General features: G+C 40.2%; 4 pseudogenes; 2 read left to right on the forward strand and 2 right to left on the reverse strand.

The window, feature by feature from the left end:
• LOC147886820 (uncharacterized) overlaps window positions 1-333 on the forward strand; it is an 8,006-nt pseudogene extending 7,673 nt beyond the window's left edge.
• An 18,200-nt stretch (window positions 334-18,533) lies between these two features.
• Window positions 18,534-21,549, reverse strand: LOC147886821 (uncharacterized; annotated as a pseudogene).
• A 13,848-nt stretch (window positions 21,550-35,397) lies between these two features.
• Window positions 35,398-36,095, forward strand: LOC147886822 (uncharacterized; annotated as a pseudogene).
• An 18,587-nt stretch (window positions 36,096-54,682) lies between these two features.
• On the reverse strand, window positions 54,683-55,490 carry LOC147886823 (uncharacterized; annotated as a pseudogene).
• Window positions 55,491-72,089: the final 16,599 nt, after the last annotated feature.

Here is a 72,089-nt window from a genome sequence, read left to right on the forward strand (position 1 = left end):
GATTTTGCAGGGCCTTACTTTCAATTCTATGTGGTATCAAGGGCATCATTCTCATACCCAAAGGGTGGATGAGACCAAAACCACAAGTGATAGTGGAATCATGGGTAACTTTGACACTACAAGCAAAGAGGTGAGGTATTATGGGACCATAGAAAGAATATTCAAAGTGGATTTCAGAACCTTTCACTCCTTTCTCTTCGAGTGCCGATGGGTGCAGTGATGAAACATGAGAATGGTCTACATATGGTGGATTCCACCAAGTTTCATCATAGAAAAACTGATGTCTTTAACTTAGCAACAGACACACATAACAAACAAGGTACTAACCTCTGAGAAGATCCCGCTAGCTGAATCTGCATCTCTTCCGCTCTGGGACTTCCCTGCATCTCCACGTCGCACTCTGAGATCACCATCTCAGCCATCCGACGATCTTTATTACGTGGACAATCTCTCCACTGATGAGGTTTTTAGGCAACCAAAGCATAAGCCTTCTCTCCTCGCTTTTTCCCTTTGTTCTGGGTTCAAGGGAGACTTAGACCAAGCCCGGGCTGCCATTGGAGTTACTTTTCTCTTCACTCCAATGGTGGTACTTGGTTTAGGAGTTTCAGCCGGTCTCGCCTGCTTGGCTTGACCACTCGGCTGCGAACCACTCCCTTTACTAGTCCACTTCTTCTTAAACCCAGATTTCTTCGGATACCCATACTGGGTTCCGACCTGTGCAAACCCACTTGGCTTGCTGCCCTTGGCATCCTCGTAGTTTAAGGCTATAGCTATTGCATCATCTAGCGTGTTCGCGTACTTAGCCCGAACTTCCATTTTTATTCGGTCATTCAATCCAAATATGAAATCTTTCACTTGGATTGATTGAGGCAAGGGTTCGTCAACCTTCATTACACTCTCTCGAAACTTATCAGTGTATTCTGCCACTGATAAATTTCTCTGACGCAGGTTCCTATATTGATCCCAAGCTCGGGATGCCTCGTCAGGAGGTAAGAAGTGTTTCCTGAACTCTCTTTTAAACCCCTCCCAGGTAGTGGATGCTATGCCATCCTTTTGTTGTTTAATCCACCACCGATCCGCTGCCTCACTAAACATGTGGGTGGCCTCGCGGATCTTTTTGATGTCATTTCTGATCTCACAAATGGCGAACGCCTCGTCCCATTTGTGTAGCCAGGTCTCAATGACATCGGAGCTACGGTCGTTCATCCGACCAGAATACTTTTCCGGTCTGTAATTGGCAATAATGGGCACTTTAGCCTTCCTAGGCTCGACCGTATGGACACTAGACTCCGGTTCCATTGGAGCCTTTCCCTTCTCCTCTCGAGAAGGTCTGGCAGACATACTATGTATCGCTCTCCTAAGCTCGGACTGCCCTGCATTAGCTTGTAATTGCTGCGCTAACAACTGTTGCAAGGCATCTTCCAGCAATGCAATTCTGCCAGATAAAGTGTGAGCTACTGGGCGCGATCCCTGCTGGGTCGGCCGGACTCCTGATTCACCAGGGTCCCTCCTGGAAGCCCCTTCTTCTGCTTCCATTTAGTTCAATAGGTGGTTTGTCTTGGGTTTCCTTTTTTTTTTTTTTTTTTTTTTTTAAAAAAACACCGCTAGAACACTGTATTTACACGCTTACACAATTCAGGGTACTGACACTCTGACACAATTCCCTATACTAGGGAATACCTGCAATCTGACATGCACACTAACTACGCATTTGACACAAGCATATATTCAAATCCCGCCTTTCCCTATACTAGGGAAATTTCTGCAAATAACTCAGACTCAAATATACAGGCATGGTCTCAAGCACAATCTGTCCTTGCTACAGCATCAAACTTTATGCATACTTATCACTTACGAGATCCTGCTCAAGTAAACGGAGCATCAACGAAACTAATCAGGGAAAAGAAACACAGAGTTGGCGAGAGCTCCCTGGTTTAAATCTGTCTGAGAGAATCCGTCTCAGCTCCACCTCGTTCAAGCTCCTACGACAAGTCTTCAGCCTAGAGCTTTCCTTGCATCGATCCAATATTTGGTTACGTGCTGCCTACGTACTACCCACGTGACCTTGGAGGGCTGCCCAAGCCCCTTGGTTGGCTGGTCGGTGTCGTGCCTTCCAAAGGTTCCTCTTCAATCTGACTTATGGGAATCGTCGTTCCAACAACGATTCAGAACCAGGAGGTCGACTGGTTTTTTTTTTTATTTTACGTAGACCGACGTCGAACAAACAGCCCACGATCACGTCACGTCCCCGCGCTCCACGCTTGCCAGCCGCTTCACGCTTTCGTTCATGCTTAACGGAATCTCCTCTCTTCCCCGTTAACGGTCTCCTCTGCCATAGGTCTGCATCACGAGCTCCTTCATGGCAATGAATCAATAAATGAACTGTTTTTTTTTCAGCTCATGCTCCCGTTGGACTTCTCGTCCAAACTCACAAATCCTTTCTCGCTGTCCGTCGCTCCACACCTATCCCCTTTGGACTCTCCGCTGATCAACGTCGAAGGGCCTTACAGGATAAACATCAACAATCTCAAGCCTCACTTGAAAAGCCTCCGTTCGCCAATTCGTAGGCCCCCACGCAAGCGCCACAATTCCGTATACTGACTACCGTCCATCGACGTCGCAGCATCACCAGGTCAATTCGTCAATTGGCGCTACGCAGCTTCTTTTTACGTCCTCTCTTCCGCTCTAACCTGAGCTCTGATACCAATTGTTAACACATTTCTCTATTTCCTGTACTAGAGATCACGGGAGAAGCACCAAGTATTTCCACCCAGCCAAATCCTGCTGAAGCGTGAGAACTCATCAGAGAATTCAAAAACCATATACATGTATGCACCATCTCCTTCTCTCACTAACTTCAGCAAGCCCCATCTCCCTAGATGGATCTAGATGCCACATGTCATCCTTATAGGGCCTTCCTAATGCAACATTTCACCCCTCTCCTGGGATGCATTAATTACTTTGCCCCTAGGCACATTTCTTGCATTAGGCCCTTAGCCTTAGATCCACCTAGTCTGGTGCTATCAACCCTCACCAAGGACCTTGACATTAAATCCCTCCCGATCATTTACATAAAGCGCAAACACATAAATTACAGAGATAGATCCTTTAAGGGAAATGTCGACTGATTCTTTCGAGGTCATGCTATCTCAGCTAGAGCGTAACACTTGTGCTTGGGCCAACTAGGTGTCTTGGTTTTTTGGTGTTTTGTTATTCGATCATGGTTAGTTCCTAACTGTTTGCTCCATGTTAAGTCTGATTCTGGAGAATTTGAGCCATCTCTAGCTCTTTTCTTTTATTGCTGGTCTGGCCTTCAGCCACAGCCACAACCTATACAGCTCCTGCCATATGGAAGCGCAGGTGTATAATTTTTGGCCTTTTTCTTTGATTGCACTCATTTGAGTGTTTATGGCTTTTTTTAGTATTTGGGCAAAATCGCATTTGCCACCTCCTAGCACCTTTGCTGCTTCCATGAATACCTACTCAGACATATGTTTTTGTCATCTTTCTTTAAACATACTACCTGAGCAATGAACTTCATGAGGCGGTTCTGGTCCACCAACGCCATTGTTGGAATTGATCCTTGTGCCCCCTTCTTTCTTTTCAGCACATCCTCCTTGGACTCCCTAGATAATTTGCTACTTGCTCAAGGGTCTAGTTATGCCCTTCAGATGTGCCAGACACCCTGAGTTTGGTTGCCAAAATTTCTTTGGAGGCCTGAACGTTTACCCCTTTAATTTCAGTTGTTCTTGTGGTCTTGTCAAAGTTGGCTATGGCTTCCTTTGTTATTTCTTCCTTCTGCATAACTTCATATAATCTATAAAGCCCATGACACTTGAAATTCACTTTTTTTGTTGTTTCCAATAGTTCTAGCTTGAGAGAGACAGGGAAGAGTCATGGCTAAGTAGAGGTTTGGGGCGAGAATGTAGAAGGCATTCGACAGAAGAAGAAGTAGCAGCGAAGAAAGAAGCAACGCAGCAACATGAAAGAAGCAATAGCAATATGCTTGTGCGTAGTTGCGTTAGAGCATATCAAAATACCAAAAACAGAATAAAAACGTTATTACCTTCTTACTACCTTTTGGTATCCTCTGACCATTGAGATACGAGCCACATATCCCGCTATCAATATCAATATTAAAAGTGGCACTAACATTTTGATTTCATGCCAACTAATCATTCCACATTTGGCCAACTGCCCATGTATTGTTGTGTCATGATTATTCAGGATTACTACTTGCACTTCCGTAGCCCTCTGTCTTGTGACCCTCCTTTGGGGTTCTAAGTGTGCTGGTTCTTTCTAGACTTCTTGTTTTTAAGATCTAATAAGCTTTTTTGGTTTAGTCAGCTCCAGTTTCCCATCCAGGTCTTTTTGTTTTTCTGACTCCTCCTCGGATGTGAGTTTAGTTTTCCCATTCAATTCTTGTCTTTCCTGCTCTTCCTAAGAATTCTAATGCTCCCTAGCTTTATATTTTGTGAGCTTGCCCATATTCACTCTTTCTGGCAACTCCAATCCCTTCAAATCCTTAAGCTGCATAGAACGATTGTTCTTTTTGTTTTTTTGACTCCTGTTGGGACGTGAGTTCAGTTTTCCCATTCAATTCCTGTCTTTCTTGCTTTTCCTAGGAATTCTAATTCTCCCTACTAGCTTTATATTTTCTGAGCTTGCCTATATTCACTCTTTCTGGCAACTCCAGTCCCTTCAAATCCTTAAGCTGCACAGAACCATTGTCATATATTCTGAGTACTTCATAAGGTTCAGACCAACCTATTGTCAGGTTTTTTTTTTCCATCAATCTTCCCAGGGTACCAAAGGACCAGATCCCCTATTCCAGTTTACCTTTCTTCAAACGTCGATCATGATATTTCTTCATTCGTTGTTGAACCCAGAGTGCCCTTTGCCTTTGCTCATCCAACTTTTCCAGTTCCAGCAATCTTTCCTAAAGATTGGCTTTCAGATCCAACTGATGCTGCTAACTGAAAGTCTGAGCGCTAGAGTCATGAATTCAAAAGGAAATGGCTTCATGTCCATAGACTAGTCTGAAAGGTGTCTGCCTTGTAGGCCGTTTTGTAGGCCCATAGTGCTGACAATAAATGCATATCCCCAGACCCTTTCTTGGTTTCCATTATCTTTGTCAAGTATGCTCCAGCGTTTTATTAGTGTTCTCTGCTTGACCATTGCACCTCGAGTAGTAGTAGCCTTTCTATGTTTTATTTTGAACATTTCAATCAATGCTTCCACTATGTCATTCAAAAAGTGTGTGCCCTTGTCACTGACCAACTCCAGTGGACACCCAAATCTGGTGATGATATGTTCGTAAAGGAACTCTACTGTTTTCTTGGCCGTGTTGTCCTTTAATGCTTTTGCTTCCACCCACTTTGTTACATAGTCTGTGGCGACCAATGTACTTGTTTTTCCTAGAGTGTCTGAAGGGACCCATGAAATCAATCCTCCACTTCATGAAAGGTGCCAGAGGCTGAATGGGTTGAAGCGGCCCCATGTTACTAGGTACTGGCTTACCTATTCTCTAACATATATCATAGGTTTTTACCCACTCCTAGGAATCCTTGAACAATGTATCCCACTAGAAACCAGCCTGAAGCAATTTTTTGGCCATCACGTCCCTAGCCATATGTCCACCGGCCTCATCCTCATGAGCCTCTTCCAGAAGAGTCACTCTCTGATCACTAGGTACACACCTTCTCAACACCCCATCTTTATCCAACATATATAAGCAACTGCCCATATATATTTCTTGGCTTTGACGACCACTGCTTTCTTGCATCTCAAGGGCTAGCCTTCAGGCATTTCTCCTATCTTCAGATACTCTGAAATTTCTGAATCATTTGTATCTAATTCTATTCCAAACAGCTCAACATCAGGAAGGTCATCGTTGACTAGCTCTGGCTCTATGATAGGTGTGCTGCTCTCGACAAGAAATCAGCTCCAAAGTGCCTCTTTCCTAGTTTGTGGATTATTTTAAAATCAAATTCCTAAAGTAACAACACCCACATGAACAATCGGCCTTGAATTACAACTTTATTGATGAGCTTGGTGGTCAACATAGAAAACAAAGAAATTTCTCAACAAGTAGTGGGAAAACTTCTGTACTGCAAACACCATCCCCAAGGCTTTTCTCCTAGTTGTTGTATATGCCTGTTTCGTGTGGGAGAAGATTTTACTAGCAAAGTAAATGGAAAAATATGTTTTCCCATCAGGTTGCACTAGTATTGCTCCCAAAGCAATTCCAGATGCATCTACATGCACATGGAAGACCAAGTCCCATCTTAGCTATCTTAGTATTGGCTTTGTTGATACTAGCCTTTTGATGGCCTCAAATCCTTCCTGGCACTTTAGATCCCAACTGAACTCGACATCTTTTTTGGTTAAGGAGTATAAAGGCGCTACCAGATTAGCCAGTCTGTCCATGAATCTTCTATAGAAGTTGACAAATGCCAAGAAGCTGGCTACCTCATTGGGGTGATGGCATGAAAAGGTGGTCAGGTTTTTCTACCTGTCTCAAGTACAAAGCAGAAAATGAGCAACCAATAATTTTTTACAAACAAGCTCAAAAGCTGATGAAAGTTAGAAATTTGTGTTTTGCTTAATGAGAGGAGTAAATTTTCATTTATGACTATAATTTGTGTGCTCAAAGATATTGAAAGGTAGTGTCAAAGACACTACTTTTTGTACCACCTTTTCATGCTTTTGTCCATTGGTGTTCTTTGGTGATTTAGCTTTCAGGATTACCTTTACATTAGTGTGAGTCATCTCTATGCCTTTGCTAGAGACCACATGACCCATCACTTCATCTCTGTCTATACCAAACACACTTGAATAGGTTTAGGCATACTTTCTTTTCACGGCACCTTGTGAGAACATCAATTGCAAAAACACTCTAGGTGTTCATCACTACTAGAGTAGATTAAAGTCATCAACGAAAATTGCATGAACTTTTGTAGATATTCTTTGAAAATCGCCAATATGACCCTCTGAAAGGTCACGGGAGCATTAACAAAACAAAAGGCATCACTAAATACATGAATGTTCTCCATTCAGTTATAAGAGTTATATTTTTCCTATCCTCAGGAGCCAAGCTGATTTGATTATAGCCACTGTTACCATCACCAAAGCTATACATTTGAGCTCCAGCTATCTGATCCAACATTGTGTTAGTGAAAGGTAAAGAAAAGGGATCCTTAATGCTTGCTCATTTAGTTTTCTGAAATCAACACATAATCTAAGCTTCCCATTTTTTTGGGGCACCACCACTATTGGAAATAACCAGTCATCACTACTTTCCACTTCAGCAATGAATCCAGCCTTTAGCAATGCATTGATTTCTTCCTTAAGAATCTTTTTGCATAATTCGGATTTTAGTCGATACCTTTGTATCCTGACAAGTCTAGTATACATTCTTAAAGGAATTTTGTAATGGCACACTTTTGGATCTATTCCCTCCAACTCCGTGTGGTCTCATGCAAACACATCTTCAAATTCTTCAAATAGGCTAGAAAGTTTTTCTTTAAAATTTGTTGTTGATAGCTTTTTGCAGACTCTTACTGTCCTATTTGTATTCCCAAGAAGGGGTAATTCCTCCACCTATTTGTATTCCCAAGGAGGGGTAATTCCTTCACCTTCGCTTCAGTTGCTCTAGAACTCATTTCCACACCCACTTCGTGAAGGCCCTCCTCTTCATTCTAAAAATGAGCTAAAAATCTTTCCTGCTGAGTTGCCAACTTCAGCTCTTCAGTAGTCAATTGTTTAAATCCACCATTGCCATAGGGATGATGGAACTTACCTCCAACCTATCCCACAGCTCATGAGGCTCTGGGACAAAAATATCTCCTGGTCTTTGTGATCTAAGTACTTCAATTGAAGCCATTGAAATTGTAATCTTTTTCTTCCTGACCTACATTGTTAGTTGATCACTACTCCAGTCATGTATTTTCCCTACTGCTCATAGCCATGGTCTTCCCAGTAGCATGTCATATGCATCTCCTACTACATGTCCTTCTTTCCTGCACTGCCAACATATCATTTGGGGCTGACAATCTGATCGGACAGTCTTTTCAATCATGTTCCTGCCACTCACATTTACATTTGATGCACTCAGCTATGGAGTGTCCATTTTCTCGATAGTGTATACACCAGACTTCCCCTTTCGAGGGCATTTTTGATCTGACACCCACCAGCTCTATATATTTCTTCTTGAGCTTCTTCAGCTCAGCTTTATAATCAATACTTTCTTCAAAATTGTCAAAATTGCTAGACAAAGTTGAAGAACTAGAGCTACTACTACTGGAATTTTTCCTTCTATGTTTCTCTGATTTCTTCTTGGCTATTTTCTTTTCCATTTTCAAGGCCCTTTCCACCAATTCCTCAAAAGGTTTTGGTGGAGTTGGTAATTTTTGACTTAGCCAGTTCCCTTCAGGGAAGTCCCATTCAAGAACCAGGCTCTTAGACTCTTGTTATTAGGCAATGAAGAAAATTGTGTAACCATATCTTTTATATCTTCTATGAAATGGTGCACACTGGCATTTTTGTGCTTAATCTTCCCCAGTTCTTTCAACAAGTCTTCATCAATTCTTGAACCGCTTGATTAAAGCCTTCGACAATTGTTTGTAGGTGGTCATTTTTTGAGGTGGGTAGTTGAAATACCATTTTTGCATCAGACCCTTCAAGGTCTGAGGAAAGCACTCCCTTCACTCTTCTTTGGGTAGCTCTCTGTAAGCTGTCCAGCTTTCAAAGGCCTGAACATGGACCTGAGGATCTTTGCCTTCCTTTCCACTAAAATCTGGCATCTTCAATTTGAGGTACTTGGCTGATTTTCCTACTTCCAGAGCCTCCTGAGGCTCCTACTATGTAAGATCCCAAAAATTTAGGTAACAAATGATATTATTATTTTTGTGATCTTACGATGAAGTACAGACCTAGAAAGCACATAAACGCTTCCCTAAGCTATCTCTCTTGCTCTCACAGTAGGCTCAAGAGCACATGAGATCCTTCCGGCTGCTCGTCTTTTTGTTATCGAGCTGACTGAGCCTACGTACCAGTGTTCTCTCTCTCTCTTTGTCTCTCGTTGTCTCTCTCCCTTCCCTCTTTCTCTCTTTCTCCTTCTCTCTCTCTCTCTCTCTTTCTCCCCTTCTCTCTCTTTCCATCTTCTTCTCTCTCTCTCTCTCTCTTCTCTCTCTCTCTCTCCTTCTCTTTCTCTCTCTCTCTCTCTCTCTCTCGGGCTGAGCCGCCTCACAGCGGTGTTGACCTGAGTTGACCAGCAAGTAAATTTAGCAAAAATTTTTTTTCCTGATAAAAATAGGCGGCTGCCTCGCGGCCGCCGCCATGGGCCGCCATGCATGCGCGCAAAGGGAGGGGGGGGTTTCGAACCACCCCGCCTCCTCGCCTATAAGGGCACCGGGGAGGAGCAGCTCGAGGGGTCACCAGCAGCAGGGCAGCGGCAGAGAAGGGCGGCAGAACACCAGCGCGCTGAGCAACAACAGTAAGCACGCAGCCTCTCACCCACACGCGCACTTACACACACACACACCCGTACTCACACACCTATACACACACACACCCTCACGTGCACTCTCACACACCCCTCACACACACCCTCACACACACGCACGACACATATACACACACACTCTCACGTACACTCACACACACACATACTCACACTCATACACACACATACTCACCTACACGTGCACACACATACTCTCTCACACATACCGACACATATACATACATACACACACGCATATACACACATATACATACACACACATTCACATACTCACACACATACACATACTCATATTCACACACACACATACTCACCTACACGCGCACACACACACTCTCTCACACGCACCGACACCTACACACACATCTCTATATATATAGATATATATAGATAGATCTCATATACGACCTCTACCGTATACCGGACGCAAACATACGAGAAGAGGACGCCGACGATCGACACGCCGGGACCAACACGCATGGAGCCGAGTTCACTCGCCACGAGTCCTATCAGCAGCCGAACGGAGATCACGAACGCCGACTGGACCGATACATCACCCCAACCGTAGTCTCACGACAGAATTATCACCTCCGAACTAAGGGTAAGTTTTCTCGCATAACTCCACGCGATTAGATGCAACGTGCACCACTTCTCTCTCCGATACGTCGTTCTCACGCTCCGGACGAGACTCATCTTTACCTCTTCTAATCTAGGTTCGATAGTTAATATCAGATACTAAACCTGTCTTCTTTGATTTTGGGAGTATTTTCTGAGCAGGAAATATTTAATTTCGTAAAGGGTAATTTCGCTGCAGGACGACCAAGAGATCAGTGTTGTGTTGCCTTGGTATGATGTTATTTTTTTTGCAGGAAGTGTCTTATGGACTCAGGATCTCCGGCTAGAAACGGAAGGTCGATTTGGGTCGATTTGCTAATCGAGGAGTATGTGCGTTGTTGATATTTTTGCTGTGATTAATGTGTGTGGTGATGACCTAGGATGGTTTAAGTGTGTTGATGAAGTCTCATAAGTTGTGACAGTGAATTTTTGTGTGATGAATTGTATATTGTTTAAAGTGATGGCGACTTATGACCACGGACCAAGTGAACATGGTGTCGCTTACCCTGGGGGTCGTGAAGGCAACTTATGACCAGGGACCAAGTGGGTTTAGTACCGCTTACCTTGGGGGTCGTATCGGGGGCTCCTACAAAGGTAGGGTCCTAACAAGCGATGTAGTGCTTAAGCCGACCTGCGTGCTCTGACCTGGTAGCAGGAAGGCAAGGGTCCTTTCGGGGCTCTGGCTCGTGGAGGACGAGGGACAGCCATCGATGTAGTGGTGGTGTCAGATCCCTGTTGCTAAGAAGCGAGTTTCTCCTCGTCCGTAGGTTGGAGCGGGAGGATGGGTGGCCCGGTCGAGCCCATAAGGGTCCGGGGCTTTCAACCAGTGTGATGTGATCTGATTTAAGTTAATTCGTCTTTTTATTGTGCTTTTATACAAGTGAATTGTTTAAGTGAAAAATTCTTCTTTGAGACGCCATGGATGTCCTAATGATCAACCTTGTTGCAGGCGAACTGGAAGGATAGGCTGCGTGGCAGCTCTTTCATTTTATAGTTGCTAATGTTATTTTGTTGTCGTAGGAAAACCCTCGCCTGTGAGGGAGCGAATTGTCAGTCTTGTTAGTGATGTACCTGATTGGATAGTTTTATTCGATTGATTGCACAGTATGAGCATGTCATCATCAGCCTGTCAGCATTCTCTCATGGAGGGAGTAGTGTACAAGAAGGATCATCAAGGATGCATCCCATCTCTATTTTCTCTCACTAGTTGTATTTATAGCACCCCCCAAGAGGGCTCTCTAGTTTTAAGGGAGTCACTCTCTAATTTTGTAACTCTCTTCATATCTATATAAAACAGGTCTCGCGGGGGTGCATATATCAGTTGTTCATGCGCTCTCGCGAGGGGGAGTAAGCTTCACCCCCATCGTGTGTCCATGCTCTCTCTCTCTCCCTCCCCCAGCCATGCAAGAAGATACTCTCTCTCCCTCCCTCTCTCTCTCTCTCTCTCTCTCTCTCTACCACTCCACCACTTGGGGGCAGTCCTCCGAGGTTAGGACGCCTCTAAGTCAGTCCATCGGGGCTAGGGGAATCCTGGCCATACCGATAGGATGCGGAGGTCTGCCAACCTGATCCCAGACTAGCTTGGTCAGGAAGTTGGGATGGGTTGGGGATCTCTCATACTACTATTGGTTCTCCTCAACACTACCCATGTCCTCCAGATTTGGTACCTCTTCGAGCATCCTCTTCCTAGTGGGTCTACCCACTTTCTTCTTCCTGGTCATTGCGCTAGTGCCAGCGGTCATTGCACTAGTGCCAGCTACTGCATTGACAGGGGTTGGAACTCTTTTCAAAGGGTCCCCACCATGATCTCCAATGTTAAACTAAAAGCTTCTTACTATGTGAATGTTCTAGGTTAGCCAACCTTGGCTAGAGCACCAAGGCTATGCTAGACTTAGAGCTCTACCAACACAACTGAACATACATAATATATCAAAGAACAATGAAGTTTACAGCACATAAATACGGATTCATAAATGAAACAAATCAAAGTTACATCAAATAAAGCTCCATAATGAGCTGATATTGTGCTACATGATATAGGTGCTGAGAGGTCGCCATAGCTTGTTCACACACACATGCACACACACACACACACACACAACCTTGCTCTAGCTCTGCTCCCAATCCCACTCTTGCTCTCGACTTGCTCTCTCTTCCTCAAATCATGCGTCTTCCTGTGTACCTTGTCCACCAGCTTGAAACCGTTATTGTTCATTTCTCGATCTTTCCTTTTTGCCTAACGGTTTGCCAGCCTTCAACTTTTCACGCTAATAGTGACACGCTTGCGGCAGGTAAGTCTCCCAAGCACCAAATGGACTCGTCATCCATTTTGGAATGATGTTCATGAGTTAAATGAAAACGGACTATAGTAAAGACATGCTTGCGGTAGCTTAGTCTCCCAAGCACCAAATGGACTAGTCATCCATTTTAAAATGACATCAATGGATAAAAACGGATCCTTAATCCACTAAGAAAAACGGACTAATGAGAAAAATTTTGTCTCTATACCTCATAGTTGAGGATGACTATGATTTCAAGAGAGAGGTAATGTCATGAAAATTAATATTTGACACTGCAAAATGTTTTTTCCATTTTAAGCTGCCACTTAAAATGAGAAAAAAAGAAGGAAATTAAGGTCAAAATATTAAAAGGTGCTAAGGGTTATCTCCAACAAGGATTATATGGGAGATATTCCATCAAGAGCAAAGTAAATGAAGTATAAAAGACCTTCAGATAAGCTTCATAGAAGGTGCTAGGGATTAGCTCCAATAAGAAATACATGGAGAGCTAATCTAGAAGAGAACTGGAAGCTAGGAAGACCTAAGGGTAAACTTCATTAAGCTTCCAAGAAATTGTGTAAAAGTCTTATCAAAAGAGCTTAAGGATGTCAATCTAGGGGGCTACTAGCTTGAGGAGGTAAGTCAAGCTAGGGTCCTAGTTGGTTGAGTTTCCAAGTAGCTCAAGCTAGGGGTATGCTTGTTCTAGAAAAGAGATGAAGCTAGGATCCTCATTGGTTGAGTCAGTAAAAAGTAGCTCAAGCTAAGGGGTAGCTTAAGCAAGGAGGCTGATTAGTCATAATTTATTTTATGAAAAAAAAAATTTGCTTAATTAAGTACCTTCTCTTTTAAGCTCCTCTAAGGCAAGACTTGAGCATTTAATTAATAGCTAGGCTAAGGTGCTCAATCATTAAGGGCTAGACTAAGGCTAGGCTATGGCTCAAGGGGAGAGGTAAGGTGCAGCCACCTCGTGCACAACCCATCCCTATAAAGGGGCACTCTAATGGGCTTTCCAAATCAAGGGGGATGACTCACCTACTTGCCTCTTGTGCTCACCTCACTCTAGCATGTAAAGGCTCTAATGCTATTGGCTAGCATACAAGGAGAGCCAATGAGAGTGAAGCCTCACATGGCTTCTTATCCTAGAGCTAGTGCTTGTTGCAATTCTATTGGCTAACCTTCCCCAAGAGCCAATAGAAAACAAGCCTCTCACAAGCACTCTCACCACTCACACCAAGGAAAGGAACAAGGCTATTGGCTAGTGCATTAGTGGAGTGTGAACTCAAATGTCACAGACCAAATAGAGCTAAATGGTTGAAGTTACCTATGTCTGTGCTAGCATAGCTCATTTGGAAGGTGTTAATGTGTCCTAAGTTTTATAGTACTTCTACATTTTGTAATTTATCTTCTAATACTATATCTCATGTGTTGTTGATAGGATGGGATGCTATGTACTAGCACAAGGTTTCTTCTCTCCCAATGTACTAGCACAAGGTTTCTTCTCTCCCAGCACTGGGTTTGTTAGATTATTGGCTAGACTCGAAAGCATTCGAAAAAAACTATGCTAATGCTATCAAGGAAACTAAGAACTATTTTATGCACAAAGGGCTGGAGATAGTGATGATAGCTAATCCTGATAATGGCATGGCCTTTTTCTCATGATGCATCTCTTACAAAAGTTGAGGTGAGAAGAGAAGCACTATGATGATGATAGGAAAGGTCGTAGAAATCTCTCAATGAGAGTGTCAAATAATGCGTAAGTTAACATGAGTTAACAATTTAGAATATAGTTTATTATGTTAAAAGGCTACTGATCCATCGTATACTCCAGGAAGGTCCGCCTTTTGAACTTAATGATTAAAGAAGAGTTTGCACTTAAAGATGTGGGGATTCCAATTGCGGAGAAGCCATTCATACAATGGCTATGTGTTCACATGTATTCGATTCATCTTGACAGGTAACCATCTAGCCTTTTCAAAACATTAGGATTCGCAATTCATCACTTCTTTTTTCTTCATGTTCTCTTGCAGTGTTGCCACAACTATTGCACAAAATATGAAGTCACATAATGAAGAGATCAACAATCTTCACATTCAAGCAACACATGACTACGGGGCCGATCTCCAGATAGGCACGTAACAATGGCGAAGTGCACACTTTGCAAAAGCTTTTGTAAGATGGAAATCGCAAATGCAGGCCGCCACATATGGCCCAGAGACACACCCACATATAAAGTGTATAGCATGACAATTGTTCTATAAGTATGGCTATCTCTTTTTAGGTGTTTTGGATTTCGCTTGATGCAAACGTGAAGTTAGGCTCACTCATGTCACAGATGATGGAAAGCCTCGTCGCAACAATGGGACATGAATTGACTCCCCCCTCTAGAACATCCTTGCGACGCTTGGGCACATTTAGAGAGAGAGGAGACCGGGATGACTGGATAAACGAGCTGTGGTGGTCAAAGAGATCTTGGACTTTGTGTCTGTGGTTTTCGGATTATGCTAATGGCAAGTATCCTACAGACAAAGAAGAACTATACTGTAGTAAGTTCAATTGTCCAAATTCTACACACACCATTACAAAGATAGAGGTAGTGAAACTAACTCTGGCTTACTTCTTTCATGCCACCCCAAGAAGAAAGTGGCTCAAAAGAGGGGTTCCACTGCACACCAAACCCCTAGTGCTTTAGATGTAGCTACCAGCACTGAAGAGCACAGCATAATATACATATCACCAAAGCAGCATAATATACATAACACCAAAGTAGATAAGAGGCAAGATGTTAGTATGGTGGATTCCAGCTTGCTTGCATGAGCTTGCTTGCATGGGATAGAGGACACAATGTCCATAGGACACATATCACCAAAGCAGCCTAGAAAATAACAAGCAGATGAAAGACAAGAAGTTAGTATGGTGGATTCCAGCTTGCTTGCATGGGACAAGGGACACAATGTCCATCCACTCCACCTCCTCTATGTGTCCTGAGGATATAGGTGAGTTGAAATTTTGTGTGCTTCTAGGACAATAAAGTTTTTCATGCTAAGAGTTGTGATTTGTTGTAGTAGCGAAACCTTCTTCATGCTCATTGATTTGCCTGTGCGTCCTTGCTTTGTGTGCTGACATTATATCATTATGTCGATAAAGACCCATAAGTATCAGAGATGAACTCATAGTGTTTAAAAATTTTACTATTTTTTTCTTTCTAACATGCGTATAATCTTTTCGAGCAGTGCCCTGATGTCTATGCAAAGATTTGTTGAAAGACCCTCCCCAGGCGGTGTTCGGTTGGTATGGGCTGACTTTCCCACCCACATGAAGATCAGTGTTGGCGCCAGGGATATTCAGCCATGGAACGTCTTTTGTCAAGATTCAGTGTATGCCACTTTCACAATTGCGGAGGAGTTCGTATATGCAGGTGGCTGTTTGGTGGCGACCTATAGGGGTGAACACTTGCCTTTCATGTTTGCCCGTGTAGATGATTTTCAGTGGACATTTGGTCTCGTATACTATACCGTAGGATGCCTGCTACATCATCCCATGCCCAATGTGGGGACTTCACAACTGAAGCTCCAAGATCTTGTAATGCTTTGATTTTTTGATTTGCATTGGCGATGACACTTCTTTGATTTTCTTTGATGGCCATGGTACATGTTACTGTTATTAGCGTGAGCATCTTCTGGTGGTGGATGGGTGGCCGGCCAATTAGGTACGATCGCCTAGCATGAGAGATTTTGATCAACAAGAGTAGCTATTTGGTGGATGATGATCTGCTCGAGGAGGTAGCAAATGCATGGCCAAGGTGGATCCACGATACAAAAAATATGCCATACTATCCAGGATCAGAAAAGAGCACCAGTTTTGTTAAGTGATATCAAGACCTTGATCAAAAATCTTTTTGAATACCATATTTCTCAATCTCATGGCATAGATATTGATCTTGTGTTTTCCATTATTCGCAGCAGCTCGATGATTGGAACGCTTACTTATGTTGGAGAAACCATCATAGACTTGTTCAGCTTTGAAATGTTGTATTGAACAAAAGTTATCTTGGCAAAATATATTTATGGTTATTGTTATTATTAATGTTGTTGCAATCATGTATGCATTTCAGTATTTTGTCAATATTTTGTTGTTTTATTACTACGAGAGTTTGATAAATTTGATGGCCACAGTGCACCCATTTACACTTTGCAAGACACCAAGCGTGCACATGGAGTAAACACCATGTCTATTTCAGTGGACTCGTGAATTCAATCTTCTATTTTTTATCCGATGGTGAGTGAGAATTTTTGTGAAGCCATATAATCTAGCTACGGCTTGCAACACACCAAGCAAGCATGTGAAGTGTCGAACCCTTAGATTTATGTGGATTTGTGGTGACAATATTCATTTTCTTCTATTGAATGCAATGGCATGCCAAAGCCAATCTTATTGAAGAATTGTTTAGGAATTCGCTCGCCATAGACCAAAAAAGCGCTCACCAAGAGTTGCTTGCCAAAAAATCACATCCTTATTATGAATGATTTCTTGAGAGTTACTTGGACAAATAATATCATATTATTATAACTACACATGTTGAAGTTCTCACCTTTGCTTTCTCAACAGGCAACATTCAACGTTCATCCACCTTTGGATTCCCTTGTTCAAATTAGTGATTTGTGTTGACATACCTCATGTGGAAGTAATTGGATAAAATTATGCAAATTAACTTTTACAAGTATTTAAGCTTTGAAGAAAATTCAATCTATTTTTATTTCTAAAACAAGGTTAACATTTTAACATAAGTTTGAGTTAGCATTATTAAAGATGCCTATTTGATTGTTATTCACCTATAGATATAAGTACAAGCTTGAGTTTTGTACATTGACTACATTTTAGTGATGAAAAAGACTCTGAAAAGCCAAATTTACCTATTTTTTAGCATTTTCAAGATTCCAAATTTTACTTATAGCATGACCTCGGTGTATGAACAATTAAGGTCTTGAAGCTTTATTTCTTTTTTAATAAATTTTTACATACAAAGACGTATAAAACAAAAATCTAATTGCCATTGAGCAATGTCTATATTATAAGAGTTTGTTGTGCTAAATTTTCATATTTTTTCATCTTATCATAATACTCTAAATATTGTAGTGCATTTTTCACAGGGTCAAAATTTTCAAACGAACAAGATTTTCCGTTTAGGTAGGACTTGCAAGGGGGTCAAGGTGATGAGATGTTAGAAAGCTCAAGGTGAGGAGATTTTATGGAGGTTCAAGCATGGGCACCATATATGATTCAACACAACTCAATGTGAGATTGCAGGAAGGTAATCACAGAAAAAGTACAAAACGGCGCATACAAGGGAAAGTTGGGTGACTTCAAATGTTGCATGCAACGGTTATCATTGAGTAAAGAAAATGTTTAAAAGCCAATCACATTATAGTATATTTTCCGAATGAGTGCTACCAAAAACAAACAAAAGTGTGAATTTCACAATGGCCTACATGAGAGAGAGAAGCCAATATAAGGTCTTTGGTTTACTATTTAGTGAGCTAGGTCTTTGATGAGGATTGGGGTTAGGTGGGGCTCCCAAATGTGCATATTGAGATGAAGGATATTTAAGATCCAATGGTTCTAAATTGTGATAGGTTCCTGTTATACTCATTTGCTTGGGTGCTCTCTCTCTCTCTCTCTCTCTCTCTCAATGTCTCAATATGCATGAATCCCATTAGCTCTTTCACCTCTTCCTCAAACTTATGTCGATCTTTGAGGTCGCACACTCCACATGTAGTGCACTTGCTCTCCTCTTTTGTTCTTCTTCGAGAGTCATGCTGATAATGGTGGGTGTTGATGTCGTTTCTTTGCTCTTGTTTTTCTTGGCCACTTCAATCCCAGATTTGGTCTTGCAAGACTTTAAAATATCATTTCATTCCATCTCTCTCTCTCTCTCTCTCACACACACACACACACACATACACACAATATAAATCAACAAATAACGGACCTCACAGAAAACTTAACAATTGAGGTTCTCACATTGGCCTATTAAGGTCTATAGCACCCACTGCAACAGAAGACTAACCAAGATTAAAGAGCCAACATTACTGAACAGCAAAGGGCATGGGCACCAAGTCAGCTCTAATATTCAAGAGAAAATAGCGCAATCCCAATATTTAAGAGAGAGTCTGCAAGCTGAAGGAATCATGAGATATAGGAACATGGCTATTGAGGTAGCTCATGGTATCATAGATATGGCGCAGTGTAGGGTTCAAATCCAAGGAGTCCTGGAACAGCTTTTCTAGCTCCCATTCTTCAGTCTGAGCATCACCCTTCATCTCCATCTCCTCCTCTTCCGCAGCTTTACATTCACTCTGCACCTTGGTCACCGTAGCTGCTGCACTGCATTTGCTTTCCATGGCTTCAATCAGTGCAGTGTTGTGATGGATGTTGATGACGCGGCTTACAGGCTGAGTATCGTCAGCATGGATGATGGGCTCACTCTTCAACTCCGGACTTTGCTCTTCTTCCTCCTTCACAGCTTCCTGAATCAGAGCTATGTCTTCCTCGCCAATGCTGTCTTCCATGAGCTTCTGTGTTTCTTTCTGATCATCGTCCTCCTTTACGGCTTCCTCAATAGCTATGTCTTGTTCAATCTTTCCTTCACGGCTCTCCACTTGCTCATGATGTGAGCTTATGCCTGTCACTGATGGCTCCTTGATGCAACCTTCCTTCTCGAGAGAAACTCTCCAGAACTCTTGCTTGTAGTCATGTTCCCATGGGGAGTACTGACTCTTGGACAAGACCGCAGAGGGCTTCATTACAAACTCTGTGCAGGCACGCAGGGGCGAGCACTGCATTGGCGACATCCCCTGCAACGGAGACAGAGATGGAGACCCAGAGGAAGAAGATGATGCACCTAGCACGGCTTCTACTTGCTCAAGCAGGTGCTGATCACGTTCTTCATCATCATCGTCTTCAGCATGCTTATTGTCGACAGCAGTTGGTGGGTCTCCTGTTAGCAGACCAGAGTCCCTCTCCCAAGACAGCAAATCTGGGATCATGTCAGCAGAAGCTAAGCTCTGAGCTTCCTTTCTAAAGCAGCCATCATTTGGGTTCTGCACAGAGGGGCTTGCAAACTTAACCCTAGGCTTCAGCCCATTGGTAGGGGATCTACTCATCTCCTTCACATATGAATCCCCTGTTTTGGGCTTTCCTCTGCAAGGACTAGTTCCCATTAGGTCTGAAGCAAGCCTCTTTGCCCACTTGCTTGGAGGCAAACCCTCCAAATCATCCAGGCAAGAACTTACAGAGAAATTCATGGGCAGCTTCGTCTTCTTCATTCCTGGCCCCAAATGGATCAAACCCCCTCTCTTTGCAGAGCCTGCCTTTGGCCCCAAATTGGGGCTCTCACTATGCTTGTTGCTCTTCTGCTGTCCTGCTACTCTGTGCCTCCTTGACAAATCCATTAAAGCTCCTGCAAAGGAATTGCTCTTGTAGTCTGCATTGCTCTTAGGGCAGTACCTCTGTTTGATCAGCCTGCTGCTTGTGCCACATGTGGCGGCAGCGGAGGGCCGAGGCCGCAGAATGTTGCCGTTCAAGTCCCGGGGGATGAAGATTGAGCACTCCAGCTGAGAGGTGGATGAGTCAGCAGACCAAGCATCTGGTGGAAACCCAAAATCAAGAGGGCTAAAATGATCGGCATTCTCAGTACTGTTGGCTATGCTCAGCACATCTCTCATATTTCTCCACAAGCAAGAGCTGGACAAAGGCCTCTTCGTGCACCTTGAAGGTGGCCTCTCCTTAAAATAGCTTGAAGAGTGCAGATTCAGATCATTTTCTGAATGCGGCCTGCGATCGGAGTGGAGGCCATCGCCGCAATCAAGGCCATGAAGGAGCCTGAGGTGGGCTTGAAGATCAGAGAGATGGTGTAGATCATTGCTGAAGCAGGTGCTTGAGGAAGGCCATGACTCTGAGAAGCCCATGGGGGAAGGCCTGATAGTTCTGGGTCTCTTGGTGATGATGAAGCTGTCACTATCTGGCGAGTTCCAAGCAAAGCTGTAATGGGTCCCATTGCAAGGATACCATACTTAGTACTGCCTGCTTGAACGGGTATGCTATGGCTCTGTATGCTGATATCGGGGTCTAGATGACGATGGCAAGCTGCAGCATGTAGGTCAGGGCTGACGTCATGTGGCTGTAAGTTAGGGCTGATGTCATGCTGCATTTCCAAGCTGTCATGCTGAGTGATGAGCTGTCTGTAGTGGGCTTCTCTTTTGCACAGGCTCTGATCTTCTCTTGATTAGGATAAGCAGCTCTCTTCCGGGTCTGAGTGTGAGGAAACACACCGTTGGAGATGTCATACAGAGGCTTGAACCGAGCTGGCCTGTAGTACAGAGGGGTGGCAGATTCCTTAGTGGTGACGTGGAAGTGTGAATTGGCAATTACAGCATGGCTGCTAGGGCTGGCATAGACGCTTGCCACATGACTGTTTGAGCTGACGTGTATATTGTGTGCATGACTTTCAGGGCTGATGTGGGTGGCGGCACGATGGAGCTTCCAGTTAGGGCTGACATGGGGAGACTTGAATGAAGGGTTCACGTCGTGGGGGATGGAGATGGCTTCAGCGGATTGGGAGGCATTAGGACTGACGTGAGGGAGGCGTTGGGAAGGTGGAGGAGGGCCCTGGGTGGCGGAAATAGGGATCTCAGGGTGGGGGTGAGATGTTGGTCTGGCGTGTGGTGGGCGATACTGGCTAGCACTAACAGACCAAGGGCGGCGGACATAGACAGGGTAGACAGAGGGGTCATGAGGATTTTTCTTGCGCTCAGTGAGAGAGCTTTGGATCTCCTGCAGCACTTTGATCGTCACCTGCAGGGCGCCGGTGGAGGGGACTTGGGAGCGGATGCGGGCACGCCTGTTGCGGCTGAGGGTGGGGGCGTTGATGCGAAGCGGGCTGCTGCGATGATCGGCTGCGCCCGAGTAAGTGCCTTTGCGGTGACGGGAACGTGCGACTCGACGAAACGTCTCTTTCACCTCGGCCATGTCATCCTGCTAAACGTGGGGTCTGCGGCGGGTGCTATTGCTGGTGCTGGTGCTGCCATTGGTGCTGCTACCCCTTAACCCAGCCCCTCCGTGACTCGCCTGCATTTCGTCTGCGCTACAGTACTGCCCTTCGTAAACTCTTTCAGATCAGCGCCACCATCTTCGCCTCATATTGGAACTTGCTTTGCCGATCAGTTTCTCCCCTCCCTAGCGTTGCATCACCTTCCTCCTGCCCCTTGCAATCTTACCTGCCCATCAGTCACCAATGATGAGGAGATATCTTTTCCATTTCAAAAAAAAGAAAAAAAAAAATCCTTAAGCGAGCGGTCCGCCAAAAAGGCTTGTTAAATGATTGGATATTAGATAAAATACTTAGAGCCGAGTCCCACTCTGCCTAAAAGTATTAGTAGTATTTATTAACAACATGAAATGGTCACACATAAATTAACTCAGAGGAAAAGATTTCATATGCTTGATTGTTTTAACTTTGAATTTGCCTAAACTAGTTGGGACAGTTTTCTAAAAGCAAGGTGAGCCAAACATGCTCCACTAGTGTTGTTAATACACACATTTTTGTGAATATTAACAAGATTAGTGTATTAAGGAAAAGGTCAACATAAACTTGCAACACTACCTTTTTTAGAAACTTTACTAATGCCATAAATCATACTAATGCACAGTGAGACGCGGCTCTTATTGGGCATCTTCACTTGATTAAGCACTTCATTAAGCAAAAGGGTGGAAAGATTTGAAGGAAAGAGAGAGGTGCCAATTGGTAGGCACTGGTTGGTTCAAAAGGAGACAAACTAAAAAAACAGCTTGCTAAGAAAATAGCACACTACCTCTTGTAGAAGGCTAGCGAGCAATCTAGATTATGGGGCCATGAGGCTTGAGTCAAACAAGCATGTCTACGCATTTGTTGAAAAATTTCTTGCAAAAAAGAGACTGATAATTGCATGCCGTGAGAAAATTTGGTTTGGATTGAGCGACTTAAGCCCTAGTGAAGGGAGTTAAGTTATAACAAGTTGTTGGTTCTTTTTGGAATGGTTGGAAAAAGACCCGCTACAACTTTTGTCATGACATCTTGGCTCGAGCTTCCTAGAGAGGTGACTGTAGTGCCTACTTCATTATTGAAAATTGCATTTAGAGCCTTACTATAAACTCCTCTTGAGAACGACAATTCTTTCATTAAAAAAGAGGAAGTTTAGACTACTCACAAAAGTAGTACCAAGGGACATAATCATTTAGGAGGCGATAGGAGCAGTTCCCAAATTTGTTTACAGACCCTAGTTTATAGACACACATTACATGGGTTTTGTCCAAGTTGAAGATGCTACTCAGCCTTGAGATAGATCATAACAAAGTGGATTGGAATCTCTTGGTTTTTGGAAATCAACACTAGGAAGTGTTTTGGCATGATCAAGCGACATTGACTCAATTCAATGAGAGGGCACATCAACGATCCCACTTCTTTGGCCTTTCTCATAGCCTATTTGTTGGTAGACTTTATGGGGCTTGAGTTTGAAGGAACTACTTCACACTTCTTGGGTTCCTTGCTTTGCTTTCCTTCCTGAAATTAGAGAAGAGTGGCTCCTTACTCCCTTTTGTTTTCCATTGCCCTTTCCAATGCTAGGAGGTGCCTTTTGCCCTTTGGGGCTTTGAGTGAAGAAAGAGCGAAAGGAGAACCTTTGTGCCTTCATTTGCAAACCTCAACTTTGGATCTCATGCTTCCTGCATTTGATCTTTTTTGTCCCTCATCCTCCATGCCACTAGCCGTCTCCTACTTTCCTCCCTCGAGGAATGGATTTTGTTCTTTGCAAGTCAGATTTAATCACTCCTCGAGGAATGGGTTTTGTTCTTTGCCAATCAGATTTGATAACTCCTCTTTAATGACTTTCTCACCCTATGTAAAGCGGTTGTGCGATTTTCATAATCTACGGATATGATGCCAATTCATGGCCATGATGTCCTCTTAAAGTTCGATGCTCTCAGCCTTGATTCACCAATCCTTGACTCTGAAGCCATTGCTTGCTTGTCATGTCGAAGACTCTTTGCTTCTACATGGAAAAGACACAAAGTGGGTCTTTGTAATATGATGCTTTTGAGTACTTCAGTCTTTGATATGTTCTACTCTAGTGTGCCAATTCAATGGGCTCATGAGACCTAAAAGAGACGCTCAAAAGTTGTCTACCTAGTGTTGAGAATTTCAAACTCCCATCCACAGCAAAGGGTCCATCAGCTTTGGTGTAGAAGCTTAAGCTCTTTAGCAAGGATCTCAAGGACACATTTGAGCCAAGGCTTCCATATATAATATTCTTTTGAATCCATCCGGATGTTGTTACTCAAGTAATCTTGCCCATAGACTTCATCCCAAATTTGTGCCTCATGCATGTGCTTTCATTCCAGATCCACTACTCCAAAGACATGATTTTGTTGTGCAAGAAAAATTAGTCTACACATGAGAACATGGAAAATTTGGGCAAGCAGAGCCATCACTCATTGACAAGGCATCCCGTGTTTTTCGTGCAAGGTTGCAAATGGTGTCACTTGAGACTTCACATCCTCGTCTATTCTACTCTTCTTTATACCTACCTATGCCATGCTCACCATCCTCAAACATCTCAACACTAGATCCCCCTATCCCAATGCTTGCAAATATAGTTACCATGTTTCTTATCTTCACAGATGTGCATGGCTCCTTGGTTTGCAAGCACATAAATGTTTGGACATTCACAAACAAGACTTTGTGATTTAGAAGGAAAGTCAATTTGTTAGTTTTGGAATTTTGCTCCAATGTTCTGATTCAAGTAACATTGGCCATCGACATCGTCCCAAATTGGTACCTCATGCATATGCTTGCATTCTATGTCCACTACTCCAAAGACATGATTTTTTTGCATTGAAAAATGCAGCCTACACACGAGACCAGGGGAACATGGACATGGACATCATCCCAAATTGGTACCTCATGCATGTGCTTGCATTCTATGTCCACTACTCCAAAGACATGATTTTCTTGCATTGAAAAAAGCAGCCTACGCATGAGACCATGGGACCAATGTACATGTTTGTGGGGATTAAGGCCATTCTTTAAAATTTTATTGAAAGGTGGATCAAATAATATGTAGTTTGTTGCAAAATACAATTATCACATTCCTTGTCTTTGCAATTGTGTATGCCTAATCATTCTGCAAGAGCAAAATTGTTTGGCATCCACAAACAAGTCTTTATGATTAACAAGGAAAGTCTGCTCTCATCTTTGTTATTTTGTTCCGGTAACACTACCCATGGACATTACCCCAAATTTGGACCTCATGCATGTTTGCATTCTATGTCCACTACTACAAAGACACAACTTTCTTGTGATGGAAATAGTAGCCTACATATGAGACCATGGGACTAATCAACATGTATGTGGAGGATCAAGGTCATTCCATGAAATGCTATCTAAAGGGGCATGCTCAATAATGTACAATTTCTTGTGAATATGATAACCAAAATCCTTGTCTTCATAGTTGTGCATGCCTCCTTGGTTTGCAAGAGCAAAAATTTTTAGGCATTCATGAACAAGATTTTGTGATAGAGAAGGTGAATCCATTCTTAGCTTTGGGCTTTTGCTTTGAGCAAGCATAGAGAAGGTGAGTCCATTCTTAGCTTTGGGATTTTGCTTTGAATAAGCATAGACAAAGCTGGACAATGGCCATTGGTTAGGTATTCAACCATTTGGTGGGTCCCTTATCATATTAAGTAGATCTTCCATGGCACCAAAGGCGGTATTCTTAATGAAACAAAGTTTGGCATTAGATCAAGGATAAGAGTGCATGTAACTATATCAAATTCTATATGCCAACTTAGCACCAACAATAATGAATATGAAATAGCATGGAAGGGTATATTAGATGCACTATGATCAAAAACAACTATTGTATTAACATTTCTTGGAAAAGTGAGCACATAAAAGTTGCCACCATCAACATAAGGTAACACATAGTTGATTTTCATCTACCCTACAACTTGAATTATGATTTTATTTCCATGGGTTTATTTCCTTTCATGTGGCTGAAATGCCAAGGATGATACTCTTGTTAGCTTTTGCAAGCAAGAAGCAGAACATCACAAATGCTCTTCAAACAACCCAATAAGAGAGATTACAAGGATACGAGAAGATAGTGAATGCCTTTTAGAACCATGTGGTGGAAATCTATGCTAGACTTTTGGTAGTGAATTCTCTTCATGAGTGTCTTCCATGACTCGCTTTAATGGTGCAAGCCACATGCAGTGGCTTTAACAATGACTTTGGTAAAACCAATGGAACATTGTGGAGCATCTTTAGAATGTTGGAAGCCCATTAGAAGGATGTTAGATGGCCATGCATGTGTGGATTACATGACCAAGATTTTACTCATGGAGGAAAGAAGCTTATTAGTCCACTAAATAGCCAAAACCAAAACTTGCTATTGGAAAAGTTTGGATCACACTAAATAATGTCGGAAGAATCATTTACAAAAAAGTTGCTTTTGATCAAACAGAGGTTACAAAAAGGTTATGTTCAAAGAAATCATCATCAAAATTAGGGAATAGCTCAAAGAATTTCAAGTGGGCAAGTGCATAATCAATTGAGAAAATTGCAAAAGGAGGAGAGAAGTACACAAGGAACTATGGCATATTTGCAAATCATGGCTGACTATATTGATATCTTCTTATCATTGTATTTGGATCTAAGGGAGTCTATTATATTGGCACCTAAGCCACATTATTTTTCAAGCCTTGAAGGTTGTCTGCTTATTAGCACCCAACTTACAAGTTAAAGAAGAATTTTATTAGCAAAGAGGCATACATAGATATTCAGCTTTTGTGCCATTTTGTTGTGCTTCTTATCGAGATGTTTAGAGACCTCTATCCTAATCTTTAGTGTCCTTTACATCTTACAAGATTAAATGTAGCTATACTAAAAGTTATTTTAGTAAGATTGCAAGCTTGATATGACAGGAAAAACCCTTTGATTTGGAGACTTCTTGTATTTGATCAGGAGATCATTGAACAGGGTTGCTAAGCAGGAGTGCAGTTTAGACGGGCTAACTTTCTCAAGGGAACAAGAAACAAGAACACATTTGGTGGTCATTAAATAAGAATGAAGGAAGTTGGGAAATAGATTTGAGTAGCTATGAATGTGTGTATCTTTTGGCACAAGAATAATGGTTGCATTGAAAGAGGGCATGCTAAAATCACAAAACTTGTCATGTGAATCATTTGGATTGAAACCTTGCAAAGTAGATGACATGTATCGACGGTTACAACCATAGATTGAATATACTCATGACATGTGGTCAAAACTAGGTTCAAAAATGGGAGCAACATGTGAGTATGATGATTTTACGCAGCAAAGAGTTGATGAATTGAAGCCATGAGAATATTCAAATGGAGATGATGAAGTCATTGCTCTTAGTGAGATCCAGCATGAAATAGATGGGTTCTTGGGTGATGATAGCAACATGAACAAAGCACTGATGCACATAGAGCCATAATCAAACCCACCATAGAAATTGATGGAAAGCACAACTTCAACATTGGCTAGTCAATTGAATGGAAATTCAGCATTGTCAAAGGATAGCAAGGGTAAGGCAAGTTGTTTATTTTGTCCACAAGCCAAATTTCCAAGCTTTTGGAAATGCAAAATTTTTCAGTATAGGTAGTGATTGTGGAATTATTTTGTCTACAACCTCCCTAAGTATCAAAAGCACACTAGAAGAGCCACAAAATCAATATGATAAACCTCATTGTAATTAATACTTGGGAAGAGTCTGAAAGATGAGGAAGAAAGTTGGAGATAGATATGTGGACTATAAGCGAGGCTTGGATTTGACAAATTGTTTTGAAGACGTAGAAGTGAAACTTGATTGGTATTAAAGAGTTAAAGGTTCACAAATGTTTGCATATGTACTAATAGACTTGAACATGGTTGCAATAGAGTCAACATTAGCAAATGTACATACAGCTTATCAATTGAGAGATACCAACTCAATGTGAGTGATTACAAAATTTTCAACAACTTTCTCAAGTTTATTAAGTAGGCAATATATTATTGAATGTCATGTATTTTACTTATCACAATATAAAGTAGCTTATTTGGGATAAGCCCATCAATGGTTATTGTCTTTCTTGTGCATGAAAGGGAACTTCAATCTAGTGCTCGAAGTCATGATTTTGTTGATATAGAGCTAAATTTGTTAAAGCAAAAGGGCTTTGTTTTTGTCTTTGGTTATCTTTTTATGGCAAGTTGCTCGAAGCATTGTTTATGGCTTATAGTTTGTGGTTACAATTTTTGGTCTTTATCATAGTTATCTTATGGTTTATGGTTTATTGCAAGTGTTGATATGGTTTATGGCAGGTATCTTGTGGTTTTTTATGGTTTATGGTTTATGGCAAGTGTTGATCTATGGTAGGTATCTTATGTATCTTATGGTTTATAGTTGATCTATGGCAGGTATCTTATGGTTTATGGTCGATCTATGACAGGTATCTTATGGTCTATGACAAATATTGATATGGTTATGGTCGATTTATGGTAGGTATCTTATGGTTTATGCTTTATGGCAAGTTTCAATATGGTTATGATGGATTTATGGTAGGTATATATCTTATGGTTTATGTTATAGTTAATTTTTGACGGGTATCTTATGGTCTATGACAAGTATTGATATGGTTATGGTCGATCTAACAAATATCTTATGGTTTATGGTAATGCAAGTGTTCATTCCTAGTTTTATGATATATTTATGGTTATAGTTTATGGTCTATGGTATATATGGTTTTTTTTTCACAGAAAGGAGGTCTCTTATGTTACAGTTTATGGTTACGGTTGTAGTCCATGATATATTTATTGTTACAATTTATGGTCTATGGTATATATGGTTTTTTTTGTGGACAGAGAGGAGAGCTCTCCTGTTGTAGTTGTTGCTATTGACTATGTACAACAGCTACAACAATAGGAGATGATTTACTGTTGCTCTATAAATAATAATAATAATAAACCATCGATATCAATGTCGGTATTACACACAGTGTACCGTCAATATGACACACAGTAAATCGGTGCTGGTATTCTCTTTGTTGTTCTTGCTTTTTGTCTCTTTCTAAGAGCTTATTTTGTTCTGATAAAAGGTTGTTCTTTGTTGATATTGATTATTTATGTAGTTGATTCCATTGTTTTGAGATTCAAAAGTGACATGATTGATGAAAATATATTGCAAAAATTATCACAAAATATTGTGCAAATGTACCATATGCTTTGTAAATGTGGATTTTGGAGCCATTATTGTGTTTTTTCTCTTGATGTTACTAGTCATCGCCAAGAGGGGATTGTATTTGGTTAGCAAGGATTCATATTATCATTATGTGTGGTAGGAACATTCTTTCATAGCATTCAAATCTTGAGTATGTATCTTACACGTGTTAAATTTAACTTATGTAAGTTTCTTGGAATTGATTTAGTATGTTACATTATGCCATAACACCTTTAGCATCTCAAGGGGGAGGGAGGTCACGGGGCTTTAGCTCACAACTAGTTAAAGAACATACTCCTCCGCCATTGACTAAGAATCAAACTCTCTTTGAGGGAGGCACACATATTTCAATTGATATAACATGAAATAATGAATGTACGACTCTGATGGGCAAACTAGAGAGAGAGAGAGAGAGAGAGAGAGAGAGAGAGAGAGAGAGAACTCATGATAGTTTTATCAATCGATCAACACCTATGGATATACACCCTAGATTTTGACCTCTGAATGCTTCATGAAATTATTTATGAGGATGTGTGTGCATCACAAGATGAGATAGCATAATATGACACTTGGGAGAATCTCTCTCTCTCTCTCTCTCTCTCTCTCTCTCTCTCTCTCTCTCTCTTCTCTCTCTCTCTCTCTCTCTCTCTCTCTCTCTCTCTCAATGGGTGTAGCTAGTTTGTGACTCTTCTAAGAGGGCACAAGACTCCTAGTGAATTGTGACTTTTAAGCCACTAGGTCTGAGTGCTAAAGTCTTCCACAGTTCTTGCTAAGGGACACAATGTTTTGCAGGGACCAGAGAGCCGACCAGAGAGCCTGTAGTCTCCAACCAGCCATGCAGCATGGCCCATGATCTAAAGATCTCAAGCAAGTGGTGCATGTGTGTTCATAGATTGCAAAAGAGAGTTGAGAGTGAGAGAGAGAGGGGGGCATCAAAACAACAAGGCCTCCATATTATGTGTGAAAGGCATATACAAAGGCTACATCAAAGTGAGGTAGCAAAACATCAAAGCACGGAGGCATGCTTAATGATCACCATTGTCTTGGTTGCTTTTTTGCAAGGCTACTTTGGCTTGCAATGTTGCTTTGTGGAGAGTGAATACAAACCCTCATATACACCCTTAGTTTGAGAGAACTTGATGCCCTTGCCAAGAAAGGGAATGACAATGTGGTGTGGTTTACAAAATGCAAATCTTTGGCATTATTGATTTTCTACCTATCCCTAGTAGGCAATCTAGTTGTTACAAAATAAGTGTAAGCTATTCTATTGGCTTGTTGTATGTTTTTCTTCTTCTCCTCTTCCTCATTGCATGCAGCAGTATCATAGCACAAGGGGCCAATTTATGTCCATCATGAAGGGTTCTTGGTCCACAAACAATCTAAGAGTGGCCTTCCTTTCCATTTGACATAAAATTGGGTATACTTATGGTCAAATCTCTGTTTGAGGATAGCTTTTGGTTCGAGTCCAAGAACGCAAAGGGTGGGTTGTTACAGGATCGTCTCTTCTTTTTACAGAATTGCATACACACACACACGCCACGACACACACATGAATGCATAGAAAAACAGAGACACAGGGGGAGAGAGAGAGAGAGAGAGAGAGAGAGAGAGAGAGAGAGAGAGAGAGAGGGAACACACGATAGGGGCGAAGGCTACTCCCCCTCGCATGACACACGAATAACCCCCCCTCCATGCACCCACGCGAAACCTGCTTTTATAGATATGAAGAGGTTACAAAAATAGAGAGTGCCTCTCTTAAAAATAGAGAGCCATATCGAGAGAGTGATATAAATACAACTAGTGAGAGAGTATAGAGACAGATTAAGAGATATGGAGCATCCTCGATGATTCTTCTCATACATCGTTCCATTTACAGCCTTGCCTGCACACATACAAGCTAGAAATACGCGTTAGCAGCATCAAACTACTTATCTATAACATACCTCCGGGTTGAAAAAGCAATTGTCCTCAGTTGTAAGGTAAATGAGTAAAAACCTGCAATCTCAAAGCTCAACAAGATTATTAAAACATCACAAAGCATATTAGACACCAAATAAATCTTATACCACCATGCACAAGAATATGCTTAAAGTTAACGAATATGAGATATTCTTGTGTCCCATACCATAAGAATACATCATATATGTCATGCCTAAAAGGGCATCATTGGTCATAGGTATCCATCCAATCGTCTACCCATCATCATCAACCTCATGAGTTTTAATAATCCCGCAGGAGATATGTGTAACAGTCCATGTGGGTGATCAGTCCACATAAAAATAGACATCAATATTGCCTACACCGGCAAATGTCAACATTGCCTACACCGACAAAGTGACAATATGACTGACACATTTTTGTGCTGCCTCGATCGGTGATCTACACCCTAAAACTCATGACAGTGCTGCCTCAAACCGGCAAACATTCATAAAACTTTTAGTTATAATGCCGCAAACTTGCAAGCATTCATAAGATTTATAACAACAGTGCTGTCTAAAGTCGGCGAATCGGCACTCCGATGATGCATGGTTTACTGACAAATTGGTAGGTAATGACCAATGGACTCATGTAAAACTATGAATGACAAAAAATTTCAAATATACAGATGTATATAAAATCTTGTAGTCATTGGAAAATAAAACTTATCCGAATCGATGTAAACTTTATGAGCGTTCGAAAAAAAATCTTTTTCATGAGAGAAATTTATCCTTGTTTACTCATCTCGTTTGAGGAGAGAGAAACTAACTTAACCATGTAAGAAAAACTTTTTCATCCTTTCAACCATCAAACTTTGTAAACTTGAAAAGTTTTTAAACTTATCTTTGCCTCTTTGTGAGCCTTTTGTGTGTCGAAAATGCTTTTGATAATTTGTATGAGCCAGTTGTCATCCTCTTGAGTGTTGTGGATAAAACTATCCCATTCGTCAATTACTTTCTGTGCATCCATAAGGTTTTGTTGAAGAATTTCAATTTGTTGCTCGAGAGTTGCGTCCGGAAGGAGAGAATCTGAGTTCAAGCAATCGTTATTCATGGTGAAAGTTATGGGCGTTGGTAATAGAGAAGTTGGGTAGAAGAAGTAAATAGAGAGAAAAATTGAAGGGTGCAAGGGGCCTTGTAGAAGTTAAGAAAAGGGAAAAGGGAAGGGTGAAGGGCCTTGATGTTACCTTTTCACCTTATAATTTGAAAGCATAGACAAGCAAGGTGAATAGCTTGAGTGGTAAAACACTCGGGTGAAAGCTTGAGGTGGAGGGTTCAAAACCTTTTCCTTGAGGGTGGTCATGGATCTCCTTCTTGCCAAAAGCTTAAGAGGAAGTTCTCATGCATGCAGCCAACGATGCCAACGAAGCCTTCGATGCCAAGGTATGCCAAGGTCTATGCCTTGGTCGCCGCCTTGGAGGGAGCCGGTGGGAGACGAGAAGCAGAAACACAGGGGGGGGGAGAGAGAGAGAGAGAGAGAGAGAGAGAGAGAGAGAGAGAGAGAGAGAGAGAGAGAAAACAATGTAGGAGCGAAGGCTACTCTCTCTCATGTGAGCGCATGGATAACCCTCCCTCCATGCACCCACGTGAGACTTGCTTTTATAGATATGAAGAGGTTACAAAAATAGACAGTGCCTCTCTTAAAAATAGAGAGCCATCTTGAGAGAGTGATATAAATACAACTAGTGAGAGAGTATAGAGAGAGATTAAGAGATATGGAGCATCCTTGATGATTCTTCTTATACATCGCTCCATCTACGGTCTTGCGTGCACACATACAATCTAAAAATACACATTAGGAGCATCGAACTATTTATCTATAACATGGGTGTTGGGAAATCAAAGCGAAGCTTAGGGTGGAAGCATTTGAGAAGTCTTATGTGGAAGGTTGGGTGAATTTTGACATGATGCAGTGACTCTAGCGTATGTCATTGTATATTAGAGGACTTGGTAAGGGTTGTAGTATCGATGGTTGAACTTTGGTGTGAGTTTGTTGGGAAGGGAAATGTGTTCCGAGCTAATGAGGACTAAGTCACCTTTGGTGAAGAGTTTTTCTTTTCTCTTGTGTTGATTAGCAAACTTGATCATTCAAGCTCTACTCTTCTCTAGACTGGGATTTTGTTGCTTTTATATTTTGTTGCCATCTTTGAAAGAATTCTTCATAGTCTTCATTATATATATAAACATTGTCAATTGCAAGGGGAAGAGGCATTATAACTTCTTTACTTGTAGATAGCTCTAAGAAGAAAAGAAGCTAGTGGTGCTATGAATAAAATTATTGCAGTGAAACTCCAAGATGTTGATGTGGTCGGCTTAATCCTTCTGGTCGGCACTAACATAGCTATGGATGTTATCTTCAATCCCTTGGTTGATCCCTTTAGTTTGGTTGTCAATATCAAGATGATAGCTTAATGAAAATCGCAATTGAGTTCCAAGAAATGATAAGAGCTCCTGCTCGCTTATTGTAGTCAAGCTCGTTTATTGTAGTCGAATCTTCTATCTCATCAGAATGAATCGGTATAGCATACCAACTCCCATCAAGAAGGGTCTATAGCATATCAATCCCCATTACAAAGGGTTAGTATGCTATATAGACCCTCTATAGGTTTGAAAAAGCCCTCAATGCCAACTTTTGAAGAGTACACAATAGCTTGTACTCGAGAAAAAAGGCTCTTGATTAAGTAGGAGTTCTAAAGTGACATCAATAACATCTATACATTATCAATTCTTGAATAGGACAACATGACAAGGTCAAAAAAAACATGAAGGGCACACAATTAACATAAACAATCTCACTAAAGCGATAAACAAGGCTTGGTTCAATGGGGCAGAAAAAGTGGACATCATTCACAACATGTGTTAACAACATGTGTTCTACACATAACAAATACAAAGTCTTTACATTAATGTGACCATGTGCAAATTTTTAAAAAAATTGGGCTGCATTTTGATATCATTTTCACACAAAGAACCATAAATTATAACAATAACCTTATAAAAATTCCTAAAAAGTTTGACTGCATTTTAATATAATTTTTAGATATGAAAAACCATAAGTCCTTGCACTAACAAACATATACCAATACCATATGCTTGAACATCATAATCGTGTTGTCTTTACATCAAAATTGGTTTGTTGATACCAAAACCCACAAGGCTCACAATAGTACATCAAGAACATAATCAAAATAATGCAACACCTTTCAAAATCCAAATAAAAACTTCAAGCATGTAGCATCATAACACCATAAAGCCCTACAAGGACATGCTAATAGCAAACCTTTAAACCGTACACATGCAACTCAAACAAGCACAAAATCTAGATTCACCTTCACAAGATGACAATCAGGGTATCTAAAACATGAGCTGTCTAAAAGTTTATAAGTACAAAATCATCAAAAACTAGAGAGTAAATTAAAAAAAAGGCTAGAACTAATCATTAATCTCATTGCATCAAAGGCTCTCCTTGTAGCAATTTGGGATAAATAATTTTAAACAATATCAATTAGATATGATTAAAGAAATAGCAATAAAACAAGTGCACAAGGTAAACAACATTTAGTATGTCACCTCAAGATTCGAGCTTGTGGCCATACCGTCACTTGAGCTCGGTGGTGCTCTACCTATTGTCTCAATCTAAAATTGTTTACAAGAATGTGAATCAATACATTGAGCTAGTGAAATAGCCTACGTACCATAGATAACCAAATCAAGAACACTCACAAAGTCTCCATTGAAGGTGACTACATCAACCACTCCCCAAACGATGCAATGATCCCGAATTCACCCATGTTCATGTTGCCTCTCTCTACTATCACCGCCTATTTGGGGTGTAATGAGACTCTACCACAATCATATCCCACTCCTTTGGATTTAGCCAAAAGGCTTGCGCAATCTCCCCTTTAAAGCACCCCTCCGTGACTCGCCTGCATTTCGTCTGTGCTACAGTACTGCCCTTCGTAAACTCTTTCAGATCAGCGCCACCATCTTCGCCTCATATTGGAACTTGCTTTGCCGATCAGTTTCTCCCCTCCCTAGCGTTGCATCACCTTCCTCCTGCCCCTTGCAATCTTACCTGCCCATCAGTCACCAATGATGAGGAAATATCTTTTCCATTTCAAAAAAAAGAAAAAAAAAACTCCTTAAGCGAGCGGTCCGCCAAAAAGGCTTGTTAAATGATTGGATATTAGATAAAATACTTAGAGCCGAGTCCCACTCTGCCTAAAAGTATTAGTAGTATTTATTAACAACATGAAATGGCCACACATAAATTAACTCAGAGGAAAAGATTTCATATGCTTGATTGTTTTAACTTTGAATTTGCCTAAACTAGTTGGGACAGTTTTCTAAAAGCAAGGTGAGCCAAACATGCTCCACTATCTCAACACTAGATCCCCCTATCCCAATGCTTGCAAATATGGTTACCATGTTTCTTATCTTCACAGATGTGCATGGCTCCTTGGTTTGCAAGCACATAAATGTTTGGACATTCACAAACAAGACTTTGTGATTTAGAAGGAAAGTCAATTGTTAGTTTTGGAATTTTGCTCCAATGTTCTGATTCAAGTAACATTGGCCATCGACATCGTCCCAAATTGGTACCTCATGCATATGCTTGCATTCTATGTCCACTACTCCAAAGACATGATTTTTTTGCATTGAAAAATGCAGCCTACACACGAGACCAGGGGAACATGGACATGGACATCATCCCAAATTGGTACCTCATGCATGTGCTTGCATTCTATGTCCACTACTCCAAAGACATGATTTTCTTGCATTGAAAAAAGCAGCCTACGCATGAGACCATGGGACCAATGTACATGTTTGTGGGGATTAAGGCCATTCTTTAAAATTTTATTGAAAGGTGGATCAAATAATATGTAGTTTGTTGCAAAATACAATTATCACATTCCTTGTCTTTGCAATTGTGTATGCCTAATCATTCTGCAAGAGCAAAATTGTTTGGCATCCACAAACAAGACTTTATGATTAACAAGGAAAGTCTGCTCTCATCTTTGTTATTTTGTTCCGGTAACACTACCCATGGACATTACCCCAAATTTGGACCTCATGCATGTTTGCATTCTATGTCCACTACTACAAAGACACAACTTTCTTGTGATGGAAATAGTAGCCTACATATGAGACCATGGGACTAATCAACATGTATGTGGAGGATCAAGGTCATTCCATGAAATGCTATCTAAAGGGGCATGCTCAATAATGTACAATTTCTTGTGAATATGATAACCAAAATCCTTGTCTTCATAGTTGTGCATGCCTCCTTGGTTTGCAAGAGCAAAAATTTTTAGGCATTCATGAACAAGATTTTGTGATAGAGAAGGTGAATCCATTCTTAGCTTTGGGCTTTTGCTTTGAGCAAGCATAGAGAAGGTGAGTCCATTCTTAGCTTTGGGATTTTGCTTTGAATAAGCATAGACAAAGCTGGACAATGGCCATTGGTTAGGTATTCAACCATTTGGTGGGTCCCTTATCATATTAAGTAGATCTTCCATGGCACCAAAGGCGGTATTCTTAATGAAACAAAGTTTGGCATTAGATCAAGGATAAGAGTGCATGTAACTATATCAAATTCTATATGCCAACTTAGCACCAACAATAATGAATATGAAATAGCATGGAAGGGTATATTAGATGCACTATGATCAAAAACAACTATTGTATTAACATTTCTTGGAAAAGTGAGCACATAAAAGTTGCCACCATCAACATAAGGTAACACATAGTTGATTTTCATCTACCCTACAACTTGAATTATGATTTTATTTCCATGGGTTTATTTCCTTTCATGTGGCTGAAATGCCAAGGATGATACTCTTGTTAGCTTTTGCAAGCAAGAAGCAGAACATCACAAATGCTCTTCAAACAACCCAATAAGAGAGATTACAAGGATACGAGAAGATAGTGAATGCCTTTTAGAACCATGTGGTGGAAATCTATGCTAGACTTTTGGTAGTGAATTCTCTTCATGAGTGTCTTCCATGACTCGCTTTAATGGTGCAAGCCACATGCAGTGGCTTTAACAATGACTTTGGTAAAACCAATGGAACATTGTGGAGCATCTTTAGAATGTTGGAAGCCCATTAGAAGGATGTTAGATGGCCATGCATGTGTGGATTACATGACCAAGATTTTACTCATGGAGGAAAGAAGCTTATTAGTCCACTAAATAGCCAAAACCAAAACTTGCTATTGGAAAAGTTTGGATCACACTAAATAATGTCGGAAGAATCATTTACAAAAAAGTTGCTTTTGATCAAACAGAGGTTACAAAAAGGTTATGTTCAAAGAAATCATCATCAAAATTAGGGAATAGCTCAAAGAATTTCAAGTGGGCAAGTGCATAATCAATTGAGAAAATTGCAAAAGGAGGAGAGAAGTACACAAGGAACTATGGCATATTTGCAAATCATGGCTGACTATATTGATATCTTCTTATCATTGTATTTGGATCTAAGGGAGTCTATTATATTGGCACCTAAGCCACATTATTTTTCAAGCCTTGAAGGTTGTCTGCTTATTAGCACCCAACTTACAAGTTAAAGAAGAATTTTATTAGCAAAGAGGCATACATAGATATTCAGCTTTTGTGCCATTTTGTTGTGCTTCTTATCGAGATGTTTAGAGACCTCTATCCTAATCTTTAGTGTCCTTTACATCTTACAAGATTAAATGTAGCTATACTAAAAGTTATTTTAGTAAGATTGCAAGCTTGATATGACAGGAAAAACCCTTTGATTTGGAGACTTCTTGTATTTGATCAGGAGATCATTGAACAGGGTTGCTAAGCAGGAGTGCAGTTTAGACGGGCTAACTTTCTCAAGGGAACAAGAAACAAGAACACATTTGGTGGTCATTAAATAAGAATGAAGGAAGTTGGGAAATAGATTTGAGTAGCTATGAATGTGTGTATCTTTTGGCACAAGAATAATGGTTGCATTGAAAGAGGGCATGCTAAAATCACAAAACTTGTCATGTGAATCATTTGGATTGAAACCTTGCAAAGTAGATGACATGTATCGACGGTTACAACCATAGATTGAATATACTCATGACATGTGGTCAAAACTAGGTTCAAAAATGGGAGCAACATGTGAGTATGATGATTTTACGCAGCAAAGAGTTGATGAATTGAAGCCATGAGAATATTCAAATGGAGATGATGAAGGCATTGCTCTTAGTGAGATCCAACATGAAATAGATGGGTTCTTGGGTGATGATAGCAACATGAACAAAGAACTGATGCACATAGAGCCATAATCAAACCCACCATAGAAATTGATGGAAAGCACAACTTCAACATTGGCTAGTCAATTGAATGGAAATTCAGCATTGTCAAAGGATAGCAAGGGTAAGGCAAGTTGTTTATTTTGTCCACAAGCCAAATTTCCAAGCTTTTGGAAATGCAAAATTTTTCAGTATAGGTAGTGATTGTGGAATTATTTTGTCTACGACCTCCCTAAGTATCAAAAGCACACTAGAAGAGCCACAAAATCAATATGATAAACCTCATTGTAATTAATACTTGGGAAGAGTCTGAAAGATGAGGAAGAAAGTTGGAGATAGATATGTGGACTATAAGCGAGGCTTGGATTTGACAAATTGTTTTGAAGACGTAGAAGTGAAACTTGATTGGTATTAAAGAGTTAAAGGTTCACAAATGTTTGCATATGTACTAATAGACTTGAACATGGTTGCAATAGAGTCAACATTAGCAAATGTACATACAACTTATCAATTGAGAGATACCAACTCAATGTGAGTGATTACAAAATTTTCAACAACTTTCTCAAGTTTATTAAGTAGGCAATATATTATTGAATGTCATGTATTTTACTTATCACAATATAAAGTAGCTTATTTGGGATAAGCCCATCAATGGTTATTGTCTTTCTTGTGCATGAAAGGGAACTTCAATCTAGTGCTCGAAGTCATGATTTTGTTGATATAGAGCTAAATTTGTTAAAGCAAAAGGGCTTTGTTTTTGTCTTTGGTTATCTTTTTATGGCAAGTTGCTCGAAGCATTGTTTATGGCTTATAGTTTGTGGTTACAATTTTTGGTCTTTATCATAGTTATCTTATGGTTTATGGTTTATTGCAAGTGTTGATATGGTTTATGGCAGGTATCTTGTGGTTTTTTATGGTTTATGGTTTATGGCAAGTGTTGATCTATGGTAGGTATCTTATGTATCTTATGGTTTATAGTTGATCTATGGCAAGTATCTTATGGTTTATGGTCGATCTATGACAGGTATCTTATGGTCTATGACAAATATTGATATGGTTATGGTCGATTTATGGCAGGTATCTTATGGTTTATGCTTTATGGCAAGTTTCAATATGGTTATGATGGATTTATGGTAGGTATATATCTTATGGTTTATGTTATAGTTAATTTTTGACGGGTATCTTATGGTCTATGACAAGTATTGATATGGTTATGGTCGATCTAACAAATATCTTATGGTTTATGGTAATGCAAGTGTTCATTCCTAGTTTTATGATATATTTATGGTTATAGTTTATGGTCTATGGTATATATGGTTTTTTTTTCACAGAAAGGAGGTCTCTCATGTTACAGTTTATGGTTACGGTTGTAGTCCATGATATATTTATTGTTACAATTTATGGTCTATGGTATATATGGTTTTTTTTGTGGACAGAGAGGAGAGCTCTCCTATTGTAGTTGTTGCTATTGACTATGTACAACAGCTACAACAATAGGAGATGATTTACTGTTGCTCTATAAAAAATAATAATAATAAACCATCGATATCAATGTCGGTATTACACACAGTGTACCGTCAATATGACACACAGTAAATCGGTGCTGGTATTCTCTTTGTTGTTCTTGCTTTTTGTCTCTTTCTAAGAGCTTATTTTGTTCTGATAAAAGGTTGTTCTTTGTTGATTATTGATTATTTATGTAGTTCATTCCATTGTTTTGAGATTCAAAAGTGACATGATTGATGAAAATATATTGCAAAAATTATCACAAAATATTGTGCAAATGTACCATATGCTTTGTAAATGTGGATTTTGGAGCCATTATTGTGTTTTTTCTCTTGATGTTACTAGTCATCGCCAAGAGGGGATTGTATTTGGTTAGCAAGGATTCATATTATCATTATGTGTGGTAGGAACATTCTTTCATAGCATTCAAATCTTGAGTATGTATCTTACACGTGTTAAATTTAACTTATGTAAGTTTCTTGGAATTGATTTAGTATGTTACATTATGCCATAACACCTTTAGCATCTCAAGGGGGAGGGAGGTCACGGGGCTTTAGCTCACAACTAGTTAAAGAACATACTCCTCCGCCATTGACTAAGAATCAAACTCTCTTTGAGGGAGGCACACATATTTCAATTGATATAACATGAAATAATGAATGTACGACTCTGATGGGCAAACTAGAGAGAGAGAGAGAGAGAGAGAGAACTCATGATAGTTTTATCAATCGATCAACACCTATGGATATACACCCTAGATTTTGACCTCTGAATGCTTCATGAAATTATTTATGAGGATGTGTGTGCATCACAAGATGAGATAGCATAATATGACACTTGGGAGAATCTCTCTCTCTCTCTCTCTCTCTCTCTCAATGGGTGTAGCTAGTTTGTGACTCTTCTAAGAGGGCACAAGACTCCTAGTGAATTGTGACTTTTAAGCCACTAGGTCTGAGTGCTAAAGTCTTCCACAGTTCTTGCTAAGGGACACAATGTTTTGCAGGGACCAGAGAGCCTGTAGTCTCCAACCAGCCATGCAGCATGGCCCATGATCTAAAGATCTCAAGCAAGTGGTGCATGTGTGTTCATAGATTGCAAAAGAGAGTTGAGAGTGAGAGAGAGAGAGGGGGGCATCAAAACAACAAGGCCTCCATATTATGTGTGAAAGGCATATACAAAGGCTACATCAAAGTGAGGTAGCAAAACATCAAAGCACGAAGGCATGCTTAATGATCACCATTGTCTTGGTTGATTTTTTGCAAGGCTACTTTGGCTTGCAATGTTGCTTTGTGGAGAGTGAATACAAACCCTCATATACACCCTTAGTTTGAGAGAACTTGATGCCCTTGCCAAGAAAGGGAATGACAATGTGGTGTGGTTTACAAAATGCAAATCTTTGGCATTATTGATTTTCTACCTATCCCTAGTAGGCAATCTAGTTGTTACAAAATAAGTGTAAGCTATTCTATTGGCTTGTTGTATGTTTTTCTTCTTCTCCTCTTCCTCATTGCATGCAGTAGTATCATAGCACAAGGGGCCAATTTATGTCCATCATGAATGGTTCTTGGTCCACAAACAATCTAAGAGTGGCCTTCCTTTCCATTTGACATAAAATTGGGTATACTTATGGTCAAATCTCTGTTTGAGGATAGCTTTTGGTTCGAGTCCAAGAACGCAAAGGGTGGGTTGTTACAGGATCGTCTCTTCTTTTTACAGAATTGCATACACACACACACGCCACGACACACACATGAATGCATAGAAAAACAGAGACACAGGGAGAGAGAGAGAGAGAGAGAGAGAGAGAGAGAGAGAGAGAGAGAGAGAGAGAGAGAGAGAGAGAGAGAGAGAGAGAGAGAGAGAGAGAGGGAACACACGATAGGGGTGAAGGCTACTCCCCCTCGCATGACACACGAATAACCCCCCCTCCATGCACCCACGCGAAACCTGCTTTTATAGATATGAAGAGGTTACAAAAATAGAGAGTGCCTCTCTTAAAAATAGAGAGCCATATCGAGAGAGTGATATAAATACAACTAGTGAGAGAGTATAGAGACAGATTAAGAGATATGGAGCATCCTCGATGATTCTTCTCATACATCGTTCCATTTACAGCCTTGCCTGCACACATACAAGCTAGAAATACGCGTTAGCAGCATCAAACTACTTATCTATAACATACCTCCGGGTTGAAAAAGCAATTGTCCTCAGTTGTAAGGTAAATGAGTAAAAACCTGCAATCTCAAAGCTCAACAAGATTATTAAAACATCACAAAGCATATTAGACACCAAATAAATCTTATACCACCATGCACAAGAATATGCTTAAAGTTAACGAATATGAGATATTCTTGTGTCCCATACCATAAGAATACATCATATATGTCATGCCTAAAAGGGCATCATTGGTCATAGGTATCCATCCAATCGTCTACCCATCATCATCAACCTCATGAGTTTTAATAATCCCGCAGGAGATATGTGTAACAGTCCATGTGGGTGATCAGTCCACATAAAAATAGACATCAATATTGCCTACACCGGCAAATGTCAACATTGCCTACACCGACAAAGTGACAATATGACTGACACATTTTTGTGCTGCCTCGATCGGTGATCTACACCCTAAAACTCATGACAGTGCTGCCTCAAACCGGCAAACATTCATAAAACTTTTAGTTATAATGCCGCAAACTTGCAAGCATTCATAAGATTTATAACAACAGTGCTGTCTAAAGTCGGCGAATCGGCACTCCGATGATGCATGGTTTACTGACAAATTGGTAGGTAATGACCAATGGACTCATGTAAAACTATGAATGACAAAAAATTTCAAATATACAGATGTATATAAAATCTTGTAGTCATTGGAAAATAAAACTTATCCGAATCGATGTAAACTTTATTAGCGTTCGAAAAAAAATCTTTTTCATGAGAGAAATTTATCCTTGTTTACTCATCTCGTTTGAGGAGAGAGAAACTAACTTAACCATGTAAGAAAAACTTTTTCATCCTTTCAACCATCAAACTTTGTAAACTTGAAAAGTTTTTAAACTTATCTCTGCCTCTTTGTGAGCCTTTTGTGTGTCGAAAATGCTTTTGATAATTTGTATGAGCCAGTTGTCATCCTCTTGAGTGTTGTGGATAAAACTATCCCATTCGTCAATTACTTTCTGTGCATCCATAAGGTTTTGTTGAAGAATTTCAATTTGTTGCTCGAGAGTTGCGTCCGGAAGGAGAGAATCCAAGTTCAAGCCATCGTTATTCATGGTGAAAGTTATGGGCGTTGGTAATAGAGAAGTTGGGTAGAAGAAGTAAATAGAGAGAAAAATTGAAGGGTGCAAGGGGCCTTGTAGAAGTTAAGAAAAGGGAAAAGGGAAGGGTGAAGGGCCTTGATGTTACCTTTTCACCTTATAATTTGAAAGCATAGACAAGCAAGGTGAATAGCTTGAGTGGTAAAACACTCGGGTGAAAGCTTGAGGTGGAGGGTTCAAAACCTTTTCCTTGAGGGTGGTCATGGATCTCCTTCTTGCCAAAAGCTTAAGAGGAAGTTCTCATGCATGCAGCCAACGATGCCAACGAAGCCTTCGATGCCAAGGTATGCCAAGGTCTATGCCTTGGTCGCCGCCTTGGAGGGAGCCGGTGGGAGACGAGAAGCAGAAACACAGGGGGGGGGGAGAGAGAGAGAGAGAGAGAGAGAGAGAGAGAGAGAGAGAGAGAAAACATGATAGGAGCGAAGGCTACTCTCTCTCATGTGAGCGCATGGATAACTCTCCCTCCATGCACCCACATGAGACTTGCTTTTATAGATATGAAGAGGTTACAAAAATAGACAGTGCCTCTCTTAAAATAGAGAGCCATCTTGAGAGAGTGATATAAATACAACTAGTGAGAGAGTATAGAGAGAGATTAAGAGATATGGAGCATCCTTGATGATTCTTCTTATACATCGCTCCATCTACGGTCTTGCGTGCACACATACAATCTAAAAATACACATTAGGAGCATCGAACTATTTATCTATAACATGGGTGTTGGGAAATCAAAGCGAAGCTTAGGGTGGAAGCATTTGAGAAGTCTTATGTGGAAGGTTGGGTGAATTTTGACATGATGCGGTGACTCTAGCGTATGTCATTGTATATTAGAGGACTTGGTAAGGGTTGTAGTATCGATGGTTGAACTTTGGTGTGAGTTTGTTGGGAAGGGAAATGTGTTCCGAGCTAATGAGGACTAAGTCACCTTTGGTGAAGAGTTTTTCTTTTCTCTTGTGTTGATTAGCAAACTTGATCATGCAAGCTCTACTCTTCTCTAGACTGGGCTTTTGTTGCTTTTATATTTTGTTGCCATCTTTGAAAGAATTCTTCATAGTCTTCATTATATATATAAACATTGTCAATTGCAAGGGGAAGAGGCATTATAACTTCTTTACTTGTAGATAGCTCTAAGAAGAAAAGAAGCTAGTGGTGCTATGAATAAAATTATTGCAGTGAAACTCCAAGATGTTGATGTGGTCGGCCTAATCCTTCTGGTCGGCACTAACATAGCTATGGATGTTATCTTCAATCCCTTGGTTGATCCCTTTAGTTTGGTTGTCAATCTCAAGATGATAGCTTAATGAGAATCGTGAGTTCCAAGAAATGATAAGAGCTCCTGCTCGCTTATTGTAGTCAAGCTCGTTTATTGTAGTCGAATCTTCTATCTCATCAGAATGAATTGGTATAGCATACCAACTCCCATCAAGAAGGGTCTATAGCATATCAATCCCCATTACAAAGGGTTAGTATGCTATATAGACCCTCTATAGGTTTGAAAAAGCCCTCAATGCCAACTTTTGAAGAGTACACAATAGCTTGTACTCGAGAAAAAAGGCTCTTGATTAAGTAGGAGTTCTAAAGTGACATCAATAACATCTATACATTATCAATTCTTGAATAGGACAACATGACAAGGTCAAAAAAAACATGAAGGGCACACAATTAACATAAACAATCTCACTAAAGCGATAAACAAGGCTTGGTTCAATGGGGCAGAAAAAGTGGACATCATTCACAACATGTGTTAACAACATGTGTTCTACACATAACAAATACAAAGTCTTTACATTAATGTGACCATGTGCAAATTTTTAAAAAAATTGGGCTGCATTTTGATATCATTTTCACACAAAGAACCATAAATTATAACAATAACCTTATAAAAATTCCTAAAAAGTTTGACTGCATTTTAATATAATTTTTAGATATGAAAAACCATAAGTCCTTGCACTAACAAACATATACCAATACCATATGCTTGAACATCATAATCGTGTTGTCTTTACATCAAAATTGGTTTGTTGATACCAAAACCCACAAGGCTCACAATAGTACATCAAGAACATAATCAAAATAATGCAACACCTTTCAAAATCCAAATAAAAACTTCAAGCATGTAGCATCATAACACCATAAAGCCCTACAAGGACATGCTAATAGCAAACCTTTAAACCGTACACATGCAACTCAAACAAGCACAAAATCTAGATTCACCTTCACAAGATGACAATCAGGGTATCTAAAACATGAGCTGTCTAAAAGTTTATAAGTACAAAATCATCAAAAACTAGAGAGTAAATTAAAAAAAAGGCTAGAACTAATCATTAATCTCATTGCATCGAAGGCTCTCCTTGTAGCAATTTGGGATAAATAATTTTAAACAATATCAATTAGATATGATTAAAGAAATAGCGATAAAACAAGTGCACAAGGTAAACAACATTTAGTATGTCACCTCAAGATTCGAGCTTGTGGCCATACCGTCACTTGAGCTCGGTGGTGCTCTACCTATTGTCTCAATCTGAAATTGTTTACAAGAATGTGAATCAATACATTGAGCTAGTGAAATAGCCTACGTACCATAGATAACCAAATCAAGAACACTCACAAAGTCTCCATTGAAGGTGACTACATCAACCACTCCCCAAACGATGCAATGATCCCGAATTCACCCATGTTCATGTTGCCTCTCTCTACTATCACCGCCTATTTGGGGTGTAATGAGACTCTACCACAATCATATCCCACTCCTTTGGATTTAGCCAAAAGGCTTGCGCAATCTCTCCTTCAAAGCACTCCTAGCATCCGAACGCTTGTGTTTCACAGAATCTCACATCCACCTCAACATCCATTTTTTGCTAAATGCATTATCAGATGTAGTAACTGGAAACTCATGATAGAGGATGTATATCACCTCATCCTTGCTCCTAAAGTCCTGATTCTTTCAATATTGGATGGTGTCCTAGACAATTTGGTGATAAGATTGCATATGCATAATCACCATCTTTCTTGCATCATCCATCAGTATCTCCTCAGTTTCTTGATCCACTGAGTATAAGAAGCCTCACTCTTACTCGTGTCCTCTTACTCGCGTCGGTAACAAGGTGATCTCAATGGAGATCCAATATGTGACCACCTAGCTAGAGTCCCTTGTGGCGTCTGAATAGGCATCCATCCAATGCATGTCTCCCTAGAGTTTGAGCCGGTGTCCACTCGAAAGAAGGGGTTCCTTCCCCTGCATATGATGCCACCCTTTAGGGGTGCACTCCCCAGGTGTCTCTAGAGATGTGATCGAGGGAGCGAGCACACCTAGGCTTAGAGGTGTGCCTTGTGGACTAACAAATGTAGTACTTTTTGGAGGGGTGAAGCCATGATGTGAGAATGGGAAGGAAATGTAGCATCCACATCACCACAACAACCTCCACCTCCACCATTGCTCCAATAGGTAAAACCCAATCTAAACATTGTCGAGAGGTGATTGCTGACCACTGGGACCTTGACTAGAAACATGTCGGGAAGCTGGGAACCTCAAAGTATACATAGCTTTGTAGATGAGCCTGAAACCTCTCTAACTAGGTGAGAGAAAGCTCGTGCATGAAGTTGGCTAAAGAACTCATTAGCAGACAAATATGCAAGGGAGCTACACCTTGACATAGCTACAAGTGAGAATATCACACTGAACAAATTTTTCTACCTAATTTTTTTTTTAAAAATTCGACATCACAAAAAAAAGTACATAGAGCTCTAAGATTCAAAGGAAAATTCTAGTCTGATTTCATAGTCACTGTAATTAGAACTCTTGTCAACAAGAAGAGGCATCTACTTCTATAGCTCTCTCTCACCCTCACAGAGCTCCTCAAAAGTATTTATATCAATAAAGAGCTCTCCATTTAGATCCATACCCACAACCTACTCTACTAGGGTGTCCTTCTTAAGTTGAATCATGTTTGCATCCTCTGCCAAGGCACTCTCTTCCTTATCTTGAATATGAGCATCCAAGTCTATTGATTATTTCTTGACTTCAAACTCAACGTTAAATGTCTCAAAAGAAGCTTATACTATATGCATGCCAAAGTATAAGATCTCTCCAACTTAGGTATTTGAGCTTAAATAACACCGCTGACTCTCTTGTTTAAAGTTAGCCATAACACCACAATCAAATGTAGTGTGGTGCCCAACATCAATCTAGGCAACCTGAAAATGCTTGCCTTGCAACAAGCATGAGGAGTATGATGTGTAGTGACAAAACCTCAAAATTTTAGCGAACAAGATGCATTGTGTGCCACTCAAAGAAGTCATTTTCAAGGCCTTACCACTCTTCCATTGTTAGCTAGGCACATTTTACTTATAGCTTTTGTTAGTTTTTTGAATTCTGCCTACATTTTGCCTACACTATTCTGCCTATACACTGTAGACTTTTTGCTTAGTATTCCCTAGTTTAAGAAAATGTTAAATCAGAACTGTATCTTGCCAATTCATGTGAAAGTCAGATGAAAGCCTTGGGATATGAGTGGTTATACCTATAGGCATCTAGACAGAGTTAGATAACTAGTCGGATGATTCTATGTTCTATATGGGGCATTTTGATGATGAATACAATTCTGATACAATTTCGATTCTGATTTTTGTGTGTGCAATTGTGTTTAGCAATGGTCGATTCTGTACTTTCTCAAGTTCTCTTTCATGCCTTAATTGTGCAACTCTATTGTTATGCCATGTTTAAGTTCTGTCATTCTTAGAAGCTCATAGTTGAGCCATGAAACATCCACATTCTCGAGAAAACTCCCACTCCTCTTACAACACTGCATGGCCACTATCTATTGCCTTTGTTAGGGCCACATGAAGCCATCTTAATGGCATAAATGGTGGGATTGCTTCCAAGCCTTAGGGATATTGCACCAAGTAATGTCTTTGTCATTGAAAAGTGACTCTAAAGCCTTGTGTTCTTATAAGCCCCCAACCACCTTTGCATGACTAGATGATGTAGTTTGCAAAATCGCTCGACCTTCATTTCAAACTCTAGCCTTCCATCATCTTTTGCAACCCTACACCAACCGATACCTCAATTGTTAGGACATGCAATCATCACTGTCAATGTGCCAAAATAGGTTATCAATAACATCCAACCTTGATAATCACTCTCTGATGTAGACCAAAGCCTCGAAAATTAGCCACCCTTCTGCCACCATGGACCCCTTTGGTTGTGCTCTTTGATGTACAAAGCCCTTCAAAGTCTTCATAAAACGTTCTAGGAAAAACATCCATCAATAATGTATAGTCATTGCAATCTCAGGTCTCAATATGCCTTGTGTTCCCTTGGCCCTACCATGAATTCTTGTCATCACAACCCTCTATCTCCAAATAGAGCATATAGATGTTGCTTAGCCATCTCATCTTATCTATGTACTCCCTTCCACCTTGAGCTCTTACTTCAATTTCTTTGTGTAAGACCTTTCTTCAAGGTCACACCACTTTTGCTTATACGCGCAGGCTTCCATTTGGCCTGTTTTGCACCTTTTCTTGTTCTTGTGCCTTTCAATGCCTTTGTCATCCATTTTTCTACCATTAGGGTCCATAACCCTTTTCCTCCATTCTTGATGCTACTTGTCATCATCATGGGCCTTCAAATTCTCACGTGTGCTCGTGCTTGTCCCATGCATTGCTGCGTCGCTTGCTTAGATTTCTTTGTGCTCTGATACCAAGTGTTACAACCTCGAGTCGCAGCGCTAGTCCTCTACAGGACCTAGTGAGGGATGCAATGTTGCAAGAGACCAAGAGAGTTCACAGTGTTGTCTAATTGAGCCATAAGACATGAAACGCAAGCTAAAAGCTCAAGTGAGTGGTGCATGCATGTGCACCAATTGCAATAGAGAATTGAGAGAGAGAGAGAGAGAGAGAGAGAGAGAGAGAGAGAGAGAGGGATGTAAAAACAACAAGACATTCATATTAGTGCAAAAGACATATACAAAATGGTGCGCCCAAAGTGGAATGACAAAACTTCAAAGCATGGCGGTTAGGATGAAGTGAGAGATAAAGTGCTCAATAATCGTTCACTCATTCGTAAGGTTTTTTTTTTGGAAGTAACACAAACGTGGGTAAACCAAACATACCAATCAGGGCTCGAACTGGGGTCTATAGACCCACACACACACCCACTATCCACTTTAGTAGACACCCCACTAGTTACTCATTCGTAAGGTTTCTTTGGCTTGCAAGTTTTCTTTGAGGAAAGTGACTACTACCCTCATATGACCCTTTGGACAAGCGTGGCATCCCCCCTGCTATGCCTTGGTTGGCTACATGTGGTTGGGGTGACGGTGAACGATACCAACAGTGACGGGGGATGCCTTGTGCGGACGACAGAAGCCTTGATCTCGTGACTCAATGGCATGGGCCGTGGATTTGAAGATGGACTCGGTATAGGGACGATGCACGAGAGGTGCATAATGCTGACCCATTTCTCCTCATGCTTGACATTGGCTATGTGCTTGACAATTGGGATTAGTCGAGGTGCTTGGCAACGAGCATGCACTCCTTCCCCACTCGACGTGGGTGAAGGTAGAGGGTAGGCATATTGCTACGTTATCGAGATGTTGGCAGTCTTGCTAGAAAAGCACCGAGCCTCTTGCTGTGAGAATTTGTGAGAAAGCTTCAAAGGTAATTAGAAGATGCTATGCTATAGCTTTTGTGATTTCTATGGCTTGATAGGTTATATATGCAAGAATCTTCACTCACTCTCTCTTACACACACACATACACATAGGAAGAACATTCAAAAGAAAGATCAAAACAAAACAAAAATGAAAACATCAAGGTTATGCTCATGTCTTATCATAGGTAGGATAAAATGTTTAATAGATGAGTTAATAACATTCAATCTATGTTGACCAAACAAGCCATGGATTGCTCTTTGAAATTGCAACTTAGTACTTACTATGATATAAATCTTTTGTCTAATGATAGGAATCAAACATGTGTACAAATCCTCTTGGTTCATAACAAACCAACTATAGCAAAAGAACTACATTCATATCAAAAGACATATTATAGTCAAAGAGAGAAAGAATGATGGGTTTTAGTGAAAGCATTATCTCTCTAAGCCTTTCGAGACCAAAGAGAAAGACAATACGTTGTTGGAAGTGGATCTTATGACTAATCCAAATGTTAATGGTAATGTGTTGAACGGAATGAAAGTGAAAGAAATTACCTTGAAGTGGATTATGGTTATTCATCTAAGATTTAATGAGTATGTGCAATGATATAGAAGTGAAAGAAGTGAAAGGAGAAGAAAAAAAGAGTTTCTCTCCCAAGCCCTATTATTGCCCATAGGCAATAAGGATACTACGGGGAGAGATGTACCTCTAGCAAGGAGAACCTAGAGATGTAGGAGAGAGAGATATGCTAAAGAGAAAGAGGTAAAGTTGCTAAAGAGAGAGCAATTCAATTAAGTTGAAGATTAGTATGCTCACCTTGTGCACTCACCTTGTGCACTTAGTTATTCCTCACAAGAAGGTTGATTGTTGTTTGGCAAGCTGCTTGACCGCCTTCAAGTGGTACAGCTAGAGCTCAAGAGAGAGGCTCAAGAGAGATGGAGATAGCATTAGAGATATAATTAGCATTAGAATCAAAGATTAGGGATTGAAAATAAGAGATAGAGAAAGAAACAAAAACAAAGGATAGGTTATATATCAAAAATAAAAACAAAACTAGCAAAACACAACCAAAAACAACACATCTTACTTAATGGACTCATTAAGAGTAATCATCGCCTTAATGGAGAGAGATAGAGCGGTAAGAATTCAAGCTCTTCTTCATTGGCAAGTTTAGCACTAAGATAAGTGTAGCAGTATGTCACTAATCTCTAAATCTTCACTCATTCATTGTCTAAAATGAAGACTAGGCTACCCTTTTTATAGATAAGAAAACCCTGCTTAAGATAATCACCTGATTAGGCTAAAGAATTAACCCAAATGAGATATCCTTTGGATATTCCTTCAAGAGGAGAATATTAGAATTTATAATATCATAAAGTTCAGCATTTTTTATCGAAAAGGCTCCATGTGGGTGTATCATGTATGTGGGTCCCACCTAAGCATCATGCATGTGGCTCTAGCAAGGTGTCCCAACTTGTCTGTCTTGGTCTTAAAAGCATCTTTGAGGTATCCCATGCACATCATCATGTATATTATCCTCAAAAACTCTCTTTTATTTTTAATTTACCCAAAAATAATTTTCTTTCACCTTGATTCATCTTGATTCACCTATTTCAAAATCTTTGTTGTAATGATACTATGTGAGGATTTTTCACTATTTTGGCTGTAACTTTTGACTTGTAACTCGGATTGACATGCCTCAAAAGGCAAAATTAGACAACTCAAAGAGATTGACTTGGTTTTGGCCTTATCTCTATGCCTTCACCTCAAAAATTTCGGTTTGGATGGTTTCCATTTGCTTTTTGGAGAAAGTCTTCATGCAAGCCCTCCCTCTTGTATGTATTCAAGGAAGGTGTGCATTATTGGGAAGGATTCATCACTAAACAAAGGTGAAAAATAGGAAAATACCAAAATGATATTTTCTTTTTGAAATTATAAGATATGAATGAAGATACTCAAGTGCCCTTGGGCCACCTAGGTAGGACATAGGAGGCCCATAATGCTTTCACTTGAGGTAGAGTGAACTTGATATGTACTTATTCATTTTTATTGAGAATATTACTAGTTATTGTTGGGATATCTCAAGGTGTATGCCTCAGGCACACCTTATTTTTCTATGTGTGAGTGTTAGAGGCACAGTTAGGTGCCCACAAGCACAGTTAGGTGGTGGAGAGCCACATAAGATGATTGAGAGAATCTAGGAGCAGATTGAGGAGATGATTGTGGAGCTCTGAGGTCATCAATGATGTCAGTGAGCTTGTATGAGGTGCCTACTTAAGGACCTCACTTTTCTTTATTCCATAAGCAAGTATTCTGAGTTTGTGTCCACTCTACTCTTTCCTTTCAGTGTTCCAACATGGTATCAGAGCCATTTGATCCTCCTTGAGCCCATTTCTGCCACATCATCTTCTTCTTCCTCTTCTTCTTCTTCACCATCTCTCCCTCTTCTTCCAAAAATTTGCTCGAGCTTCCGGTTCTCACCCATTTCCCATGCCCTTCCAGCTGGAGATCCATCTTGTTGGGGGAATTTCGGGCTGCAAGGAATTGAAGAATTTCAACCTCTGCTGGTCGCCATTGTACGATTTTCGTCGATTCTTCTTGCTGCATTTTCTCTGCGCCTGCTCCTTCTTTCTCTAATTCCTTTCAGGGCAAGCTTCTCCATCCTAGAGCTACCTTGTGCTAAAATCTGAGCAGCAATGGCTGCATATTGAAGGAGAAAATAGAGAAAAACCAGTCGACTTTGTTGAAGAAGGAGAAGGCGACCTGACGCGTTTTTTCGCCTCTTCTTTCCAGAGGTTCTACTGTGGTATACCAGCTTTCTTTTGCCTCAGAAAGCCCCCTTTCTTTTGCTTTGAAGAGTGAGCTATAAGCCCTCCAAGTTCAGCTCTCTAGTTTTGACAGTTTTGACAAGCTTTTGAAAATGATGCTATATAAAATGCTACTCTAGCATTTCTGGTCTTTTGAAGTTTTCAACAACTTCAGTACAAGTTTTGCTTCAGTTTTGTTTTGACTTGCTAGACCTGGTTTTGATTGGAAAGTGTTTATTTCATTCACTTCTATGAAGCATGTAAGAAGAAGCATCATTGTTTGAAATCTAGTCACTACTATTTGCTACATCAAGTGCTCATATTTTGGAAGTCTTTCAGTTATTTTTGCCTTGTAAGAGAGATAGACACTGCCCAATATCTGGGTTGGACCCTCTCATGGCTACCATATTTAATCTTGAGAAGTTCAATGGAAAGGGCTTCCATACATGGCAAATGAAGGTGAAATTTGCATTGATGAGGGAGAACTTATGGGGACTTGTCAAACCGACTCCTACCGCTTCTTCTACGGCCTCCAATGCTGGACAATCCTCAACTCCGACACGACCGGCAAGGGATCCAGCAAGAGAAGAAAAAGCATATGGTATAATTGCTCTTGCTCTAGGTGATGATTATATACACCATATCTCTGACTTAGAGTCTCCTTCGGAAGCTTGGCGGAAGCTAGACATGATTTTTGGTGCAAGCTCTCACATCTCTAAACTATCACTTAAAATCTCTTTCTTTGAATTAAAGATGGCAAGTGATACTACTTTAGCAGCTCATGTCAACTATATGCAGAGTCTTATGACTCAATTACTTCTATCAACTCTCCTATCACTCCTGATGATGCTATGGCAGTGTTACTTAAGAGTATGCCTGAAGGTTTTGATCACATTGTTAGCACTTTGAAGAATCTTCCCAATCCTAATCTTGAAGGCATTATCTCTGCCCTCCAAGAAGAAGAAAGGCATATGGAGCTAAGGAAAGGCAATGACACTGCTTATGTTATGAAATTCCAGAAGGGCAAGTATACTCCTTGCAATCACTGTGGAAAGACAAATCACCTTTCAAAGGACTGCTTCAAAGTTAATCCATGCAAGCACTGTGGCAAGAACAACCATAATGAGAAGTTTTGCAGAGCCAAAGCAAAGACAGAAAATGCAAATCTACTTACAGTTAATGAGCCTCCACAAGATGAGGCATCCTTTGAAGATTATGCATTTTAAACACATCTCTATGTATGCTCCAGATCTCTCTTTTTATGTCAAGGTACTCAGCCTGGATAGTCCTCCAAAATGAATGAAAATAAACTATTGTGTTTTGTGTGTTTTGTAAACACCTCTGGTCACCTTATGATGTAGGCCATGTGTATGTTTTGTTCCATGGTACCTCCTGCAGACATTGTGTGCATGTACATGCAGGGGAGATAACCATTGGAAGGTCTTTTTGTATCCCTTTGTTTACCTTACACCCAAGGGAACCCTTGCTAGCATGAGAACCTAGCCATAGATTTATCCTTGACCACCATGAGATGGCATCAGAAACTATGAGACTAGATGTATCCTTGACATAGCCTGAGGCATTTCCTTGAGGGGGGGTTTGTTGGGATATCTCAAGGTGTATGCCTCAGGCACACCTTATGTTTCTATGTGTGAGTGCTAGAGGCACAGTTAGGTGCCCACAAGCACAGTTAGGTGGTGGAGAGCCACATAGGATGATTGAGAGAATCTAGGAGCAGATTGAGGAGATGATTGTGGAGCTCTGAGGTCATCAGTGATGTCAGTGAGCTTGTATGAGGTGCCTACTTAAGGACCTCACTTTTCTTCATTCCATAAGCAAGTATTCTGAGTTTGTGTCCACTCTACTCTTTCCTTTCAGTGTTCTAACAGTTATAGGGTCTAGCTAGGCTTCAAGATAATAATGAGATAGTAAAAGAAAAATACCAATGCTTTTTTTTGCATAATTCTTTTACTTGAGGTAGAGTGAACTTGATGTGTACTTATTTATTTTTATTGAGAATATTACTAGTTATAGGGTCTAGCTATGGTCTAGCTAGGCTTCAAGATAATAATGAGATAGTAAAAGAAAAATACCAATGACTTTTTTTTCACATTTACGAGGCACAACCATTGATATTTTTGTCACAGTACTTTCTAATGGTAATGTAAACTTATATTACGTTCAGGTAAATATTAAAATAGATATAAGGCTTTACTTATGCATATGTACATTATGTGAAGTATTTTAATACTAATTCCCGCTATGTACGTGCCACAGCACGATATCCACCCCCTCTAAACCTGCCCATCCTCTGGTATGTGCCACAATTGGTTATTGCAGGTTCTATACTCATGGTCCATGTTGTGATCTTCATGCTCTGCTTCTTCACTTTGATCTTCATCCTCTGTCTCATCCTCATAATCTTGCAAACTACTATCTTCTCTTCTTCTAAATAGCTTGATCCTTTTTCCTACAATGGAATTTTTTACATCTGCACCATTTTAGCTCAAATAGGCTGTAGGTAGCATTGTCATGCACATACTTTACAACATATGGTCCAAACCATCTTTTGGAGAACTTACGAATGGCTGTGTGTTGGTTATCAAGGCTACTATCATAAACCAAAACCCAATCACCTTTCTCAATTGCTTTGCTCCTGAGTCAATTTCATTTGTCGAAGTAATCATTTTTCTTCATCCTTGCATTTTTTAATCACTCCTTTGCAGCTTCAATATCTTCAAGTCTTGTTTCTAGTTGCCTAATGCATAATGCAAGGAGATCTTTCTTACTAAGCTTGTCTTGCCAAGGTAGTACATTCCATGTGGGGATTGTTTTTTCGATTGGCATCACTGGTTTTTGACCATACATTAGCTTCGCAGGCATATAGCTAGTTACTGAGCTATGTGTTGTACGATCAGCCCATAGAGCATATGGCAGTAATTTTGGCCACTCACCAACTCTTCCTTCACAAGTCTTGGCTAAAGCTTTGATGATCAGAGGATGCCCTCTTTCACTCTTTCCATTGCCTTCATTAAGCTTTAGTAAGAGAAAGTTTAATTCCTAATCTAGAAAAGAACTCCCTTGCTTCCTTGGCATCTAGCTCACCTCTATCTGTAGTGATTTTTCATACACAACCATAAAGGCAAATAACTTCTTCAAGGAGGAATTTGCATACAGCTTCAGTAGTCTTTGTTCTCAATGCTCGCCCTTCAATCTGGTTGGTCAAGTCCTCTCGTGCAAGAACTAAGTATCTCATCTACCAGAGTCCTAGAGGCATTGTGACTAGATCCACAACCCATTTGTAGTGCATGGATAGTCGATATGTAGGGTGCAACCCATCACGATATCATACATTTGAGTACATTTGACAAGTTACACATGACTCTACAAATTGAGATACATCTTTATACATACTCTTCCACCAGTATTTTTTCTTTAACTTAGAAAAGGTTGCCCACACACCCCTGTGCCCTACCCATAGACTATCATGAAACTCTTGCATGAGCTTCACTCGATTCTCCTTATTGCATATAACCTTTTGTGGTGTAGCACCCTTTAGTTTAGGATGCTTCCACAAGTAACCATCCTTTAAAAAGTACCCATATGCTTTCATGCGTATCCCATTAGGAAAAAAGGGAGCTCATTTTGGGGCCTTATAGAAGAGAGAGAAAATAGGCTCTCAACCAATCAGGAGTGGACCAACGTAACGTTGAAAATTCAACAAAAGAAGATGAAAATAAGAAAAAGAAATAGTACTATATGTTCGTAGAAGCATGTCACATTAATGAGGTGATCTAATTTGAATCTTTTAAAAATTTATTTTCTGTGCAGAATTTGTTGATTCTGACGCAGACGCGTTCGGAACGGCCTAAAACCCCAAAAACGGTACTGGAAACGCTGGAATTCGGAGGCCCGAAAACGGCCAAAAAAGGCCGAAAAGTGGGATTTGCAGCAAAACGCGATCTGGCACCTTTTGAGCCCGAAAACGGCCAAAAAAGGCCGAAAAGTGGGATTTGCAACAAAACGCGATCTGGCACCTTTTGCGTTTTGCTGCAAATCCCACTTTTCGGCCTTTTTTGGCCGTTTCCGGGCCTCCGGATGTGCGATTCCAACGTTTCCAGTGCCGTTTTTGGGGTTTTGGGCCGTTCCGGACGCGTCTGCGGTGTGAGAATCACCAGATTCTGCACAGAAAAGTGTTGCTCTTATATGAACATTAAATGTAAAGCATGTGAAAGAATATATTTATTCCTTTTCACACTGACATTTCTCATGCAAGTATCCATATTTTCTTGCTTTTGTAGAGAGAGAAAAGAGAAAATAGTGAATTTCTTACAGGGCCTCAAAATGAGCTCCCTTTTTTCCTAATGTCTTGAATTCTTAATTTGACCAACCTTCATGTTTTGTTAGAGTACTTAAAGTAGCTTCCATTAAGAAGCCAATCACCTTCATAAAGTTCCTTTTTGAAGAGCTCAAGTGAAAAAGACATGCAAACATAGTTGTTTTTGGAGTAGAACTTTGTACCTACATCTTCACCTTCATTAATCATTTGTAACTCATCTTCATACCTTGCCCTTGATAACATATCTGCCACTGTATTGTCTTTACGTGTAATGTGCTTAAACTCAGGACTTAAGGACTTAATGTAGGCAATCCACCACAACATAGCAATGTTTGGTGTTGAGTAGCTTGTAATCATCCCTAGAAGTGGTAGACAATCTGTTTCTACAAGCACACATGTACCAATTAGGTACTTCTTTTCATTTTTTAGAGCTGTAACCATACCCCATAATTCTCTCTTTGTTTGTGGGTAGTTTCTTTGGAGAGCGCTTAGTACCTTTGCTCCAAATCTTACTACATACATGTGTCCCTGTTCATCATCTTGACCTATTGCCCATCCAATACATGTAGGACTAGTGTCTACTGTCACAATTACTGGCCTTCCACACTCATAGCTTACCTTTCTTAAGGTTGGTGTTGATTGAAGCAACTCCTTAAGCTTTTGCATGGCTTTTGTATGTGTATCTCCCCATTTGAACTTTTATTTTTTTTTAAGTAGTTGGTAGAGAGGATCCGCTACATGTGCATAGTGTGAAATCCAAATAACATAAAAGACACATGCACCTAGAAACCTTTTGACTTCAGTGATGCTAATGCATGTTTCTTTCATTCATTGAATGGCCATTTACCTTTGTTGGACAAGGTTTTCTACCATATGGCCCGCACATGTGCCCCAAAATGAGGACCTTATTGACACCAAACATAGACTTTTTCGTTGATAGAGTAAGATTTACTTCCTCCAACCTAGCTAAGATTTTATCACAATCATTTATGTGATTTGCCACAAACTTGCGGCACCCCTTGAAGTCCAAAGCTTCATCTCTCTCCCCTTATTCACATCCTTTGATAGGCAAGTCATCAATGAAAGGCATTGTAACTTGAGGAATAAAGTCTTGTAAGACCTTATTCATCCCATTCATCATATGTGCAACCGAGTTGGTTGCCCCTTGAAGCAAGGTACACATTCTTACCAAACCTAAAGGTGTCTTCATGGTTGTCAAATCTCTGCTTTCATTTGCAAGGTGAAATTGATCATATCTGGAGTAGAGATCTCCCATCGAGTAGATTGCCCTCCCTGCAAACGCTTCTACAAACTCATCCACAATTGGACCTGTACCAACATTCCTAATAGTCACCTTGTTAACCGGTTGCATGTCTTGAATGAAGCGTAAAGCACCATTCTTCTTTGGGACCGTGAACCACCTATTTGAATGAGCACAAGAGGGCTCCAAAATTCACATTTTGATCTTCTCATTCAAAAGCTCTATTACTTTTGACTAATGAGCTTTTGACATGGGAATAGGTCGTAGATATCAAGGTATATGACGTTTATTAAAAATTACCATAGGAGCTACAATAGAAGGATCAACACATCCTATAGTTGGGTGCCAACCAATGATGTACTTGGTAATTTATTCAATTCCTTTTCAAGAAGCCCACATGTTTTGGTTTTGAATGATGCCAATATCTTTTAACTTGGCTATTGAAATTTGATGGAAAGTTGGTTGTGTGTACTAGCTTGCCATGTCTGCTTGGTGTGGTTGTAAGTTATTTCTATTAAAAATTCTTGCAAAATGTGAGTGGGCTCATTCCTACGTCGACAATGAAATTTATGCATTGTGTTGTCTCTTTTTTCAAGGAATAGAGTGTTTAAAAAACCAATGCTATTTAGGTCTTTGAAGTGAGTGTACATATCCAAACATTGAATGATTCCCGTATCCAAACATTGAATGATTCCCATATCTTGTAACATAACTATTGAAATTGTATGAAAATTTAGTTGGATGCCAACCAATGATGTCACTTGTTGATTTGTTCAATGCCTGTTCACAAGAAGCCCACATGTTTTGGTATTGAATGATGCCCATATCTTGTAACCTCGCTATTGAAATTTGATGAAAAATTGGTTGTGTGTACCATCTTGCCATGTCTGCTTAGTGTGGTTGTAAGTTATTGCTATTGAAAGTTCTTGCAAAATGTGAGTGGGCTGATTCCTAGGCCAATATGCATTGTGGTTTTTTTTTTCAAGAAATAGAGTGTTTAAAAAACTAATGCTAATTTGAAGTGAGGGTGTTTATTGATGTTCTTGGTTTGCAATATGAAGTGAGGGTGTTTTTTGATATTCTTGGTTTGCAATATGAAGTTATAAAAGATTTTGTGATTCTTTATTTGAGTTATGTGAAGTCATAATGAATAGTGAGATCTCACCTTGCACACTCCATTGACATTGACATCAATCTAGCAATAGCTATTATGGAATATTTCAAAAGCATCTCTAAGGAATTTGCTTGTCGAATTCTTGAAAAGCGCTCGCATGAAAATGCTCACCAAAAAATTGCATTCACTCCTATGATAGATTTATTCATAGAGTGTTAATCTTTATTATTAGCTCCAATGATAGATTTATTTTTGCAAGATCAAGTGTCGTATGTGTGGACATTTGCACAACAAGAAAGTTTTGAGACCTTGAAACAAGCGGTTTCAACCGCTTCTATTTTAAAAATAGTTGACCCAAAAAAGTCTTTTGTGCTGGAGAAGACTGATGCCAATGGAGTGACTATTGTTGACATAATTTTCTACCCCCCCCCTCCCCCCCCATAGAGCATATGCATGGTCAAGGAGCTATTTTTGAGTGGTTTACATAGTAAATACATAATTAGAGATGATATATCCCACTATGAGGTGTGGCTTTATCTAGGTAATAATATATTTTCATCCTAGGTGTGAGTTAATTTTTACCAAATAAAAAAAATTATTTTATTTGATAATAATAAATGAGAGTAATTAACAAAAATATGGTGCCTAGGGGTGAGTTATGGGATTTTATCCTCATCAGTGAATGTATCTTTGACTTGGAGATCAATTTCTTTCTTTTTCATATTTTTTATCCCACATTAAAATTATTCACCTCATGGTGAAAAGGAGTTACCGAGTTGCTGCGACGATAAAAGTAATTGCCGGCGGCCATAGTAATTCACTTGAAGAGACCATCTTGGAGAGTTGTGTGGGAAAAGAGAGAAGAATTTCAACACATGGGGATAACCTTTAGTCAAAGTCAAGTGGACCAAGTCAAAAAGTGACCACATACTACCTACCACATATGACAAATGAAGCCAACCTTTTTCAAGTCAACAAAAGAAGCTGAGGAGGACTTGTTCGGCCACCCTAGGTTGAGGTGGCTATAGGGAAAGCCTTAACAAAATCATGCATGGGATTTTTGCATTTTTATTGGTTTTTTAAATCAGATTTAGCCCCCTACACTATAGCACATAGCTCATAATGTCATGCAGCTTGGTCAAAACACCTACCCCCCACTTTCCACCTCATTCTGGTCAGTTCACACATGAGATACTATGTGTAATATTTCAAAATGATTTTTTTTCACTCACATCACTGAAGAAATGTTTTTCACCTACCTCATTTTTCCATAAAAGATAATCCTGAAAGTGACTCACTTAATGGCCCCCCAATTTGGACTACATTAAGAAAAGTTTCTCCCACTTTGATTGTATTAAGAACTAATCCTAAAACTTAATTAGGTTGAAGCAACTATAAATAGAGAGCCCCTCTTCACTCACAAGAGCCACAAGCCATCATCAGCCATCAGCAGATTAACACCAATAGATTGGGAAAGGAAGAAAGAGAAATACATCCACACAAGAGCCCTCTTGCTCTACCTCTTAGGAGTGGAAGAATTCATGATGGCATTCTAAGGAGGATTAATATCAAGCTTATTTCCTTTGCTTAGTACTTATTCTCTATATTTACAAACCCTAAAAGAATTTTGGAGTACTTTCTTTTCACACTCCATAGCCACTATCCTCGTCATCTCATTTCTTTGCGACGATTGGTGTACAACTTGCCTTCAAATACATATAAATCTTTCCCGTCACCAAGGATGTTGTTGAATTGTTATGGTGAGAAAATCTCTATTTAAGTCTCAGTTTTATGCGTGGTCTTTGATTCTTTCATGCATCCTTTGTGTGTGAGCGGATTTTAGCATCTCTATGTGGGTGTCATCTTCTCAATTAGTGTGGGCATAGTGTTGTGTCCTAGTTTGTGTGGTTTGAGTGAGTTTTGTGATTAAAAAGAGGTTCTTAATTAAGTCTCCAATGTGCTTGTAGCCATCCAAGCCTTATGAGCTTATGAGAGTGGCCAAGATCGGAGCTTTTGAGAGAGTGGCTTAGTTAATAAACTCGTTTAGTTATTGAGGTTTGTTAGTGTGAGATTCATGGTAACGTTGGATGCATGTTTGAGGAGAGGAGATTACTAATTTAGATTAGAGATTTACTTGTGTTTCGTGTTCTCTTGATGACATTGGATACGTCTATGGACTGAGCTGTGCCTATTGAGATCTTTTTTTTTTGTGTGTTTGCCGTTTCCTAAAAGAGGAGGGTTGATTTTCTTTGAGTGTTGAATGTGTTTCCTTGGCATTGTGTTTCTAGTGTGAGTGTGTTTTCTCTTAAGTTTGGTTACTTTAGTAGCACCTGAAGAGTGGAGTTTAGATCAATCTAGTTCTCTAGGTTTTTAGTTTGCGTGTATATGTTCGGTTTTCTTATTCCATAAAAACAAGGTGGTGTCCTCCTTTTGATCCAAAGTGACCACGAACCTCGAGTCGCACATCAGTAGAGAGGCAACCAGACTGCACACTCATTCCCGCCCTCATTTTCTAGTACCTCCACGGAGGAGCATTTTTTGTACCTTTAGTTGTTTATGTTTTGGAGTAGTTGTGTGCTTTCTTTTGAACATTTTTGATTCTGATGGTTTTTTGTCGTTATGATCATTTATGAGCTTAGTTTAAGGAATTCTTTGTTGATACTCCCAAAGCATGTGCGATTGAAGCACATCAATTTTAAAAGGATTAGAAAAGAAGCCAAAAAATGGCTTTTCCAAAATTTTATCGCAAGGAAAATGAGAATGCAATTGGATGACCTAGAAATACTGTGTTTGGTGTCAGGAAGGGATGACTAAAAGCTCAAGGCCTTCCCTTTGGTCTTGAGGGAAGAAGCTAAGCTATGGTTTCAAGAATTACCAAAATATCAGAAGTCACATTGGGAGGCCCTAAAGGTGGTCTTTCTAAGAAGGTTTGGTGCTACAGACAATCCCCAAGAGTTATGGTGAAAGATCTCCTTTCTTACGACAAGCTACAAGGGATGCTTATCAAGCTTATGAGGTCCAGTTTGTGAAGCTGTGGGATGGTTGGGAAGCAAGCCTATCCCAAGGAGAGAAAGATCCAGATTTCCTAAAGAAGAAAAAGTTATTGGTAAGCTTAAACCCATATATTTGGGAAGGTGAAAGAATTCACCAACCATGGCAACCAAATGCTAATGATAGGGAGCCCAATGCTCCAGTACAAAGAAGAGTTCCAAGGAGGGATTATGTTTGCTACAATTGTGGAGAAACTGGACATGATATGTACTATTGTCGATACCCTAGGAGATATGACAATGGGCCACAAAGAACAGAGCGACAACAAGTTACCCCACCAAGAGAACATCCACCCCAACCTATAGCACAACCCTAATTTACTTAAGGCCCCCCTCAAATTTTGAGACCTCTAGCACAATCTCAACTCATGGCAGAAGTGCCTCCCTTACCAGAAGCAACTGGAGAGCAACAAGTTCATGTCATTAGTCTTCAAGAGAAAGGTAAAGAAAAGATAGTGAAAACAGATGTCATGCTAGTCAAGAAGGCTAGAATCCATGAAGAGGCATCTCGAATGATGTCTGAAGATGAAGTGGGCACTTTAAAGAAGGAGAAGAAGTGAAAGAAGAGAGAGAGAACAACAAGAAGAAAGATTGGAATCAAAGACTTTCCCTTGGGAGCAACTTCAGAGTCTTACAACCTCTTGGAGGACGTTGTCAATCAAGGTCTGCAACTCTCTTGGCCTCAACTGCTCCACCTTTCACAAAAGCTGCGACGATAATGGTCTCGGTTAGTAAGCACAAGAAGACCTAAAGGGATAAAAGCTATTAGCACACAACATGTAACAGTGTTCCTCCTTTAGTAGATGCACAAATTAAGGGTCATAGGGTTTCCAAAGTCTATGATGATGGTGGAGCACAAATTTGTGTAATGAGTGAAAAGATGATGCACCAACTTGGTCTAGATATTAGTGGCCCATCCGAGTTTAAAGCTAAGATGGCCAACAATTCCCTTGTAAAGTGTGTTGGGGTAATAAGGGATGTCAAAGTTACTATTTGTGGCACCCAAGTAGGAATTGACATGTATGCTTTACCAGTCAAGGGGGAGGGCTATCCTATCATTTTAGGTAGGCCTTGGTTAATGGCTATGAATGCTAATAACCAGGATTGGAAAAGCGGACCCTTGTCTTGAAGCCACATGGAAAAGGAGGAAGAATGAGACCACCCATCATGTATAACATGAGGGATGGTCAACACGAACACATGGAGCTAGAGTCATCAGAAGCCGAATCAAGTTTCGAAGATTCTGAATCCTACACCAATGAAATAAGTAGTAGTGAAGGTAGTGAAGCAGAAGTAATGGGCATTGTCCTTCAAGACAACCCATAGAAGGCCCCAAGCAAGGACAATCACTTAAGTGACGAGAGTTTGGAGGAGATGCTAGCCAAAGATCTCACATGGGAGGAAAGAGAGGACTTCAAAACTATGCTAAGGAGGTATCCTTCATTGTTCATTTTTTATTACAAGCAAATTACAGGTGTAATGGTGGTACAACATCAAATTAATCTCAAGCCACAAAGCAAACCAGTTGCCCAAAAGTTAAGAAGGCTTGGTAGGTTGCAACACAGAGTGCACTACTAGTAGTGGAAGTGAAAAACCTTTTGGAGGTCAATTTCATCTATCATGTCCAAGATTCGGAGTGGGTGTCTCTTGTGGTCGTGGTACCAACAAGAAATGGAAAATGGAGAGTATGTGTGGACTACAAGCCTCTCAATGCTGCTACAAAGAGGGACCCCTTTTCCCTCCCTTTCCAGGACGATATCTTGAATGAAATGGTAGGTCATGAAAGATACACTGTGTGTGATGGTTACTTTGGCTATTTTTAGATTAGCATAGTTTATGAGGACCAAAATAAGACCACCTTTATCACACCTTGGGGGTGTTTTGCTTTTTGAGTGATACGATTTGGTCTCACCAATGCTTCAAAAACATTTCAAAGGTTTATGAATTATGTTTTTTAGCCATATTTTGGTAAATCTATAAGAGGTACATAGATGATTTTTGCATCTATAGTTTACGATCACTTCAGCTCAAGAAAGTAGAGGAGGGTTTGAGAAGATTGGCACAACTTGGAGGGCAATTAAATGAAGCAAAACGTCACAAAGGGAGACTAAAGTTTCATTGCTAGGACATATGGTTTTAGAAGCAGGAATTGAGATTGATCCAAAGAAGGCGCAAGCTCTTCTAGCACTCTCATCTCCTACTTCAGTCAAGGAGCTTACAACTTTCATCCAGAAGGTTAGGTATTTTGGGAGATTCATTCACCTTTTGACACAGTTGATGTTTCCATTACAAGGTCTCACTATTGCTGAAAAGTTGACTTGGAATGAGGAGAGCAAAGAGTGTTTTCTAGAAGTAAAAAAGGTGTTGAGTTCCCTTCCTATCCTCATGTCTCCCTCTTGGGATCTTGAATTCTATGTTAATCCTAGTGTTGGCCCAGACTCTATTGGTGCAGTGCTTCTACAAAAGGATCCAAAGTTTTCACTATTGAGACCAACCTACTTTGCTAGTAGGGTGATGAAGACTCCTGAGAGAAATCATACAGGTGCAGAGCAGATGGTTTTGGCCTTGATGTTTGCTACACAACATTTTCGCTCCTATCTTTTGCCTCATCACTTCATAATCATAACTGTGAAAGAAACTTTCTCCTATGTTTTACAAGACATGGATGTCTCTTGTAGGATTGCAAAATGGCTAATTCGATTGCAGGAATTTGACTACACACTGATGGTGGAAGATTCTACTCGAGCAATGTTAGCAGATGTGTTAACTTATCTTCATCATGAAAAGAAGCCAAGAAAAGAGGTGAGATCTACTCCTCTACCAAAATGAAGACCTTGGAGGAAGCCTCTTCACTCTACCTAGATGGGGCTTTTAGAAGAAAGGAAGGAAAGGCAGTGCCAGGTATGGTTGTCTCCAACCCTAAAGGACAAAAGGTGATGGAAAGAGGGATTGCTTTATCAGATGTCAACTCCAAAAATGAAGCAGAATATGCAGCCCTCCATTTAGGCCTTCAATGGTGTGTGTCAAATGAAATCAAATGTTTAAATGTGTATAGTGATTCTATGTTATTGGTAAAACAATCCAAGGCACATGGGCTTGTAAAAGTGACAAGCTAGCATCTAGACTTAGAGAAGTAAAAAGTTTGATAAGGAAATTTGATGCCATTCAAGTGCATTACATTCCTAGGAGCAAAAATCAATTGGCAGACTCCTTAGCAAGTGAAGGACTCAAGGCGGCAAAGGAGCAATCAAGTTGCAAGTCCTTCGACTACAACGGAAAGAAGATCTTCAAGACATCATATCTTTTTCGGATACAGGTCAAGCACCGGATCATCTAACAAACGGAGAGCGAAGATGGTTAGCAAGAAAGGCAACATGATACAAGCCTATTAATGTGAAGACCTATATCATATGGGAGAAGATCAAGTGTTACAAAAGGTTCCTTCTAAGAAGGAGATTCACAAAATTTTGCATTCATGTCATGATGGTGTTTGTGGTGGTCATTTGCTTCTGATATCACTTGTAGGAAAGTTTTACAACAAGTAGGCTTTATGTGGCCCTCTCTAATCAGGGATGCCCATTTTTGGTGTAAGACTTGTGATGCATGCCAATGAATAGGTCCACTAAGGCTTACTTATTTATGAGCCCCGACATGTTATCACCTCTTTTGGCCCATTGAAAAGTGGGGCATTGATGCTATAGGACCTTTTCCAAGGACATCTTTAGGCAAAGGATACATCATCATAGGAATAGATTACATGACCATGTGGACATAAGCAGTTTCAACCAGCAGGATTACCACCAATCAGGTGGCAAAGTGCATCTTGATAACATTTGTTGCAGGTTTGGCACCCCTTTGGAGAACATCTTAGATAGAGGACCTGGATTCAGGGCTGATTTAGTAGGGGCACTGATGGAAAAATTGGGTATTAAATAAAGACATTCTACTCTCTACTACTATCCTCAATGTAATGGCTTGGTAGAAAAAGTAAATGGTCTGATTTGTAAAATTATCACCAAGCATGTGTGATAAACCAAAGGATTGGGATAAACACTTGGATGCAACACTTTGGGCTTATTGCACAACATTCTAAGTGTCTCTTAGATACACTCTTTGGTATATGGAAAAGAAGCACTTCTTCCTATAGAGGTGGAGTTAGCTAGTCTGTGAGTTCTTGAAAGAATTGAAGACACACACCAAGAAAAGATCAGGAGGCGTATACTCGACCTACAATGACTGGAGCTGGATCGAGATGAGGCAATTGAACATTATAATTGCCACAAGCCAATGAACGAAGGGAGAAGTTTGACAAGAAGCTTGTTGCCAAGAAAATCAAGGGAGGGCTCTTTGGTGCTCAGGTATGACAACAGGTTTGACCATAAGAAAGATGACAAGTTGGTGCCACACTGGAAAGGTCCTTACAAAGTGGTAGAGAGGCTTGGCAATGGGAGCTACCAACTTATGATATCAATGTTGGTAGGTTGCACAAGACACGGGTAAATGGTTGGAGGCTTAAGCCTTACTTCTCATAGATCTTCAATGACAGCCACCAAGAAGAGGAACAAGAGACATGAATGCCTCTCACGTCTAGGGGGAGGGATGATATGATGTAGGTTTTTTGTGACATAACTTTCTACCCCCCCATAGAGTATATGCATAGTCAAGAAGCTATTTTTCAGTGGTTTACATAGTGAATACATAAATAGAGTGGATATACCCCACTCTAAGGTGTGGCTTTATCTAGGTAATAATATATTTTCATCCTAGGTGAGTTAATTTTTACCAATAAAAAAATAATATTTTAATGATAATAATAAATGAGAGTAATTAACAAAAATATGGTGCCTAGGGGTGAGTTATGACCTTTTATCCTCATCAGTGAATGTATCTTTGACTTGGAGGTCAATTCCTTTCTTTTTCATATTTTTTATCCCAAGTTAAAATCTTTCACCTCATGGTGAAAAGGAGTTACCGAGTTACTGCGATGGTAAAAGCAATTATCGATCACAATAATTCACTTAAAGAGACCATCTTGGAGAGCTATGTGGAAAAAGAGAGAAGAATTTCGACACATGGGGATAACCTTTAGCCAACGTCAAGTAGCCAAAGTCAAGTGGACCAAGTCAAAAAGTGACCAACAAATACTACCTACTACATATGACAAATGAAGCCAACCTTTTTCAACTCAACAAAAGAAGCTGAGGAGGACTTGTTGGGCCACCCTAGGTTGAGGTGGCTATAGGAAAGCATTAAAAAAATCATGCGTGGGATTTTTGCCTTTTTCTTGATTTTTTAAATCTAATTTAGCCCTCCCTATCCTATAGCACATAGCCCACAATACCATGCAGCTTGATCAAAACACCTATCCTCCACTTTTCACCTTATTCTGGTCAGTTCACACATGAGATACTATGTGTACTATTGCAAGTTGATTTTTTCCCCTCACATCACTGAAGAAATAGTTTTCACCTACCTCATTTTTCCATAAAAGATAATCCCGAAAGTGACTCACCTAATGGCCCCCCAATTTGGACTGCATTAAGGAAATTTCCTCCCACTTTGACTGTATTAAGAACTAATCCTAAAACCTAATTGGATTGGAGCAACACTAAATAGAGAGCCCTTCTTCACTCACAAGAGCCACCAGCCATCATCAGCCATCAGCAGATCAACACCAACAGATTGGAGAAGAAAGAAAGAGAAATACATCCACAACAAAACCCTCTTGCTCTACCTCTTAGAAGAGGAGGAATTCATGACGACTTTCTAAGGATGATTAATATCAAGCTTATTTCCTTTGCTTAGTACTTATTTTCTATATTTACAAACCCTAAAAGAATTTTGGAGTACTTTCTTCTCACACTCCATAGCCACTATCCTCGTCATCCCATTGGTGTATAACTTGTCTTCATCTAAATCTTTCCTATCGCTAAGGCTCTTGTTGAATCATTATGGTGAAAAAATCTCTATTTAAGTTTGAGCTTTATGTGTGGTCTTTGATTCTATCATGCATCCTTTGTGTGTGAGCGGATTTTAGCATCTCTGTGTGAATGCCATCTTCTCAATTAGTGTGAGCATAGTGTTGTGTCCTAGTTTGTTTGGTTTGAGTGAGTTTTGTGATTAAGAAGAGGTTCTTAGTCCTCCACGTGCTCGTAGCCATCCAAGCCTTGTGAGTTTGTGGGAGTGGCCAAGATCGGAGCTTTCAAGAGAGTGGCTTTGTTAAGGAACTCGTTCAGTTGTTGAGGTTTGTTAGTGTGAGGTTTATGGTAATGTTGGATGCATGTTTGAGGAGAGGAGATTACTGATTTAGATCAGAGATTTACTTGTGTTTCGTGTTCTCTTGATGACATTGGGTAGGTCTATGGGCTGAATTGTGCCTGTTGATCTTTTTTTGTGTGTGTGTGTGTGTGTATTTGCCATTCTCCTAAAAGAGGAGGGTTGAGTTTCTCCAAGTGTTGGATGTGTTTCCTTGGCATTGTGTTTCTAGTGTGAGTGTGTTCTCTCTTAAGTTTGGTTAGTAGCACCTGAAGAGTGGAGTCTAGATCAATCTAGTTCTCTAGGTTTTTAGTCTACGTGTATATGTTCGGTTTTCTTGTTCCATAAAAAAGAGGTGGTGCCCCCTTTTGATCCAAAGTGAGCAGGGACCCCAAGTCGCGCATGAGTAGAGAGGCAACCGACTACGTAGTCATTCCCTCCCTCACTATCATACATGCTCTAAAAACATGGCGGCACTATCTTTATGGTGCTGAGTTTAAAGTGCATACAAATCATCATACACTTAAATATTTTAGCAATCAACTTGATCTATGAGGAAGACATGGTAGATGGACTAAGTTGATACAAGAATTTCACATGGAACTTCTTTAAGGATCGAGATAATGTTGTTGTAGGGACGCATTATCTAGAATAATGTATAACATGAGTTTTACAATCTTATTGCTTCAAGAAATCAAGGAAGCATAGCTAGAAGACACTTATGCACAGAAAATAAAGTCTAGACTCGAGTTAAGTATGGAAACTAGTGAAGACTTAGCTTCATCTAGTTCTTATTGCTTCAAGAAATCAAGGAAGCATAGCTAGAAGACACTTATGCACAGAAAGTAAAGTATAGACTCAGTTAAGTATGGATACTGGTGAAGACTTAGCTTTATCTACTTCTTATTGCTTCAAAAAATTCAAGGAAGCATAGCTAGAAGACACTTATGCACAGAAAGTAAAGTGTAGACTCGAGTTAAGTATGGATACTGGTTAAGACTTAGCTTTGTCTACTTCTTTACTAAATAGAACACCAAGTTGGTTTGCCAATTTCTCAGTAGAGAATGGATGGCTAAAGCAGAAAGGAGAGACTTATGTTCCTTGTGTGTGGCAACTAAGAGTAAAATTTTTGCAAGAGAATCATGATAGTCCATGTGTTGGACATTTTGGTCAAGATAAAATAGTACAGCTTGTTAGATAGACTTTTTGGTGGCTCTATCTACATAAGGATGCCCATTAGTATGTCCAACAATGCTTCCAATGCCAAGTTATAAAGACATAAAGAATAAAGAGCCTTGGGCTACTTCATCCCTTATAGACTTCGCCAAAATCTAATTGGCAACGTATATCCATGGACTTTATCATTGAATTACCAATAACCCAAAGACAAAAGACACTATTTTGGTGGTATTTGACCACATGAGCAAGATGGCTCATTATTTTCCTACCAAAGAAAATGAGGAAGCTCCATAGGTGTTCAAGTTATTTATCCAGAATGTATTTAGATTACATGGATTACTAGTTTCTATTGTCTCAGATAGAGATGTGCACTTTTGTGGCCATTTTAGACATATGTTTGTGATAAGTTACATGTTACTCTTAATATGAGTAGTGGTGACCATCCCAAGACAGTTAGATGAAAGGGTGCTGGGTGCTAATGCCCTGGGTTCACAGGTCCTCGGATGGCGTTAGGGGACTATCCCACCTATCACAAGACAGCGATGTCCAGTAGGAAATATGTCAATACTAGGAATGCAAGAGACCAAACTAGGGCTTGAAGGCACGCCAAGGGGTTGTCAATCCCTTGTCTGAACACATAAAGGTAATATTCAACCTCTCACTGTGTTTATCTTTCGCTATTCACCATCCAACTTGTATCTCACCATTGACCTAGCAAAGCATCTCCGTTTTTTACTAGACTTTAGTAGGGAGTTCCTACACCAAGAGGATCATAATCCTATTCAAGAATACCATTTCTGGACTCTAAAAAAAATCGCGATTCTTTGTTAAGGGCAAAATTAAAGATCTCTAAAATCTAGCTCCAATGCACCTAAAGGGTAGCTCTAAGTGCCATGATCACTCTACAATTGACGGAATTGCATTTAGATGCTCCGCTTGAGAGAAATCTCACATGGAAGGTTTATGGAGAGTCCGACTCGATCTTCGCGATACCACACACAAATGCTATTGGCTCGTAGCTCTTTGCGAATCCACTAGTGTTCTCCATTCGCCAATGTACCTTGTGTGCGGTGCGGTGTGAGCTTGAGAAAATACACACAGAAGAGGGAACGCATGACACAATTTTGAGCTCCCTAAACTCACTTAATTCCCAAAAACTTATGTTACAAAGGATAAGGTTTCTCTTTTATACCTAGGGTTTTCTCATGTACATTAGGACAAAAATGTCATTTGACTTACAAGCATTTGTAAAATAATCTACTCAATTACATGGAGATTTCTTTTATGTAGGGGACCGTCAAGCAATAGCATCTTCATTGACTCCCATTGACCGTCCGTTGACCACGTTAACACCCCCCCTCCTAAGCCATGTTGTCCCTGACATGGACGTGTCAGTGGTGTTGGCAATTTTGCATTATATACTTGTGGAAATTGTCTTTGTCATCTTTGGAATAAATTGGTAGGAAAAAAGGATGAGCCCTTTCCATCGCACTATAGCTTATAAATTTGGCTCCTAAGTCTTCTACTTCAAGACCAAAAATTTTGCTGTTGAAAGTGAAGAATCCGGTGTAGAAGGCTTCTTCGAAGGTAGAGAGGTAATACGAAGGCAGAAAAATGGCTCGTGCAAAAAACCTGTATATTACTGTATCAGGTGGTTGTGGACTAAGATTATATACTAAGCCTTTGTTGCCCTCCAAGAAGGAATACTAGGGCATATTTGTTAGCCACAAATCTTTGTAAAAGGTGATACAGGCTCCCAACATCTTGCATATCTTTCAGAGCATTTGGACTGATAAGTCTGGGATACATGTACACCATTGTGATGTATCCTCTAGTGTCTTTATCATGTATTCTTCAGTAAGCTCTGCTCCCTGTTGTGGTGCTAGCATTTTTGGGTAGTTCAGCCACGTGGGGTGAATCTTCAAAATCTCCTCATGGTCTTGCCAGGACCTCACCCTCTGTACTGGACAAAAGGTAATATCCTCTTGGATATGCACTGGAGCTTGGAGGTAATGGTATCTATTCTGCGGATATTTGGCTAGCCAGGAGGTTCTCCATCGGGGATGGCAAGATTGTGGATCTTTTTCCAAAAACATTCTTTCGTGGATCGTTGCTCTGCTTCTGAAAAGCTCATATTTCATCAATGGCAATGGGAGATGCCGGCTATACCATATCTCATTGATCTGGGAGGGTCGCAACATAGTAGCATTTACAGAGTGTAACACGCTAATCTTCCAATCAAGAGCTTTTTTCCAATGGCCTTTTGGTTGTGCCTCCTTCTATTTTTTTAGTTCCTCCATGGCTATTGTTGGCAGCTTCTCTAAGTCGGCATTGATGGCTTCACCATACTGGTTGTTTCCTTGAAAGGTTGGCTTTTACTTTGAGATGCTTCTGTAGGTTGTGGTGGAGCTGGAGCTGAAACTGGCATTGATTTTTGCCTTTCCGAGATAGAAGCAAGAGGCATTGAATGAGGCTCACCCTATCCTATATCCTCGTTGTCATAATTAGGCTGTTGATCATTCTGTGGTGATAAGGGTGGCCGGCAATTTAGCAATTGCTGCTGAAGCTCCTCGATTTGCTTTTTTAAATCTTCATTTTGTTGTGTTAGTTCTTCTTCTCAAACTATGGCTGCTGCCATATCATTTTGTCTCATTCTC

This window comes from Dipteris shenzhenensis, chromosome 24, assembly GCF_047967505.1.
Source record: "Dipteris shenzhenensis isolate YYH24624 ecotype China chromosome 24, Dip_SZ_1.0, whole genome shotgun sequence".
NCBI lineage: Eukaryota > Viridiplantae > Streptophyta > Polypodiopsida > Gleicheniales > Dipteridaceae > Dipteris > Dipteris shenzhenensis.